We start from the raw sequence: 72,089 nt of genomic DNA, 5'->3' as shown, positions 1-72,089 counted from the left end.
CGGGATTTAATTCCCGACAGGCACCCTAAAATAAAAAACCATTAAGGTTCCTATGTAAATAGTTTTAATAAAAAGATAAAGTAATAGGAAATATGGTAAAACAAATACCTTTTAAAGCTAAGAAATCATGCATAATTAATCTTAGCTACCGTCTAACGACGGGCGTTGTGGGGTGCTAACACCTTCCCCATGCGTAATAGACTCCCGAACTCAATATTTGGTTCGTAGACTATTATTTTGGGTTTTCCGGTGTTCCCTTTAAAAACATTGGTGGCGACTCTTCTGTTTACAATTTAGCTTTTTAGCGCGCCTTCCCCGCCGCGACCTCGGTTGCGAGACACCTCTTTTGTCCCTCGAGAAGGAAGACAAAGACTTTGCTTGGTCATCGTGCTGTTGCAGCGGATCGTGTGTTCGCTCCAACCTTTCTCCATGTGATAGACGATCCTTCGCCATCGAGCCTTGCTGGTTTATCTAGGTGCACAAACGAAAGATCTTCAAAACTCAGAATCAAGGAATCTCTCCTCCCAATCACGGTCCACGAAGAAAACTTCAAAAAAAATCGCTCAGAAAAACGAGCTTCACTCCTTTGAATCACGATCCACGAAGAAAACTTCAAAAAATCGCTCAGAAAAATGAGCTTCACTCCTCTGAATCACAATCCACGTAGTTCAGGAATAGAAATCTACCGTTCCCCACAGACGGCGCCAATGTTCCGTGCTAGAACATAGAATGGGAAGGTAGTACCCAAAGTGTGAGGAAAGTGATATGAATGCTTAGAGAGAGAAACTCTAACCGCTTAGAGAGAGAACATGTAACTGAATTTCAATGCTATTATTTCCCAAATGAGCTAAAAGTCTCTTACAATTGGTATTCCCTCTATTTATAGAGGTGGAGTTGGGCTTTGGCGCCCTTATCCTATCTAAATGGGTCAGTTGGGCCTCGAGAAGGGAGGCCCAAGGTCCTGACGCGTCCCATGCCCAAGGTTGAGTCTCCTTGGCGAGGGACCCTGGGGTCTCGCCTAGTCCACTTTGGATCTCTTCTCAAGCTGTGATGTAGAAAAATTAAGAACAAAATACTCATTTAAAAGTGTATGAGATTTGGCACTAAGCGACTCAAGAGTATTTCAAAGAGAGAATTTGACTCTTAGGTGCTCTGATTCTCGATGAAGAAGATACTTTCGACTTTTTAGCTTGTTGCTTGAATGCTTGGAAGATTGAAAGAATTGTTATTTTCTCCAGCACTTAAGTCTTCCTTATATACTCCTTCTTGTAGATAAATGGAAATTACATCTCCTCGTTGCTTGATCGTCCATGCTCTTGCAAAGTACAAACAGTCATAAGATTTGCATTGAATGCTCTTTCCCGTTATTTTACTTGTTGTAGAGAAGATATTCAAAAAGGTGATCCAAGTGTTAGGTAGAATTTCTCGACTAGTGGATCATTTCCCTTTTGAGTGAAAGTTTAGGGTTGGTAGATAGTTTTCTGATTTGACTTGATATGACAACGTTGGACTTTCATCTTTGTGCAACTTGCTTTTTTGTAGCTCACGTGATAACTTCTCTTTCCTCGAGCCACTTGTCACTTAGGGCTTGCTTCAGTTTCTTCAACTGAGTGTAGCAATCCTTTTCATTGACAGGTCAATTTATCTTTGGACGATCTAAGATTCAGACTATACGTGAGCCTCAAGGACGATAGGATATATGAACGATAAATCATTTTTTTCCTTTTCATTGTCTCTTGGACGATAGATAATATAGACATTGAGTTCCCTGAAAGGTCATGACATAAGATCTTTAGAGAAATTTGTGCATTTCATAATAGATTAGTCAAGAATTTTCTTATTACTCAAAACATAAGAGTAGAGATTTTTGAGTCTAACATATGAACTTTACATAATTGTCCATTATGATATGCAAAGATAAAGGGATCCTAAAACTACCAAAGCTGCATTTGCACTTAAAGTAGTGGCATTCAAGCTTGAAAGCACTAGTGGGTTGAGAAAAATTAAAATAAATGCCAGCAAAAAATGTAGAACACGTGCTGAGGACGTGGCAAAAGACACGAGACTAGAAATTCTCTCGGAGGTCAGAATAATAGCTTTCTAGAACAAGAAGTTCCAAATGCGTGGAGGAAGAGAAAGGTCCAGTTTGGATGAGCTTCTTTATAAGCTCTTTCTTTTTAAGATCTTTTTGTGAAGCCTTAAATGAGAAGCTTCTCCAAAGTAAGCTATTTAGTATTTGGATGCAAACATGAATAAGTGCTCAAGTAGAGAATGATGTTTGGATATATTTATATAAACACTTTTACTTAATAAAATTACAAAAAAATGGCATGACTATAATATTAATAGATTAAAATATTTAAATACAAATAACATACTGAAAATGGCATGACTATAATATTAAATGATTAAACTATTTATTCGGCAAATACAAATTCCTCCAAGAAAAGTTCTCAGCGGGGGCGTCTAAAAGGGAGCAAGAACAAACTCATAGCTTTCCACATGATTTCTTAGAGCCAATGACAGGAGAAGACGGGGTGACGACACGCGCGCAAAGATCTTGGTTGATCGGAAAGTAGTTAGGCCTTAAACCACACGGATCAGAAGCTTTGATGTTGAGAGGCTTGGAAGCTCAAATCCGTGAAAATCATCCTCACCTCAATTGACATGTCGGGGCCTTGGCTCAACTGGAATGTGTGTGGGCTTGGTGGGACTACGAAGAGGGAGGCTGTGAAAAAGCATTTCAGCATTTGAAACCAGAATTACTTTTACTTCAAGAAACGAAATTAAATGAGCAGCGAAAGAGAACAATTGAAAAGTGGACGCAAGGTATGGAGACGAGTCATGTTGAGGTTCAGTTAGTAGAAACGACGGGTGGTCTCATGTTTTTGTGGAGGGAGAGCAGCATACAAGTTCAGTCAGTGGTGACAGATACTAACTTTATCTTTTTGACTTTGAAAATACCAAATTATGCACATATAGTTCTGGTGGGGAATGTTTATGGACCACATACTTTGTTGGAGCGCAGAGTATTTTTTGAGGCCTTGAAAGTTCATGTGTTGAGCCATGATGGTATGGTGTTTCTTGGTGGTGATTTTAACGTTGTGATGTTGGGATCGGAACGCTCTTCAGGTGGAGTGCTCAATGCAGGTGATGTTGTTTTTCAGCAATTTGTGCGCAATAGGAACTTAACAGATTTACATCTTCTGAATGGAGAGTATACCTAGTTCTCGGGCCGAAATGATGGCTTATGGAGTTGATTGGGCAGATGGTTGGTGTCTAATGAGGTGATTTTATCATTTTCGAATCTTTCACAATCTGTCTTTGCTTGGAATGTTTCTGATCATAGGGCAGTGGGTTTGTTGTTTGGTGTGCCTGATGCTGGTCCTAAACCTTTCCACTATTTTAATCATTGGGTGGATGAGAATGGTTTTAATGAGGTGGTGGAGACTTGGTGGCGGTCTGCAGTTTATCAAGGTTGGTCGGGTTATGTTTTGCAGCAAAAATTAAAGGGGTTGAGGGGGAAAATAAGAGAGTGGCGTAAGGGGAAAGGGGCGTGGGGAGTAGAAAAAATTGTTTCTTTAGAGAATAGATTGCAGGAGGTGATGGGGGCTATGGAGGAACAGGGGGGTCGCATACTTTGTCTAAGGAAAAGAGGGAGATTTTGGAGGCTTTATGGAAAGCATACCGTAAGGAGGAACGAATTTGGCAATAGAAATCAAGGGTGCGATGGTTGAAGGAGGGTGATAGGAATATTCATGTTGTTGTTGTTTTGTTGTTTGCTAGTGTTGTTTGCTGTTGCTGCTGGTGCTGTTTCATGTTGTTGTTGCTGTTTGTTGTTTGCTGTTGTTGTTTGCTGGTTGCTCTGTTGCTGATTTTTGAATCATAATTCACGTGGTGCTGAAAATTTAAGCATAGTGGATCTTTTTAGTCGGGATTTAACCGAGTTTTATTTTGATGTTTAAAGATGTAAAGTGGCTATCCCAAGCTTGAGGTACTCTTTTTCCATACTAGGTTTTTATCTCAATGGTTTTTCCTAGTAAGGTTTTTTTGAGGTTCTTGCTTATGATGCGTTGAAGCCATTTGGCAGGTTGGTGGTGGGTCTTGTTGCTCAGATTCTTGCACTTTGTACTCAGCCTGTTACTTCTTTTGCACCGGTCTTCTTTTAATAATATATATCTTTCATTTTAAAAAAAAAACTATTTATTATTTAAAATATTTAAAATATGAAATTATGTTTACTATTTTCGATTAGTTTAGAGTTTTCAATGAAATATTTTCTGTTTTTAAATAACACTGAAATATATTTTGTTTATGTTAGAATTTAAAAAAAAAATACACACATTAAGAATCTCTAATAGATTTCCTCACATTTTATTTAATACACAATGACAGTTGGATGTTAACGTCAAAAAAGTTATACATAACATCCTAATATTAATTATGCTTGTCAAAAAAGTTATTAAACTAATTCGTAATTATTTAACAATGTTTTTTTTAAAGTAGCTTCCATTAAACTCAAAAAATAGGCATTGAAGCCAAAACATCAATGTCTAGCAAAGACACAACCTCAGCCGGAGCCTCTTCCACCCACACATGAGAACCATAGGTGGCGGCATGCCGGGCAAAGTAATCCTCTATTGAGTTCCCAAACAGACGAACAAAAGTTACCCGAAAACGAGTAAAATAAGAAACTAAAACACGACAATCATCAATAATAGACATAAAATAAGAGGCACCACCAATATTACTACTCCAACTCTGAAATAACTGTTAACAGTCGCGAGCTAGACTCATCGCCCAACGAAAACACAATGTCTCTGCCATGAGGGAAGAAGAAACCGGCAATGGACCATCCAATCCAGCTGTCGTCACCTCCCCCTATTGTTTCTCGCTATCAAACCAAAACCAACAGTGTTGTTTGTCCAGGAGACGTTAACAATGTTATCATGTTCTAACAATAATGTCAAGACATATCAAGTATTAATTATATAATAACATATTCATATAGTTAATGCAAATCATAATTCCTAGTCACGATATAATCATATTACCCTACGAATAAAAAGACATGAATTTCCTTAATTGGAAAAAAACTAAACTTGGGGCAGGAACATATTTTTAATGCATTCCCTGATTTGTTTTATTTGTGAGGAACTTTTACGTACTCGGGATAACTCTATTTTCCCCTCCATCTTCATTGTCTTTATTTTCATAGTTTTCGTCAAATTCTTCATCACTTCTACCATTTCTTATATTACAGTTATCCAAAACCATGCAAGATGAAATGATTTTTCTGTGAATCTCTAATCATAATAAGGCATATTACCTAGTATCTTCCAACTTTCTTTGCAACAACCAAATGAACGGTCAATCGCATTGTAAAACTTAGAAAGATAATAATTGAGCACTTCTTCTTTTCCTATTATTCTAGGTTCATTTATGAATTGCAGAAGGTGATACCTATTTATTTTGTATGGCCCTAGAAAACACATAAAATGAGACCATCCCTTTTCAACAATATAATATTTAACTAAACAATAAAATATTATCGAATGTTAAAACATAAGTGTAACAATGTTATTTATTTATAAGTTGTAAATATTACGTGCCGTGAGGAGGATATGGAAAATGCAATGGTGGTCTCCACATACCCTCCATAAAAATCTTAGTATCATGTGTAGAACCTTCCTACGTACCTTGCCCAAACAAAAGTGAAACATATGTGAAAGCACAAGCATCCATGACATTGGGGTTGTGTAATCTGGACTGGGCGAGCCCCCCAGGGTTGGGCCTCCCCCGCGAGGCCCAACTTGCCCAGTAGGGATAGTTAACTTGCTAGGCCCAGCCCCGAGCCTATAAATAGGGAGCAGTTACCACATGTAAGGGGCTCTTGACTCATTTGATCAATAACAAACTCTCAATTCAGTTATTTTCTCTCTCTAAGAGGTTACATTCTCTCTCTAGGCAGTTACACATTATTATCTCTAGATTCTCTCTCTTGTGAAATCCCTTCACTCTAGGTACTATACCCTATATCTATGTTCTTGGCTGGAACATTTGGCGACGTATGTGGGGAAACAGTGAATTTTGATTCCTATACTACGTGGATTGCTTTAACGATCGAGAGAAGTTCGGAATTTCGTGGAATTTCTTGGTTTCTAGTTGTTTTTAGTTTGATTTTCTGGTTTACGGTTGATTTTCGATGGAAACTCGTCGTCGTCGACGCAGTGAGACGCAGAAGCAGAGGTGCGGTTCACCACCGCGTCGTGTGAGGGGAGGACCGCGTCGTGAGGAGGTTCACCGTGAGTAGTCTGAGCAACTGACTCCTCCTCCACCTCCACCGCCTCCTCCTCCTCCTTCTCCAACGCCTCCGCTGCCTTCTACGCCATCCTCACCTTCGCAGCATGGAACTCTGGAGAATTCCCCGATCCTTGCAGAAAACAGATCACCGTAACCTCAGCCTACAATTACTCGCAGAGATTACGGCGTTTGATCCGCAACGTCGACAACATTCGGCAGCTGAATGACTATTTGCAAGAGCATCTTGACTACTTTCCTCATGAGCAACAGGACGAACGAGTGCGAGAGGCGGAGGCTGTAGCAGAATTCGAGCCTTTTTCAGTGGCGGTGAGAAAGGTAGCGATTCCGGACAACAAGCAGAACCTCGTCCTGGAATCTTACAGCGGAAAGACGGATCTGAAGGATCAACTTCTGTATTTCAACACGAAGATGGTGATAAGCGCAGCTTTGGATACGGTGAAGTGCAGAATGTTTCCATCAACGTTCAAAGGCACATCGATGGTGTGGTTCACGACTCTGCCTCGTGGATCTATCACAAACTTCCGTGATTTCTCCTCAAAGTTTCTTGTTCAGTTTTCTACTAGCAAACTCAGGAAAATCACGATTGATGACCTGTACAACGTTCGCCAGTTAGATGGAGAAACTCTAAAGCAATATGTGGCGAGGTATAGTTAGAATCGAGGAATTGGAGTCGCACGCTTGTGCGAGGGCTTTCAAGAATGGGTTGTTGCCTGGAAAGCTGAATAGTAAGCTAAGTAGGAAACCGGTTCGCTCAATGGTAGCATTGCGCGCCCTGGCGAGCGCGTATATCCTGGACGAGGAAGATGATGCGCTTAAGCGCGAGCGGGAAGCACAGGAGAAAGGAGGGAGTAGCGGACAAGTGGCGAGAAGAAAGCCGATAACCAAGTTTGCAGGAGGGCAGCAGGTGCCATGCTGGTGGCGAGGGAGTTTCGATCAGCGACGTCGTCGAGGGCAGCGAGGCCCTAGTGAGCGAACGAAAGCAGCAAGGCCCTATAATGAGGGATGGCTCCCGATCTGGCTTTTCCAGATATTCGGTTTGCTCGGTTTTGACAGAGGATTTTGAGGGGTTTTGAGCTAATACTGTATATTTATTGGTTAATGGGACTAATGAAGTCTTTTGGGGAGGTGTTTTGACAATTTGAGCTGTGGTGAGTTTTTGAGAGGATTTTGAAGGGGTGGTTGGTGTTGAAGATCCAGCAACCTTGAGAGGGGTTACTATTATTGCTTTTGATCCTGATGATGATGATGCTGATGAACCCAGTGGGGGTCCATATTGATCCTTTGATTTGGGTTTTGTATCACTCATTTTTTCCCTGTAAAAATTCTCTTGTTAGAAAATCTGGAAGGGAGTTATTATCTCCTTTGATATGAGTTATTTCAAAATCAAAGCAGGAAAGTAAAGATTGCCATCTAGCAAAAATATGTTTTGAAACTAGATTTTGAACATCCTTTTGTAAAACTGAAGGTGCTGCTTTGCAATCAGTTTTTATCAAGAATCTTTTGTTAAAAACATCATCTTGAAATTTTTGAACACATAGAACTATTGACAGAATTTCTTTTTTGATTGTGGAATACTTTTGTTGAGCTGGGTGCCAAATTCCCGAATGGTACCTAACAATTTGCTCTTTTGAAGTCTGGGGTTTTACCTGTTTAAGTATCCCACCATATCCTAATTCTGATGCATCTGTTTCTATAATTAATGAGGCATCTGGATCTGGTATTCCTAAACAAGGTAGGCTTCGAACTAATTTCTTGACTTCCCTAACGCTATGGCTCATTTCCTCAGACCATGGCGGGGAGTTTTTCCTAAGTCTTTTGAACAAAGGGGCACAAATTATCCTTATGTTGGGGATAAAATCTGCTACACAGCCTAGAAATCTCTGTAATTGAGTTCTCTCTTTTAATTCGTCTGGAAAATTTTTTGCAAATTCTAATGATCTTTGTATTGGGGTAATTTGCCCTTGATGAATTTCATAACCTAAAAATCTAGTTTTAGTTTCAAAGATTTTCATCTTTTTTGCTGAAACTACTAATCCATTTTTCTTAATGATTTCTATAAATTTTTCTAAATGTTGAACGTGCTGATCTATACCTTTCGAGAATATTAAGACATCATCTAGATATACAATGGTGAAATCCATATATGGATAAAAAATATCATTCATGATGTTTTGGTACTCACTAGGCGCATTTTTCAAGCCTTGTGGCATGACATTCCACTCAAAATGACCAAAAAGGACGACAAATGCAGTCTTATATCTGTCCTCCTCCCTTACTGAAATTTGATAATATCCTGATTTCATGTCAAATTTTGAGAATATTGTTGCTTTGTGTAATCTTTTAATGAGATCTGTCTTATTAGGTAATGGGTATCTTATCCATTGTAATACTTTATTTAAGGGTTTGTAATTTATGACTAGTCTAGGAGCTCCTCTTTCTAATTCAGAAGCATTCATGACATAAAACCCTGTACAACTCCAGGGAGATTTGGAGGGGCGAATCAGACCCTTATTGAGATATTCTCCTATTTCTTCTCTACAATATTTTAAATATTGTTCATTCATTTGAATGGGCCGGGCTTTTGTAGGGATATCTTTCTCATTAAACCCGTCTATATATGGTAATGCTATGGTATGTATCTTTCTATGATGAAAGGCCATGGGATTTAAATCACATAGATCCTTTTCTATTCGATCTTGAAAATCTTTAATAATCTTTTGAACATTAGATCTCTTGAGTTGTTCCTCTATTTTGTAATATTTTATTTCTTTTTGTAAAGAATTGATATGATTCTTTTTCCTAGAGATCATATTTATTTTGGAGGTGGAGATTTCTTTTAATAAATTTAATTCTTTTACCTGGGGAGGTTTTATAAACGGAAAAGTAATAGTCTTTCCTAAAACTTGTGTAACTATTCCTTTTTCATCTATTTTATCGATAGGGTATAATAGACAGATGAACGGAGTTCCTAAAATGACTTTTTCTGTCATATTTTTGACTAGTACAAATGAAGATTTAAAACAGATTTGGCTTTTGCAAATCTTGGCATTTGATAATTTGTATTGAATGTTCATTTTAGATCCATTTGCACTATTGACTCCTTCCTTAGTTTTTTCATAAAACTGAGTAGGAATTGGCCCTTCTTGAATGCAATTGATATCTGCGCCACTGTCGATTAGGGCTACTATATTGATTCGAAAATCATTAATGACTAAGGTTATCTCAGAATGCCATTTATGAGTTATGACTAAATTAAGGAGATTAAGGTAGCTTTCATTTGGTTCTTCTTCTTTTTTATCATGAATTTGTTTTAGTCCTGAAGTACTAGCTAAAGTTTCTTGGGTTTCGATAATCTTTATTCCAGCTAGTTCTATTAATCTAAATTCTAAGCTAAGATCATTTTGCTTTAGTTGATTAATCTCTTCTTTTAATATTTTTACTTCTTCTTGAAGGTCTGTTAAAGTTATTGTTGGCTTAGGTCGAAATCTATTGAAAATCTCATTCATACTATTTATGGGAGGGCTAATATCTTTTTTCAAAGTTTCTTCCTTTTTGACTAAAAGATTTAATTGTTGTAAGAATTCATCTCTCAAAGGAGAGTCTTCCATTTTATCTATTATAGAGATTAAACTCATAGTTTGATCTTGTGTTAGCATATTGATATTTTGTCCTAAGCATCCTGCACAATCACAGAATCCTGAACTATCCTTGACACATTCTCTTTCCTCTTCTGAAGAAGAATGAGAGTCTGATGAGTATTCGACCAGATTTACATCTTGGTCTTCATCTCCTTCATATTCATATTCTGAAGAGTAGTGAGGATCTTCGTTATTAATGAGAACACTGATCAGACTATCTTTGAGTTTTTGGTCTAAATCCAACTCATTTATTTTTTGTTGTGTTTTGCATTTGTTTGCATAATGTCCTGGCTTTCCACATTTCCAGCAGACATTTTTCTTTTTATTAGGATTTACAGCTTTTTTGTTTATAGGTTTTTGAGTTGAAGGATTTTGTTCATATGGTTTCTTTTGAAATGGTTTTCTCCTTTTATAGCCCTGAGAAGGCTTCGTTTTGGATCTATTGATTCTTCTAGCTTTTGAACTAGGAGCTTGTAAAGGTTCTACTCCATATTGCTCACAAAAGCTACCTACTTCTTTTCTTGAAATTTGCATATCTTTTTGCATTTTGTTTTGAAGTTTAAAGTCAGTACAGACTTGTATTCCTGTATATACTACAGTATTATGAAGTTGTCCAAATGATAGGGAACTAAAGTTTACTGGATTTCCTTGATTGAAAAGTGATAAATTACTTAATACTTTTGATTGCATTAATCTAGGTAATCCTGCAATAAAGCGCTCCTTCCAGAAGGCGTTGTTGCCATCTTCTCTTAAGGTTACTTTTGAGAAGAAGGTGTCCTTATACCATCTGTAATCAGACATGGTAGCACAATAGAGATTAGAGAGCTGGCTTGAAGCTCTTTCTCTAAATATACTAGGATCTCCTATGAAATGAAGGATAATGGTATATATTAACGTTGCTACAGCATCTTCTTCTCCATTTTCTTTTTTCTTTTCTAATATGGTTGATTTATCTTCAGGGGTCATGATGTTGTCCCACCAGCCACGTAACTGACCAGTAAAGCCATGAGTAATCATTAATGCTGCATTTCTATCTGTGTTATTATGAACCCTATAGGCCGTAGCGGCCATGATCATTTGATGAGTACTATCTAGTATATTTTGTTCACTAAAGCCATCGATATTCCATTCATCAAGGCTGGTTCCATTGAAAGTATTTTGAATAAATTCTTTCCTTTCTTCGAATCTCATGTCAGAATAGGTCGGTCTTGGGTAGTAAGCTTTGGTGTTATTATCCGGGCCAAATTTTCTAATTTTGTTGATATTTAAATCTTTATCTAAATGATTTATTGAAAGTTTGTTTAGTTTTTCTTTTAATCTTTCTACACTTCCTGAAAGATTAAAGGAATTAAATTCTTCCTTGGTGTACTGAGGAATTTTGAAAATAGGAGTTTGCAAAGGGTTTCCTAGGGTAAATGATGAAGAAGTTTCTTTGGTTGTAACAGAGGGTTCGGGTTTTTGAACCTCTATTCTTCCTAACTGTTTTGACATAACTGTTAACATAGTATTAGTAAAATTTAATTGTTGATGAATTTTGTTAGCTTCTGCCTTATAAGGAGATGCTTCGATTTCTTGACCATCTTTTATTGCTAATTTTACTCCAGTTTGTGGAGGGTATTCTGAAGTAATGGTATTATTATCCGGAGTTTTCCAGGTAGTATCTATTTTTGTAATTGGGTTTATTACTAAGGGTATTTTTGATACAATAACTTTCAAACCAATCAAAGAAATAGATGTTTGTTTCAGATACCTCCATTTCTCCATAATATAAGGTTCTAAAAGTTTCAGTCTCTTGTTTACTAAAAATTTTGAAGTACCATAATCTTTTATCTTTATTATTTTCAGCCATAAAGTCTTTTCTAATGAAATCTTTGTCTATTTCAAAACTAGATTTTACCCTACTTAACATGTTGATTTGAGATGGGGTTGGAGAATAGTTACTAGATTCTTCATCTTGATATATAGGTGTTGCTATACTAGGACTAGATGTTGTATCTATTCCTTTAAGCTTTGATGATACAAAAGATCTTGGAAGATCCACTCTGTATAACTGTTGAGGAGATCTAATACTAAATGAGTTTGATCTATTCATTCTTAAAGTGAGATTTGCTCCTTCTTGAAACAATTCTCTTACTTGAGTATTATGAACTTTTGGTTGGGGTAGGGAATTCTTGAATACTCATTCCTCAGGAACTTTACTCATCACTTCGTCGTGAGTAAGCTTCTTTGGAACTTGTACTGAAGATCTTTTAAGATTTGCTTCTAACATGATGGTTTCTTGTTTTTGTGATGATCTTAAGGCTTTAAAATTATAATTAATTTTTGAGACTTTATAATATACTCTATATATTATCGAGAAAGGATCACTTTCTTCTTCAAATATATTCTCATTTGCTAATAAATCTAACTGTATGGCATTTTTGGTCCAACTATTTTGAAGATTCATAGCATAATTTGGATAGCAGTTAAAGAAGACAGGACCATCATGAAGATTTGATTCTAAGACTGCAATTAATGAATCTTGTGGCTTTAATAGCCTCATATCTCTTAACATAACTATTATTGGAGAATTGATTCCTAAACGAAAGTTAGGTTTTGCAGCTACTTGTATTAAACCTACATGAATGAAATTAAAACCATCTTTAATGTGTTGATCTAAAACATCTTCATTTAATAATTTTATAGTACTTGTATGATCAGAACTATGTTGACAACATTCTATCGTAAAAATAGAGTCATCTGATCTATTGAATAAAGTATGTTGCTTATAAATCTCTTTTTTCTTGACTACAGGGATTGACCAATTTTGAAGTGCTCTTTCTATTGAAGCTTATTCCAGTTCTTGTTGAGCTACCCTAGAGAGTTCTTGATCTTGGTTGCTAGAACCAGCTGTGGAGGTTGATGGAATCATAATCTTATTACTTTTTCCTAAACTCATTTCACTTAGGGTTTTGATTAATCTAGCCATGTTATAAACTTAGGGTCTTTAAGGGTGATAATGTTTTTTCTCAATCTAGCTAAACCAACGGTCTCACTACCTCTCAGGCTTTACTGCCGGGACCACTAGACTCCAGAGATACCTCGCACTAAGTCCTTAAGACCTTAAAGATAATAACAGGGGTGATTAATGAAAACGGTAAGTCGAAATAAAGTTGTAGAAATTTAATAGATTAAAAAACCAACAAAATCCTACTGACTGATCCCAGAACCTCTCCCTCACGGGAAAAGGCTCTGATACCAGCGTTCATGAAAGGTATAAAACATTATTGATTAATCTAGCCATGTTATAAACTTAGGGTCTTTAAGGGTGATAATGTATATATATATATATACACTTCCAAAGCTCATCACTACTGACAAAAAGTAGTTGAGGTTACATGCATGAAGAGGCACTCTCTTCACCTTTATCCACACCAAAAAATTTGATCTTGTTCGCATCAGGCTGTCATGGCTTATAGTTGTGAACTTCTTGGCAGGGTGCAGCGTAAGAACATGCATCCTCGCAATTCCTGGCGTCTGATGCGGATCTGGTGGTGCACCGTAACAGCATGTGCGCGCAGCAGGGAATCAGAGCCACGTTTTTGTCCTTTTCTCCTGAGGAAGTGATCCGGTGGTTGCGCACGCTGTAAGCCAAAGTGGCACGAAATCTGGTGCGTTTAATTCCAGAACGCTGACAAGTGGCGCGATCGCACCAGAAGTACACGGTAACTTCGCGCGGTCGCGCGGCACATAATTCCAGCCTCCAGAATTCTTTTTTAATTCCGAATTTTCTTTATCTTTTCCAAATCTTCCCCTAAAACAACAATAAAAATAAAATAAAATCATTAGAAGATCATAACAGAAAATAAATAAAAGATAAAAATACTTATAATCCTAATAAATCAATAAAAATAATATATAAACTATAAAAATAACTAAAACGTATTTAAAATATTAAAATGCATGGATTACTTCTAATGTGTCCTAAAATGACCAAAATATCCTAAAAAAATATTTAAACTAAATGACAATAAACTAGGAAAATAGCTCTAAATCCCGGGTCATCACACCACTATACCCAACGACAGCTTGTCCTCAAGCGTAAACTTAAGGTTGCTTGTCCTCAAGCTCAAGAACACAATTCCAAGTAAGATGCTAGTATACACATTTTCACAAGAGATACATGAGATGAGTTCCTTAAAAGTTCATGCAGAGAATGAAGCTTTAAAAATCGAGTGACCTTTAGTAAGTGCAAACAAGAAATATAGAAAATGCCAAGATGTGGGGTTTAACATTTTATTCCTAATTCCCCAACCCCATATTGAGAATCCACTAATGATGGCCAACAGTCTTATTTTAGTATGAGCACACACATGTTTTCTTTGTTTTTCAATTTAGCTTTTTCCCAACCCTTCACAGTTATTACCAACTCAGGGCGAAATTCTTTTCTTTTATTTAACAAGGTCAGAATATGATTGGGGGTATGCTCAGTGGTGCAAATACTTCCCATTCCCTTACTCACATTCTTTCACTATTTTTTGCATCTTTAACACTTTAGCTTTACTTTCACATGTGTGCCCCTTGTTTAACCTCATAGCCAAAAAGAGTGTAGACTCAATATAAAGATTAAAAGGAAAACAACATATTTTATGCATTATCCCCACTAACCTGGCATCTTAATAACCTTACTGCACTTTCCCAAAACTCACTCAAGTCTCTATCACCTAACTCCCCACATGTTCCACAAGTTTCACTCACACCCATGCATCAAGCTCATTTTATTATAACAACTAGCATCAAACTCAGAACATATATTAAAAATAACAAAAAACATTATTCAAGCACAAAAGTGTGAATACCAAGAATCTAAGGCATGTGCATACTAGTGTGTGCAATCTAAATAACTAATGCTAAATGCATGATCATGAAATTAAATGAGAGATGAGTGGTTCAGTAAAACTCCCTGTACTCAGATTGGGTGCAAATTTGAAAGCACCAGCACATGGTCAGTTGGGCCCTCTAACTCAGATTAATTCATGTAAGATCACTTAGTCCTTGCAAAATGAGCACACAAATTAAAACACCACAACATACTCAAATAATTTAATGAGACAATATGACTCAAAACTCAAAATCCTATGCATCAAATCACCAATTTATGACTAATGAACTTAATTCTCATTAAATCCACTAGCTGATTCATTCTAAGTCAGGTTCACATAATTCCAAACCTCATATCATGTTATAGTTGATCAGGCCACAGCAAACATTTAGCACAAGAACAAATCAATTGAATTGACATATAAGAGCATAACAGGAAGAAAAAAAATGCATACTATAATAATGCATTAAACAACACCCGGCTAGCTTAACTAATAGAAGCGGAAGCACAATCCCCGGCAACGACGCCATTTTGATGAAAGGATATTTAATGAAGAGGTTTTCCTCCACTAACTACTATCAAATCCCTTTCAAGACTCAATCGTAGTATAGTATCAGGTTTTGTCGTCTCCACAGGGATTGTGTTGCTACGTATTAATCTCACTAGCTAGATGATGGATGAATGGTTTAAAAAGTAAAATGTGGGTTTATTCAAATAAAGGAAAAAAAACTATAATTAAAGCGATAAAAGAAGTTCACGGAGGTAAACAAAGAAGAAAGCGTATTTGGAAAATGAGTTCACTTGATTTACAACTTATTCTCAACCAATATACTTTAATAAGATGAAATTAACATTTAAGATGTCGATAAGAGTTATTCACCTACTAATTTCTTAGCTAAGCGAATCTACCCATTAAGAACCTAGCCTTAATCTCTTAAGCCCTAGTGATCATAAAAGGAGCATTATAGCACATACCTACTCGATAAGACATTTCCAAGCTCTGTTCCAAACCCAAGAAGTTCATGTCCTAGTGGATAGAATCTCTGACTGTCACTCAAGAAATCCTAATAGTTCGTACTAGATAATCCTATCCTAGAGAGGTGAGTATCCAGACTTGTCACTCGGTTTAGATCTCTTTTCCAACTCATGATAATCATACCTAAGAGTTAATGTATCCTATTGTCACCTAGAAAACCTTAACCCTACCTAAGACATGTCTTTCTTAAGATGTCTGATGCAAGAGTGGTTCCTCTCATAAACTAAATTCACACCAACTTCTCAATTGTCATGCAAATCCTAAAAAGCATCATATTGGCAAAAGATACATGAACGCGCAAAGAGAATCAATAACCTAAGACATAGGAATTTTTCCGCTTTCTATGAACTAAGCTACATTAACTCATATCAATTTATCAATCTATTTATGAATTAATATAAACCCTTTAAATTACCAATTAACCAATTGAAGCATTAAACATAGAGAGAAACACCAAATAATGAAAACTCATAATTATAATTGCATGAAAGTATATTGAACAAGAAAGAAAATCAAATAAGTCATTCCAAAATACCAAAAGAGAGTCAAAACAATAAAATAGGTAAAGAGAAAAGCAAAACCCAAAATAGAACGGAGTCATGGACATTCGGAGAAGTTGTCACCTCCTCCATGGCCCTGACACCGGCCCTCAAGGGCCTAGCCATCCTCTCCACCAAGAAATTGCCTCCAAGTCTCCCAAAGGTTTTTTATTTGGTTTACGAGAAAAGAAAGATGAAAAGGACTCCAAAAAATAGGTTAAAAACTGATTTTATAGTGCTTTTTCGTGTTCTGTGCGTTTTTGTCTTTTTCTGAAGCAGCTGATGATCTGGTGCGGTTAGGTGCACCGTAACACGGTGCATCCTCACGAGTATGGACACTGGATTAGTGGGACAGCTACGTGGCGCAATCGCTGGCGAGGATACACGATAAGAAGATGGACGCGCGACACACTGGATCAGGACCCTTTAAAGCTTTTTTTTTTTTCCTTTTTTTTTTTCTAATTTTCTCTTTCTTCTCATATCTTCTCCTAAAATAACAATAAAACAAAATAAAAATAAGATAACAACTTAAAGTAAACTTATCTAATCTTATATTAAAGTAAATAAATCCTAATAATATCTAGAAAATAATATAAAATATAGAAAAATACTAAAACTTAATAAAAATATTAAAATGCATGAAATAAACCTAAAGTGTCTTAAAATGACTAAAATATCTTAAATAATATATTAAAATGCATGCAAATAAGCTAGAAAAATAGCCTTAAATCTCGGGTCATCACTTCTCAAATAAGAAGTCTCGTGCCTCTTGTAGAAAATTCAATTTCTTTCCTTTGCTTTCGAATTCTAGTGATATTTCCTTTGCCCCCCAATTTTCTCTCCCCGATCAAACTTAGACCATTCCTCCACATGTAGTCATGTATGACTTGAATGCTAAGACCATTCACATAATTTAGAAAATCAAGGATATAATTTAAGGGGAAAAAATTCATATGCATAAATATATAATATATTAAATTGTAAGATGTAGTATTTGACTCATATTTTAATGATCTTAAAAGTTACTTTCAACTAAAAGTTTGGTTTTGAAAGAAACTCTTAAAAAATAAGTTATTTTTCTATAAAATGAAATGAGAAAATCAGCTTCTCTATAAAACCTGTTGAGAGGAGTTGTTCAAAAACTGCTTTCTCCCCTACTTTATCGTGAAACACGCATAACTTTATTTTCCACATAAATTAACCTTTCATAATTTCAAATTTTATTTATAAATACTTTTTTTCTTTAAAAATTATGAAATTAAAATTCTCAATAAATATTAAATATATATATATATATATATTGATAATTATCATATTACTAAAATTATAATTATAACATATGTAATTAACGATTGAAGGGTTTTATGTTTTTGAGATATATTCTTTAGTTTAGTACAGTAGAGAAAAGTTAAATTCCTCTGTATGTATTAGCTAGTGATTGCTTTTTTTACAATATGTATTCTATTTTGAGGAGATTCTATTTAGCCCAATGTGGTACAAGGCAAATTGTCTCCTCATATTTGAATTGTTCAAAAACCCACAAGCTTCCAAGGGAAACTTCTGAAAAGTTCTCACCCTCCACCCATCAATTTGATTTTAGGCTCTTCTTCATTAATATTCATCTTTTTGAAATAATTGAATCAACCATTGAACAACCTTTTTATCAGAACCATCAAAAACCTAGCCAAACTTTTTAACTTGAGAACATGTTATTTTCATAGTTTCAAAGCTTAATAAAGTCATCCGCAAGTGCCCCAATTTACTAGCCAATCTTCCATGCGTAGTTACTATTATGATTTGACTGATATTTATTTATTTTATTTTTTATAAAGGTCACCTAACCACTTGGATGTGTTTCATATTTTTTTGGGATATTATTTTTTTCGTGTTCTAAATTTTTCTCTCATTGTGCCAAAATGGTGAAGGCTAAATGCCTCCCCAGAAGATGCAACTCCTAAGAGTTGAACTTTAGGTCTAGAGGTTCAAATAACCACTTTTTTTACCATTGCAGCCAACTCAATTGGATTTATTGGGATATGAGATCAATCCAAACCTGGATCAACAAAACTTATTAACTTTCGGCATCAAATAAAACTTGTCGAATTGATGCCTCAGATTGTAGTTCAATGTAAGACCCAAGTTTTTAAGCTTATGCTAAGTGAATAAAATCCTATTCACGATTAGGGTTGATGTATCGTGAAGGGAAACCTGAACTAGAGTTTACCAAACGAAATAAATTTATGAAGGAGAAAGTTCAGGAAAAGTCAAAGGATTGTATCGAAGTCGATAAAAGTTATAGCACGATCGTTATACGCTTAAACCTAGGTCAGAAACCCTAGTATTTAGCTAGTTTTCACTTTTAGGCACGATGGAAGTTAATTCCAAAAATCTTCAGAGAAATGTTCGAACTTCTCTTTTTCCATATATCACAATCGTTTCGAGGCGAAACTCTAGGATCTACGAACGTCCGATTCCAATCATAGGAAGTTTGCCGAAACTGAAACCCTGGTATTTCAAAATCCTAGAATCACCCGACAATGAAGACTTTTTCTATTCAGAGCTTCAAATGAATATTCTACACGCGTACACCCATTTCTCTTGATGATTTCAATCTTTCTTCAGAAGGAAGTTTTCCATTCCGACATCCGATGCAAAAAGCAACTTATCGGGTAAAATAGTTTTATACCGACTATGCATTAGTTGCCAAAAATACAAGGAGACCTCATTTTAGTTTTGGAATTCTTTCGCCAAAACATATCTTAGAATTCACAAAGAATGACGCCGGAAAAATCAGATTCGCGAAACTTTCATTTTACCGCGTTTTGCCAACCTCTATATATAGCCAAGAAATAAGAAAAAACAAAAAACCATACCCATTTTCCCCACCAAGGCCGCGAGTTTGAGAGGAGAGGAGGAGGAGAAGATTTTCTTCATTTCTTGCTTGATCGTCGATCCAACAGTTGCTACTTCAAGGTGCCGAGGTATAGTCGCTAATCCTTACCTCTGATCGCTTTTTCCATAGCTTTTCTGTAGACTTTTCTGAGCTGATAGTTTTGAGGTTTTTGCAAAACTATCCTGAATATTTCATTTCTGATTCTAAACCTCTTCCTTACATGCCCAAGATCACTTCTGCCGGGTTAGATTTTCCGTTATGTCGCCGGAATTCCGCCGGAATCAATTTTAGCCTTAAATACCCATTTTTGGAGTTTTTGAAGTAAAGCTTCAACCTTTAGGCTGAAAACTATCGCCTTAGCTTAGTGCTAGTAGGATTAGTTGTCATAAACGTCGTTGGTGACGTCCCTGTCAAATTTGGTTTTTGGGATTTCAGTTTTGAAAATTCTAAGTTAAAAATCATGACCAAAATACCCCTGCGACAGTTTTCGATCCGATAATTTTTCCGAGTTCAGAATACCCTTAGTTACGGCTAATGAAATCATAGGAACCAAGTTTGATCGAAGAAAAATCGAGCCCCACAATTGTGAAAAGTGGCCGAGCCCTATAGGGGAGGAGGAGGAAAATTCTTTTTTCGAAAACTTGTCCTTTCGCGCTAGATTATCGTACCTCGGAGTATGTACTACTTCGAGTAACCCTAGTGTCTATTGTTTGCTGAGTTTCCGATAGATTCTGATAGTATTTCTGTGGTTTTGCTCTAAAGGTGATTTTGAGGAATTCCCAGAGGAACAAGCCTTTGATTGTGAACAAGTGTTAGGAGATCGTCCTGGAGAATCTACAGGTGAGGGCATCTCACTGAATCTCTAGTTAATACTTAGGGTCGATGCTTTCGACATTGTTTACTGTTTATTTACTTGATTGTGTGTGATTGGAAAATGTTTTCTGAGGCTTCGGCTGACAATGTAGATGATTCATCTACTGAATGTTTTTGAGATTGACTTACATGCTATGTGCTATGTGGGTAATCTAGGATGTGTGGTGCATGCTTTATATGCTAAATGCTATGTGTTTATTCTGAGATGTATTGATATATGACATGTTGTTGACTGTGATGAGTTAATTATGCTTCTGTAATGAAATATGAAATTCTGAGTAGTGAGAATAGCGGGCAGGTCATGCCGATTTTATTTTGAGAGTTTTGAGAAAGTTGATAGGACGAATGAGATTCGGGCCTTGTTATGATGTTTATGGATCGAGACATTCTCTGGAGTCATTTGGGGATTAGGAGATCCCGAGAACTTATAGGATTTGCGATAAGACTAAAAAGGATATTATTTTGAAAAGAAAACTCATAAGACATTAAACAACCTCCAAATCTTCAAATAAGGGTAATAAACTCGAAAGGAAGCTTCGGATGAAAATCTTAGTTTCGAAAAACGAGAAGTGTCGTCGGATCCAAGTGTTGAGTATGTTGATGTTGTTGTGTTGTTGGAGCAGCTGTTGTTGTTGTGCTGTTGGAGCAGCGTTTGTTGTTGTGCTGTTGGAGCAGCTATGTTGTTGGGCTATCCTGGGGATAAGTCCGGGAAACCGTTAGTTTCCGAGAGTGTGATACTCTGTGCTCGTTGAGCAGTTATGACCATCGGATTGAGATGAGTCGGATGATTTGTAGATCATCATGAGTTATGTGTTGTTGTGAAGTGTTGTCTTTTGTCGCAGAATCGACTTTTACCTTAGGGTAAGCTTTTAGAGACATTAATTTACCTAGAACACGTGGCGACGTGTCGAGTGAGGTCGGAGACGTTGTTTGGTTAATCACATTGCATTCATGCATACATAGGAGGTTAATACACGGCGTGATACCGGACCTCGTAGAATTCCAAATGTCGTCGGTTTCCAAAATGGTCATAAGACCCGGAATGCCGTGTAAGAGCGTTTGTAGTCGACTCTTGTAGCAGACCGAAATGGCAGACCTACGGGTTTACTGCTGATCTGGCTACCTTGGTTTGGTGTAAGAGACACGCGGGCAGAAATGGTCCCACCGTTGCTGGTGCTAGGATTGACCCGTTGATATCCATCCCAGAGGCACGCGAGCAGAAATGGTCCCACCGTTGCTGGTGCTAGGATTGACTCGTTGTTGTCCATACCTTTGTTTGGTGTAAGAGGCACGCGGGCAGAAATGGTCCCACTGTTGCTGGTGCTAGGATTGATCCGTTTGATGTCCATCCGTTTCCGGATTGCATATTGGTTGACTGGGTTAACCTGCATATCATTTCATGCAACATGCATACTGACTTAGTTGATGAGTGTGTGTGATACTTGTTAATTCTATTTGAGGCATGTTAACTGTGATTTACTGTCGTTTATGTTCATTGAGAAATATGCAACCCTAGGATGTTATCCCTAGCTATAAGCCTAAGCGGCTATTTCCTTATCTGTATCTATCGGTGGTATTATTTATATAATTCTTTGGAGTTGACCCTCGCGTCTTCTGTGTGTGCTTTGGCGGACAAACGCCCATTGTCAGATGTCTTTGGCAGGTTAGTTCATGATGGTTCACCCTTCGGGGGGAACTAGGTTGGGATGCTGGAACAGGAGCGCGTCGCGGTAGCGAGAGGAGGACGGATGGTGTACATAGACTAGGTCGTTCTGGATTTCAAATTCGGACGACGATCATGCTAGCATGTAGGTTTTAGTGCTGGTGTGAGCTCCTCAAGATGGGATTAGTGTAGGAGTAGAGTCTTAGCTCTGAACATCATTTGTTTCTTTTGGGACAGGGTAGTTTCCCACCTATAGCTTTTTGTGTGGTTTCTTTACGGGAATCACAGAGAGTTGGTTGGACATAGGAGGTCTTGTTTCAGGCCGATGGGCCAGCTCATTCTCAGTTTGAGGGATGGTGTTGCGGACACTTCACCTTTACTTTCAGTCTGTACATATTGCCTTCGGGCGCTACACTTTTCTTTCCGTCACTGGAGGTTACTCGTGACGAGGTCGTTACTTACAGCGGGGGCTGTATTTACTATTATATATTAGTTCTGTTATCTTTCGTTGTCGAGTTTCACTTCTTTCAGCCTTTGGTTCTATTATCGAAAAAAAAAATATTCACGTTTTTCCGCATTAAGTTTATTTTTGGTTACTAAAGTGACGCCACCGAAATCGGGGTGTTACATTCAATGTCCATATGCTTCCTTATTTGCAATCTACATGAACTAATTGTTAGTCATTAGCTATGAATTTAAATGCACATGTAAAATTAGTTTCATCTCATTAACATTAGCAAAAAAATATTGCATTTGCTAGGGCGGTAAGATAAATTTTTTCATAGTATATGACTTTAAATAATGGAAAAGTACAAATTCTAACATAAACATAAGAGTACATTCTTCCTCATATCGAATCCCCGAAAATTTAAACTTGGATACTATAAAACTTAATGATATGAATCTTACTCTCAATTAGGAGAGATTCACTTTTTATTTAATGGGGTCATTTAAAATTAACTCAATAATTCATACAATGTTGATTATCACTTGGCTAAACTTATGATTTCCAATGAGATGCGTCAGTCTGCCATGGACTACTTTAGCAACCTATGTGACTTCAATATGATGGAGAGATAAACTGATGCTCTTCGCAGCGACAATAAATAATTTTCCTTGCCCACAATTGAGGAATTGTAAATTATAGTAATTTTTTCCATCATAATGCCTCTTGTAATCAAATTCTCAAGAAACTTCACTTCTAGTTCTATGCTAGTAAACCCCCTTATAGTAACAGATTTTAACTCGTGAGCATGATTGTTGTACATTATTGGTCGTTTCTCCCAGAACATTGACTTGGAAAATGGTAGAGCGCCATCATCAAAATCATCACTCGAATATGAATTCTCCTTTACCTATATATAAAATACAATCAATAAGGTAGAATGTCATTACTCAATATTTATATTAATAAGTAAATAATAAAATGGAAGTTATAAGATTGGTGTAACAAGGTTACAAGTCACAAACCGGTATAGTAATTTCAAGAGATTGGAGTTTGGTGCATGACTTTAGTACGAAGGAAAGTGCTAAAGCTTCTCTTATGTTGTTCAAATCCAAATCAATGGACATGGATAATAGATCTCGAAAAATATTGATCATTCGAGATGCCTAAAATAAAGAGATCATCACAATCAGCATCATAAAATATAAAATATTTTATCTAAAATAGAAACCCTAGTTAGCAATAAAATATCACAAATTTATGAAGGCAAAAAAACCAGTATTTTTTCAAATATAAATCTAGAAATAGATATTGCGCCTAAAATCTTCTTACGTAGTCACAATTGTGATTGAAGGATCAAGTTTTGGATGTTACCACAAATGCGATAACGTATTTTGTCATCAATTCATTAAATATTATGGCAATATTTCAATCAGATTTGAGATAAGGGTTTTTATGGTTAATTTTTGAATCATGTAAAGGCATCACAATTGCAGTAACATCAACCTTACTTGTTTGCAGATTTCGCAATAAAATGTCTATAACAATTTAAAACTTTTATTTCAATGGAAAATACAATTTAAAATGAAAGAGAAACTTACAAAAAGATCGCTGCAATTTTCAAGAATGTCTTGGGTTTTTATAATGCTTTTCTTTGAGAAGTAAGATAGAAATTTCTGAGCAATTGAGCTGCAACCTGAACGAAATTTTATGAGGTTCACGACATCAATTTTAAGACCCTTTGTTGGACAAACAAGAGAATCAAGCACCACTTTCTGAAGATCCTCAACCGAAACATCTATCTCACTAACGACCAACCACCGGAGCTCCAAGAACATAAGACAGGTGTTACAAATCCTAAAAGTTTTTTGAACCCAGTTGACTCTACCAGGCTGAACCTCTCCAAACTAGAGCATTTTTTCAGAACATCATTCACAGCTCCCTCCTCCATGATCATATTTTTCATTTTGAGGGACTTCAACTTCTCACAACCCTCAAACCTAGACGCAGTATGTAACACCCCGATTTCGGTGGCGTCACTTTAGTAACCAAAAAGAAACTTAAAACGGAAAAACGTTAATATTTTTTTTTTGATGATAAAATTAAAGAGTGAAAGAAATGAAACTCAACAACAAAAGATAACAGAACTAATATACAATAATATTTACAGCCCCCTTTGTAAGAAACAAACCACGTCACGAGTATCCTCCAGTGACGGGAAGTAGTAGAATGTAACGCCCGTAGGCAATATGTACAATCCAAAGGAAAAGTTAAGTGTCCGCAACACCATCCCTCAAAAATGAGAATAAGTTAGCCCAAACGGCCTAAGACAAGACCCCCTAGTCCAACCAACTCTCTGTGATTTCCGTAGAGAAACCACACAAAAAGCTATCGGCAGGAAACTACCCTGTCCCCAACTAGAAACATGACGGTCAGAGCTAAGACTCTACTCCTACACTAATCCTGTCTCGAGGAGCTCACACTAGCACTCAAAACTACATGCTAGCGTGATCGACGTCCGAATCTGAATCCAGAACGACCAAGTCTATGTACACCATCCTACCTCCTCTCGCTACCCCGATGCGCTCCTGTGCTGGCCTCACGGGCTTAGGGCCCGAGTCAAAATCATCGATGACAGCAACAGTGGGTGAGCTGGACTCCGCAGAAGTCCCTCCCACAGGCTCCTCCTTTGAGGGGTCCTCATCATCAGAAGATGACGGTGGTGGTGGTGCTCCTACTCCTGGTCCGCGGTGCATGCCATGTAACACCCCGATTTCGGTGGCGTCACTTTAGTAACCAAATGAAAAACTTAATGCGGAAAAACGTGAATATTTTTTTTTTTCGATAATAGAACCAAAGACTGAAAGAAATAAACTCCCAACAAAAGATAACAGAACTAATGTACAATAATAATTTCAGCCCCCGCTGTAAGTAGCAACCTCGTCACGAGTAACCTCTAGTGATGGAAAGTAGAAAAGGGTAACGCCCGTAGGCAAAAGGTACAATCCAAAAGAAAGGTCAAGTGTCTGCAACACTATCCCTCAAAATAAGAATAAGTCAGCCCAACCGGCCTAAAACAAGACCTCCTAAGTCCAACCAACTCTCTGTGATTCCCGTAAAGAAACCACACAAAAGCTATAGGTGGGAAACTACCCTGTCCCAAAAGAAACAAATGATGTTCAGAGCTAAGACTCTACTCCTACACTAATCTCATCTCGAGGAGCTCACACTAACACTCAATCCTACATGCTAGCGTGATCGTCGTCCGAAATCTGAATTCAGAACGACCTAGTCTATGTACACCATCCGTCCTCCTCTCGCGACCGCGATGCGCTCTTGTTCCAGCATTTCAACCCTAGTTCCCCCCCAAAGGGTGAACCGTCGTGAACCAGTCCGTCAAAGACATCTGACAAAGGGCGTTTGTCCGCCAAAGCACACACAGAAGACGCGAGGGTCAACACCAAAGAATTATGTAAATAATACCACCAATAGATATAGATAAGAGAATAGCCACTTAGGCTTATAGCTAGGGATAACATCCTAGGGTTGTATATTTCACAATGAATATAAAAGACGATAATAACAATTAGCATGCATCAGATAAGATTAACAATTATCAATCACACTCACCGATTCAATAAGTTATATCTCGAAAACTCGATAAGCAATATATCAACGAATATAGTTAAAGTGCATGATATGTCAATGCAACGTCATTTTCAACGTTTCCGGAAGAAGTAGGCTGGGCACGATCGAGTCGGTCCTAACACTGGCATTGTGTCGACCATAATCCCTCGAGTGTCACTTACAACCTTGACATAGTCGATGTCCGAATTACCGGAAGCCAAACTGTACCCGAAGGCATAAACTTTACCCGAAGGTATAAACTGTACCCGAAGGTATAAACTGTACCCGAAGGTATAAACTGTACCCGAAGGCATAACTGTACCCGAAGGTATAAACTGTACCCGAAGGCATAAACTGTACCCGAAGGCATAAACTGTACCCGAAGGTATAAACATTATCTCATGATGATCTCCAAATCATCCGACTCATCTCCATCCGATGGTCAAAACTGCTCAACGAACAAGAGTATCGACATACTCGGAAACTACTCGTTCCCGGCTTATCTCTCGGATAGCCCATTAACACGACTGCTCCCAGAGCGCCAGAGTACCAACATACCCAAACCTTATCAATATCTCAACACTTGGACTCGACGACACTTCTCATTTTTCAAAACTAAGACTTGATCCCAAGCTTGCATCCGAGATTGTTATCATTATTTAAAGGTTTAGAGGTTGGTTAATATCTTATGAATTTTCCTTGTAAAAATAGTTTCCTTTTAGTCTTATCGTATTTCCTACGAGTTTCAAAGATCCCATAATCCCAAGTAAATCCCAGAGAATGTCTCGATCCACTAAAACAATAACAAGGCCCGAACTCCGTTCGTCCCGTCAAACTTTCTCAAACTCTCAAAATAAAATCGGCATGACCTGCCCCTTATTCTCACTCCTCAGTATCACAGATATAAGTGTAATAGCATAGTTAAATTAGCACAATCCAACAATCATAGCTCATATATCAACACAACCTAAGTTAACCACATAACACTTAGCATATAGGGCAGATATCACACATCCTAGATTAACCATTTAGCACATAGCATGTGATTCAAACTCAAAAACAATTCAAGCGATAAATGATTATCAATTGTCAGCCGTAGCCTCAGAAAACATTTCTCAGTCAAACACAAATAAGTGCATAAACAATAAATCAAGTCGAATTCGTCGACACCTAAAGCATTAGCTAGTATTCAGTGAGAAGCCCTCACCTTGGCCAATTTCCATACTAAGGTGCAACTCCGATCCGATTACATCTTTGTTTGCCTGCGTCGGCTCGATTCCTTCCATTGTGTAGCTTCGATGCAGGGTGCTTCCGTTCATCGTACGAAAATCAAGTTTCTGAAACTTGTCGGCGAAGAGTCGCCAGAGAAAGTTGCGGCTCACGGGGTTGACGGAGGAACTGTCGCCGGAGACACAAAGGTAGGTTGTTCCTTCATCCTTTCGCGGCCAGAAACTCAACGGCGCTGTCCGTTTCCCCAAAGAGTCGACGGTTTGCCCAGAAAGCTCAGCCGAAGGTCGACGGTGGTTGTCGGGGTCGTCAAATAAAATGACCCAAATACGAAATTGAGGATAGTGGTTTGCTCTCCTCACGGCAAGGATCGTAGCGGTATCCTCCGTTTTTCCATCGGTCGCCGGAGTTGACCGGAAAGAGCTCCCGAAGGCGGCAGCGGCGGCGGTCGACGGCGACGGAACGACGATCCGGGATATGGGTCTTGTTGTGGACGTTGCAAGGGTTCCAACGGTACTAACCTCGCTGTGAGCGGAGGTCCGAGTACACCGGAATCGAAGGTCAAAGTTTGCGATGTCGGCGACGGTGGCACTTTGTTTTCTCCTCTGTTCTTCGTCGTTCTCACCCTCTTCGCCCCAAATCCATCAAACCTTGCCCAGAAGTTGATTTCAACCATTAATGAAGCGTTGTAGCCTCAGAATTGTTGTCGATCTCGCTTGGACAGAAGTGGTGTGTGGCCGTGGCTACCTTGTTCATGGTGGTGGTGAAGAAGCTGAAGTATGGCATGGTGTTGGTGGCTTTCACGATAGTGGTGGGGCTGCCATGGTTGTGGTGCGTTAATGGTGGTGTTGGTTGCTATCGGTGGAAGGAGAAGCAGGGTCGTGGCTGTCCAATACAGAGGAAGGCTCACGAAGGTTGCTTCTTGCGTGAAGTAGCAGAAGAAAGAAGGATGGTTATGGTGGCCTCGTAGTGAACAAGAAGGTGATGGTGGTTTGCTTCAAGAGAAAGAAATGGTGGTGTGGTGACTTGCTGCAAGAGAGGAAAGCAAGGTGGAAGCCATAGTTGTTTCATGGGGGTGGCTCACGAAAATAAAGAAGAAGATGATGTTGTTGGTGGCTGGTGATTGCACGTAATGGAGAAGAAGAAATCAGCATATATGGTGATGAAGTTGGCATGGAAGAAATGAAGAAAAAGGAATGGGTGTGTCGAGTATGACAGTGGATGGGGGATAAGGATGGTGAGATATATATATATATATATATATATAGAAATAGAGAAGAAGAAGAATAAGAAAGAAAGATAATTATGAAGAGAAAGAAGGAAAAGTCAGAATATAGCAAGACAGTCGACGAGAATGAGAGAAAGAGAGGGACCGTGGTGTGCGTGTGTTTATGGGTGCTGCCAGAAAAGAAAAGAATCAGAGAGGATAGGGATGTTTAGATATTTAGGAAAGATATTTGTAAACTGGTATAAATTGATTTATACACTTAAGAATTTAGCTCACAAAGTTAAGAGAAAAATATATAATGGATATATAACTATACTAAAAATTATGAGGAACTTTATGAAATAGTAAAATATAAATTATGATCACTTTGAGCAAATTAAAATGATCCATTAACCAAGAAATGAGTAGATATATATCAAAGATCGGATAAGGTTGAATAGATATTTATCAGAGATAGGATAAGAATGAGTAGATATTTTGTAAACCGGTACAGTTTTGTTTAGATATCGGAGGATTTAACTCAGAGTTAAGATAAAAATATAAGAGTGATTCCGATTTTTCCGGCTTCATTCTCCGTGAATTCTAAGATAGGTTTTGGCGACATAAATCCAAAACTCAAAAGAGGTTTCCTGGTATTTTAGGTGACTAACGCAAAGTCGGGGTAAAACTATTTTACCCGATAAGTTACTTTTTGCATCGAATGTCGGAATAGAAAACTTCCTTCTGAAGAAAGATTGAAATCATCAAGAGAAATGGGTGTACGCGTGTAGAATCTTCATTTGAAGCTCTGAATAGAAAAAGTCTTCATCATCGGTTGATTCTAGGGTTTTGAAATACCAGGGTTTCGGTTTCGGCAAACTTCCGATGATTGGAATCGGACGTTCGTAGATCCTAGAGTTTCGCCTCGAAACGATTGTGATATATGGAAAAAGAGAAGTTCTAACATTTCTCTGAAGAATTTTGGAAGAAATTCCTACAGTGTTCCAAGGGTGGAACATAGTTTGATTTCCTAAGGTTCTTGTCCTAGGTTTTAAAACGAATATAAGTCGTGCTATAACTTAAATCGACTCTGATACAATCCTTAGACTTTTCCTGAACTTTCTCCTTCATAAATTTATTTCATCCGATAAACTCTTGTTCAGGTTTTTCCTTCGCGATACATCAAGCCTAATCGTAAACGGAAATCTCTTCCACTTATTCTAAGCTTAAAAACTTGGGTCTTACATTACTTCCCTCCAAAAAGAAAGTTTCGTCCTCGAAACTTAAGATTCAGTAAAAACTCCGGATATTATCTCTTGATCTTTTCCTCCAATTCCCATACAGCTCCGTCCGTGTCTTTGTTCCAAATAACTTTTACTAAAGCACTCTGTTTTCCCCTCGATTGTTTCACTCTTCTAGTCCCAGTGTTGACCGACGGCGTCTCAACAGACATATCATCTTCAACTTTCCGAGATTTAACTACAATCGTAAATGCTAGCACCACTGAATCTCTTATTCGGTTGCAGTCCAAAAGACAATGATGGTGGGACAACCAATCCATTCCTAGGATAACATCTAGGTTCTGTTAAGTCAATCAAACAGTTAGTACTCATCATAAGATAGCATCTAATATGCTATACAATATGATTAAGCAATAACTTCAATCAATTCTAAGCGAAAAATCGCTTGCAGACAATCAATTTTCACTCTTTGCAGAGTCACACAACCTAGCACAGAAGACCTATTCCCCAAAGACTCCCGAAAGACTCGACAAGCTCTGATACCACAATGTAACACCCCGATTTCGGTGGCGTCACTTTAGTAACCAAATGAAAAACTTAATGCGGAAAAACGTGAATATTTTTTTTTTTCGATAATAGAACCAAAGACTGAAAGAAATAAACTCCCAACAAAAGATAACAGAACTAATGTACAATAATAATTTCAGCCCCCGCTGTAAGTAGCAACCTCGTCACGAGTAACCTCCAGTGATGGAAAGTAGAAAAGGGTAACGCCCGTAGGCAAAAGGTACAATCCAAAAGAAAGGTCAAGTGTCTGCAACACTGTCCCTCAAAATAAGAATAAGTCAGCCCAACCGGCCTAAAACAAGACCTCCTAAGTCCAACCAACTCTCTGTGATTCTCGTAAAGAAACCACACAAAAGCTATAGGTGGGAAACTACCCTGTCCCAAAAGAAACAAATGATGTTCAGAGCTAAGACTCTTCTCCTACACTAATCTCATCTCGAGGAGCTCACACTAACACTCAATCCTACATGCTAGCGTGATCGTCGTCCGAAATCTGAATTCAGAACGACCTAGTCTATGTACACCATCCGTCCTCCTCTCGCGACCGCGATGCGCTCTTGTTCCAGCATTTCAACCCTAGTTCCCCCCCAAAGGGTGAACCGTCGTGAACCAGTCCGCCAAAGACATCTGACAAAGGGCGTTTGTCCGCCAAAGCACACACAGAAGACGCGAGGGTCAACTCCAAAGAATTATGTAAATAAACCACCAATAGATATAGATAAGAGAATAGCCACTTAGGCTTATAGCTAGGGATAACATCCTAGGGTTGTATATTTCACAATGAATATAAAAGACGATAATAACAATTAGCATGCATCAGATAAGATTAACAATTATCAATCACACTCAGCGATTCAATAAGTTATATCTCGAAAACTCGATAAGCAATATATCAACGAATATAGTTAAAGTGCATGATATGTCAATGCAACGTCATTTTCAACGTTTCCGGAAGAAGTAGGCTGGGCACGATCGAGTCGGTCCTAACACTGGCATTGTGTCGACCATAATCCCTCGAGTGTCACTTACAACCTTGACATAGTCGGATCAGTCCTAACCCTGCGGGTCAACTTTTCCCTCCGCTATGCCTGACAATCAACAGGTCGATCCTAACCTTACGGTCGACCATATCCCCCGTCGATGTCCGAATTACCCGAAGCCATAAACTGTACCCGAAGGCATAAACTTTACCCGAAGGTATAAACTGTACCCGAAGGTATAAACTATACCCGAAGGCATAAACTGTACCCGAAGGCATAACTGTACCCGAAGGTATAAACTGTACCCGAAGGCATAAACTGTACCCGAAGGCATAAACTGTACCCGAAGGCATAAACTGTACCCGAAGGTATAAACATTATCTCATGATGATCTCCAAATCATCCGACTCATCTCCATCCGATGGTCAAAACTGCTCAACGAACAAGAGTATCGACATACTCGGAAACTACTCGTTCCCGGCTTATCTCTCGGATAGCCCATTAACACGACTGCTCCCAGAGCGCCAGAGTACCAACATACCCAAACCTTATCAATATCTCAACACTTGGACTCGACGACACTTCTCATTTTTCAAAACTAAGACTTGATCCCAAGCTTGCATCCGAGATTGTTATCATTATTTAAAGGTTTAGAGGTTGGTTAATATCTTATGAATTTTCCTTGTAAAAATAGTTTCCTTTTAGTCTTATCGTATTTCCTACGAGTTTCAAAGATCCCATAATCCCAAGTAAATCCCAGAGAATGTCTCGATCCACTAAAACAATAACAAGGCCCGAACTCCGTTCGTCCCGTCAAACTTTCTCAAACTCTCAAAATAAAATCGGCATGACCTGCCCCTTATTCTCACTCCTCAGTATCACAGATATAAGTGTAATAGCATCGTTAAATTAGCACAATCCAACAATCATAGCTCATATATCAACACAACCTAAGTTAACCACATAACACTTAGCATATAGGGCAGATATCACACATCCTAGATTAACCATTTAGCACATAGCATGTGATTCAAACTCAAAAACAATTCAAGCGATAAATGATTATCAATTGTCAGCCGTAGCCTCAGAAAACATTTCTCAGTCAAACACAAATAAGTGCATAAACAATAAATCAAGTCGAATTCGTCGACACCTAAAGCATTAGCTAGTATTCAGTGAGAAGCCCTCACCTTGGCCAATTTCCATACTAAGGTGCAACTCCGATCCGATTACATCTTTGTTTGCCTGCGTCGGCTCGATTCCTTCCATTGTGTAGCTTCGATGCAGGGTGCTTCCGTTCATCGTACGAAAATCAAGTTTCTGAAACTTGTCGGCGAAGAGTCGCCAGAGAAAGTTGCGGCTCACGGGGTTGACGGAGGAACTGTCGCCGGAGACACAAAGGTAGGTTGTTCCTTCATCCTTTCGCGGCCAGAAACTCAACGGCGCTGTCCGTTTCCCCAAAGAGTCGACGGTTTGCCCAGAAAGCTCAGCCGAAGGTCGACGGTGGTTGTCGGGGTCGTCAAATAAAATGACCCAAATACGAAATTGAAGATAGTGGTTTGCTCTCCTCACGGCAAGGATCGTAGCGGTATCCTCCGTTTTTCCATCGGTCGCCGGAGTTGACCGGAAAGAGCTCCCGAAGGCGGCAGCGGCGGCGGTCGACGGCGACGGAACGACGATCCGGGATATGGGTCTTGTTGTGGACGTTGCAAGGGTTCCAACGGTACTAACCTCGCTGTGAGCAGAGGTCCAAGTACACCGGAATCGAAGGTCAAAGTTTGCGATGTCGGCGACGGTGGCACTTTGTTTTCTCCTCTGTTCTTCGTCGTTCTCACCCTCTTCGCCCCAAATCCATCAAACCTTGCCCAGAAGTTGATTTCAACCATTAATGAAGCGTTGTAGCCTCAGAATTGTTGTCGATCTCGCTTGGACAGAAGTGGTGTGTGGCCGTGGCTACCTTGTTCATGGTGGTGGTGAAGAAGCTGAAGTATGGCATGGTGTTGGTGGCTTTCACGATAGTGGTGGGGCTGCCATGGTTGTGGTGCGTTAATGGTGGTGTTGGTTGCTATCGGTGGAAGGAGAAGCAGGGTCGTGGCTGTCCAAAACAGAGGAAGGCTCACGAAGGTTGCTTCTTGCGTGAAGTAGCAGAAGAAAGAAGGATGGTTATGGTGGCCTCGTAGTGAACAAGAAGGTGATGGTGGTTTGCTTCAAGAGAAAGAAATGGTGGTGTGGTGACTTGCTGCAAGAGAGGAAAGCAAGGTGGAAGCCATAGTTGTTTCATGGGGGTGGCTCACGAAAATAAAGAAGAAGATGATGTTGTTGGTGGCTGGTGATTGCACGTAATGGAGAAGAAGAAATCAGCATATATGGTGATGAAGTTGGCATGGAAGAAATGAAGAAAAAGGAATGGGTGTGTCGAGTATGACAGTGGATGGGGGATAAGGATGGTGAGATATATATATATATATATATATATAGAAATAGAGAAGAAGAAGAATAAGAAAGAAAGATAATTATGAAGAGAAAGAAGGAAAAGTCAGAATTGAGCAAGACAGTCGACGAGAATGAGAGAAAGAGAGGGACCGTGGTGTGCGTGTGTTTATGGGTGCTGCCAGAAAAGAAAAGAATCAGAGAGGATAGGGATGTTTAGATATTTAGGAAAGATATTTGTAAACTGGTATAAATTGATTTATACACTTAAGAATTTAGCTCACAAAGTTAAGAGAAAAATATATAATGGATATATAACTATACTAAAAATTATGAGGAACTTTATGAAATAGTAAAATATAAATTATGATCACTTTGGGCAAATTAAAATGATCCATTAACCAAGAAATGAGTAGATATATATCAAAGATCGGATAAGGTTGAATAGATATTTATCAGAGATAGGATAAGAATGAGTAGATATTTTGTAAACCGGTACAGTTTTGTTTAGATATCGGAGGATTTAACTCAGAGTTAAGATAAAAATATAAGAGTGATTCCGATTTTTCCGGCTTCATTCTCCGTGAATTCTAAGATAGGTTTTGGCGACATAAATCCAAAACTCAAAAGAGGATTCCTGGTATTTTAGGTGACTAACGCAAAGTCGGGGTAAAACTATTTTACCCGATAAGTTACTTTTTGCATCGAATGTCGGAATAGAAAACTTCCTTCTGAAGAAAGATTGAAATCATCAAGAGAAATGGGTGTACGCGTGTAGAATCTTCATTTGAAGCTCTGAATAGAAAAAGTCTTCATCATCGGTTGATTCTAGGGTTTTGAAATACCAGGGTTTCGGTTTCGGCAAACTTCCGATGATTGGAATCGGACGTTCGTAGATCCTAGAGTTTCGCCTCGAAACGATTGTGATATATGGAAAAAGAGAAGTTCTAACATTTCTCTGAAGAATTTTGGAAGAAATTCCTACAGTGTTCCAAGGGTGGAACATAGTTTGATTTCCTAAGGTTCTTGTCCTAGGTTTTAAAACGAATATAAGTCGTGCTATAACTTAAATCGACTCTGATACAATCCTTAGACTTTTCCTGAACTTTCTCCTTCATAAATTTATTTCATCCGATAAACTCTTGTTCAGGTTTTTCCTTCGCGATACATCAAGCCTAATCGTAAACGGAAATCTCTTCCACTTATTCTAAGCTTAAAAACTTGGGTCTTACATGCCATGTGGCAAGTTGAAGCTCACAGTGTACCTCCTCAGCACTCCCTCCGTCAGGTGTCCCAGTCGATCGACGCGGTCCTCCATAATCCTCCCCGAATAAGTCGCACGGTGGCCAGCGGGGTCGACCACCCATGAACCGGGGTCATCCTGGTCCAGCATCTCAAACCGGGTCCCCCCTGAAGGGTGGACCATCGTAAACCAGTCCGTCATAGACATCTGACAATGGGCGTAGTCCGCCAAAGCACACACAGAAGACGCGAGGGTCAACTCCAAAGAATTATGTAAATAATAAATCCAATAGGTAAAGATAAGGAGTAGCCACTTAGGCTTATAAGTTAGAGATAGCATCCTAGAGTTGTATATTTCACAATGAATATAAAAGGCGATAATAACAATTAGCATGCATCAAATAGGTTTAACAAGTATCAATCACACTCAGCGACTAAGTTAGTATGCATGTTGCGTGAAATGCAATGCCGGTTGACAAGAAGCATTCCGGAAGGATGGGCATCAACGAGTCAGCCCCAGCACCAGCCACGGTGGGACCATTTCTGCTCGCGTGTCTCTTATACCACACAAAGTGTAGTCAGATCAGCAGTGAACCCGAAGGTCTGCCATTTCCGTCTGCTACTAAGAATCACCGCAATGTTCTTATATGGAAATCCGGGTCTTATGACCATTTTGGAATCCACCGAGGTCCGGTATCCCGCCGTGTATTTACCTCAAAATGAGTGCATGAATGCAAAGTGATTAGCCAAACAACGTCTCCGACCTCACTCGACACGTCGCCATGTGTTCTAACTAACTTACTGTCTCTATAAGGAATATCCTAAGGTAAATGTCGATTCTGCGACAAAATACAATTAATCATAAAAAGAGTGCAATCACTCACGATAACTCTTCGAGTCATCAATGCTTTCACGAAGTCTCACGCTTCAGTGAAGTCTTATACAATCACGAAGTCTCACGCTTCAGTGAAGTTTTATGCTTTCACGAGGTCTCACGCCTCAGTGAATTTACACACTTGCACGAAGTCTCACGCTTTAGTGAAGTTTCATGCTGTTCACGAGGTCTCACGCCTCAGTGAAGATCCATGTTTTTCACGAGGTCTCAAGCCTCAGTGAAGATCCATGTTTTTCACGAGGTCTCACGCCTCAGTGAAGCTTCTCGGCTCATCCCTTGGATGGCTAAACAAACTGCTCAAAGAGCGAAGGAGTATCAACATACTCAGAACTTACAATTTTCCCAAAACTTGGATTCGACGACACTTCTCATTTTCCAAAACTAATCTTTCAGTTCTAAGCTTGCATCCGAGATTGTTATCATTATTTAAAGGTTTAGAGGTTGTTTAATATCTTATGAATTTTCCTTGTAAAAATAGTTTCCATTTAGTCTTATCGTATTTTCCTATAAGTTTCAAAGATCCCATAATCCCAAGTAATTCCCAAAGAATGTCTCGATCCACTAAAACAATAACAAGGCCCGAACTCCGTTCGTCCCGTCAAACTTCCTCAAAACTCATAAAAATTTGGCATGACTTGCCCGTTATCCTCACTCTCCAGCACCACAGATATATGTGTAATAGCATAGTTAAATTAGCACAGTCCAACAATCATGGCTCATATATCAACACATCCTAGATTAACCACGTAGCACTTAGCATATAGAGCAGATATCACACATCCTAGATTAACCATTTAGCACATAGCATGTGATTCAAACTCAAAAGCAGTCAATAGATGAATAATCATCATTGTCAGCCGAAGCCTCAGAAAACATTTTCCCAGTCAAACACAAACAAGTGCATAAACAGTAAATCAAGTCGAATGCGTCGACACCTAAAGCATTAGCTAATAGTTCAGTGAGTAGCCCTCACCTGTAGCTCCTCCAGGGTTCTCCTGAAACGCTCCTTCACAATCCACGCCTTGTTCTTCGGGAATTTCCTCAAAAGAACCTTTAGAGCAAAAACCACAGAATTCCATCATAATCAGTCAGAAACTCAGCAATAAATACTTACTAAGGTTACACGAAGTAGCATATACTCCGAGGTACGATAATCTAACGAAATCGGACAAGTTTTCGAAAAAGAAATTTCCTTCCTCCCCTAGGGTAGCTCACGGCCACACACAACAATTGTGTGCGCCGACTTTTCTTCGTTCAAACTTGGTTCCTAGGTTATTATTAGTCGTAACTAAGGTGAATCTAAACTCGGAAAAATTATCGGATCGAAAACTGTCGCTGGGGTATTTTGGTCAATATTTTTAGCTCAGAATTTCAAAATTGAAATTTCGAAAAACAAATTGGATGGGGACGTCAACAACGACGTTTATGACGACTAATCCTACTAGCACTAAGCTAAGTCGATAGTTTTCAGCTTAAAGGATGAATCTTTGCCTAAAAATGGGTATTTCCTATAGAAATGAATTCCGGCGGCATTTCGGCGACAGTCGGCAAAATGTAATCCGCTAGAAGTACTCTTGGGCACGTAGGGAAGAGGTTTAGACACTAAAATCAAGCTATTTGGACAGTTTTACAAAAAGCTCCAAACTTTGAGCATAGAAAGACATAGAAGAAGACGACAGAATTGACGATCAGAAGTGAGGGATAGTATCTATACCTCGTAGTCTTCAAGTAGCAACGAACTGTGAAGCAATCGGGAAAGAAACGGCGAAAATCTTCTTCTCCTCCTCCTCCTATGTTGCTCGCGGGTTTGGGGAAAGAAATGGGTAAGTTTTGCCAAAATTTCTCATTTTCTTGCTATTTATAGGTTTTGGAAAATGCGGAAAAATGAAAATTTCGCGATTCCGATTTTTCCGGCTTCATTCTCCGTGAATTCTAAGATAGGTTTTGGCGACAGAATTCCAAAACTCAAAAGAGGTTTCTTGGAATTAAGGTAAACGATTCAAAGTCGGTGTAAATCTATTTTACCCGAAAAACTACTTTTTGCAGTGAATGTCGGAAGAGAAAACTTCCTTCTGAAGAAAGATTGGAAACATCAATAGAAATGGGTGTCCGCGTGTGAAATCTTCATTTGAAGCTCCGAATAGAAAAAGTCTTCATCAACCGTTCATTTTAGGTTTCTTGAACTATCAGTGATTCGGTTTCGGCAAACTTCCGAGTATTGGAATTTGACGTTCGTACATTCCAGGGTTTCGTATCGAAATGCTTGTTTATAGACGAATAAGAGAAGTTCTAACATTTCTCTGAAGATTTTTGGAATTAGTTTCCATCGTGTCTTAAAGTGTAAATTAGCTATTTACTAGTGCCTTTGCCCTAGGTTTAGGCGAATATTAGTCGTGCTATAACTCTTATCGATTTTGATACAATCCTTAGACTTTTCCTGAACTTTCTCCTTCATAAATTTATTTCATTCAATAAACTATTGTTCAGGTTTCCCTTCACGATACATCAAACCTAATCGTGAATAGGAATTTTATTCACTTATCCTAAATTTAAAAACTTGGGTCTTACACAGTAGCTCTATCCATCACATAGTTGTTCAACTCGAGCGAACACAGATTTTAAAAGATCCCAGGCGTTAAATAAAGCTTCACATATTCAAAAGGTTGAACTAAAGCTTTCGGGTGACAACAACAATCTAGGGTAAGAGAGCCCAAGTTTTTGTATACCTCCACCACGAGCCGAACCAAAGCTTCCAACTCTTTAGAGACGAGGCTCTTAGGGTAGTGCCTGAAAAGACACATGGTCAAGTCACCGTTGAGGTGACGGTTCAAAATGATGTCCTTCACAATTTTACCATACTCACGAGCAGCTTTGGGTGTGAAAAAGTTGTAGTGTGGATTCTGGAGCATGGATAACGGCCTAATCATACAAGTCCCATCAAAGTCAAGGCATGAGGCATGCCTCCACAAGGGGATCCAACTCTTGGCTAGGATGCTGGTTCTCACAGCCTCGTCGAATGACAGGGAAGAGAGGATGCAGTGCAGGATCTCATTTGGGAGTTGGCTAATCATGTCATCACTTTGTTTCCCTTCCTTCCTTACTGTTGGGCTTGTCATCCTTGATGGAAAATTAGGTCTCCAAAATTATGATTGTGTTATGGGAAGAGCTTCTTGTGTGACGGGAGCTTGTAGCCTTGTACAAATATAAATACAGAAATTTATTCGCATTTTTTATTTTATTTTTAATACTAATATAAATATTAATGCAATTTACTATTTAATACAGTCAAAGTTACTAATTACTTTAACATTTTTATATTAATAAATATAATTAATGATAATTATAGGTTTTGATTATTATTTTTAATATTATTAATATAACTATTATAATTACTTCCACATTAGATTTGACCAATTTATTAAAAGTATAAATTCTGAAATATTAATTTCAAACATAAATATTTGATAAAAATAATTAATCGAATATGAAATATTTTAACTCAACTAATAAGTTTTTGTTATAATTTATAATAACATACTTTTTATACTTTTATCAACAGTGAAATAATTTTAAATTTTAAATTTTTAATAATTTACTATTTTAAATCTTAAAATCTTATTAAGTAACTTTCGATTTATTGAAATTTGACTATAATTATTTTGTTTTGTTATGCCTCCTCTAATTAACTCCATAAAATCATTACTTATTTTCTTTTTTAGTAAAATTGACTTGACCAACTTGACTTATAAATTAATAAAAATAATTAGTTATTATTAATATTTGATATTATTTATTATATTACTTAATAATTGTAAAAATATTCAGTTTCATATATTTAAAATATTAATATTACTATTTAAATTGTAAGTATTAATGACAACTTGAGAAAAAATTAAAAATAATAATAATAAGAGGTAAATGTAAAATTGACTTAGAATTCACATTAATAACAAGAGTACTTTGTTATAATAACCTTTTATATTAATTAATAATTTTAAAAATTTCCAATTTCATGTTATTAATGACAGCTTCAGAATATTTTTTAAGTAATAATGATGATGATAAGTATCATTAAAATAGAGTTGACTTATATCTCAAAATATGGCCACTGATATATTTAGTATCGATATACTTTTAAATAAATATAACTATTTTAAGCCAAGTTGTAATTAATTCTCTCATTATGGTCTAGTCAATTTATATATATTTATATTACTTTTATGTATTTATTTACTTTATTTAAAGTATTTATGTATAAGTATATTAAGTATGACATTTAATACTTGTTCAAGTCAATTTTAATTATACTCCCCTTATGCCCTTTTATAAGATACTTTTAAGAGTATTTTTAGTCCCAAAATATAAGTAATTTTTTAATACAATATCAATGAAACATTTTTTTTGAAATTCAATATATATAATAAAAAGAGAGGCAAAGCTCATAAATAGGATAATGAGGATACAAAAACCAAAACCTCAACCATCCAAAGTAATGCGCAACCACTTAACCAGCCTCTAAGGAAAAACAACAAGAACCTCTCTAAATAAAATTGAAAAGCCAAAGGAACCAAAAGCAAAGACCTAAACCTGAACCAAAGACTACACCATGAGCTGAAAAAAACACTTAAGGCAGCCACCACTCCTCCATTTCCTGTGCCAGACCGCGAATAGTCAACTCGTCCCCACCATCAAAAGTATAACCCACAAGCTTACCAACCATCCACACCTTCATAGCTCACGTCCAGTAACAACCACCTGGAGCACTTCCTGAAACCAATGGAGCAGGACGAACCAAGGGCAAGATCGCACTCGAGGAAGACCCACCACCATCAACCACTGCCGAAACCACATCAGTTGTCCGAGGCAATTGACGGGGCTTACGACCTCTCTTGACCTTTTTTGGACGGCCTCTCCTATGAGAAAGAACATCAAGAACAAAAGCATCCAAAGACGACACATCCACACCAACTGCCGTGTCCAAGAGTTGATGTTGAGTGACCCCACCATCTTCAAAAGATCCAGACACTCGTGCCTAGGAGGAAGAAAACCAAGCACATCATCCGCAACACTAGGGTGAGTTGAGTCAAACCCGTAGCTTCCCACAACAACTGTCTCAACTGGATGTAGAAGAGATCGAAGAGGTAGCAAATCAAGGAGACACCGGCCAAGAAAGGAATCCATCAAGAAGACATCAGGGGAAGATCTCAGAAAAGACAAAGGAACCTGAATGTCAAAGGGCAAAGCCATAACAACCTTCCCTTCTCTAAAGATGAGGCTACGCACAAGGGATACCAGAACAGCACCTACAGAGTTATCTTTAAAGATGATACCTCTAATACCAAGCCGATTAATACTAGAAGAGAACACCGACAAAGCTTGTGAAGAATCAACAACCAATTCGATAAAAGCCTCCGAAGGGGCATTAACTGGAAAAGGCGAGTCAACTAACACCTCAGCCAAAGAAGATGCATCGAAACCCTCAACATCTTCTACCACTCCAAAAACATTTAATATTTTATTTTTCTAAAGCTAACCTCATATTCAATATGAAATAGATAGTTTTATTTTGATTTGTTTTTAATTTGGAGAAAGAAATTCATAGGTAATCTAGAAAAGACTAATAAAACTTGATTTTAATGGATATGAATTTTTCTTGCCATCAACATTGAGAGAAGGTATAGCCCCTAGAGTAGAGAGATTGCACTTAGAGTAAGAGAGTTAGAGAGCGAATGTGACTAAATTTCCTGTGTGTATTTAGCAAATGAGCCAAGAGTCCCTTACAAATGGTAATCGCTCCTTATTTATAGGGTGCGAGCTTGGCCTGGTGTGCTTAACTGCCTCTGATGGGCTGGTTGGGCCTCGCTGGAGGAGGCCCAATTCCCAGGCTGGGCGACCGTCGCTTGGCGGGTAACCGCTAGGCGCAAGCCCTCTAGGGGCTCGCCAAGTCCACGAGATCACAAGACACCGAGCACGAAGCATGAGCGCTAAGTGTGTCTTCAAGATCATAAACAACTAACACTAAAATTATTACATGAAGAATGTAGGTCGCCAACATGGCGGTCAAAAGTACACAGTCAAACTTCTCGCGAGTCTAAGAGTCCACTAGAAGCGATTGTGGCGAGCTTGGTCGCCATGTTGAAAAGGCGATTGTGGTGAGTTTAATCGCCAGGTATGTTGACACGTCAGAGCAGAAAGGTCAGCGCATCTCCAGATCTCAACTGCTCCTCTCGAAACGTCACCTCAAATTACCATAAAGTTCGAATCACTAGGCCTGGGCCAATCACGCGCTATAACTTCTCCTGTTAATGTGTCGCTTGCTTTCTTCCGGGCGTCACGTCTTCCCAAGGTAATCATCTCCCCTCGTCATCATAAGCCACCCCCTCACCTTGAGGGACACCGAAGATCCTATCGCTTTTATGCTCTCATACGTCATCTTCGAGAAGCTAGAGGAAGAAGTGTTAAACAAGGGTATGGCTGAAGAAGCCATGTCGAGTCTCGTCCACGCTCTGCGCTGCCAATTCTAAGTGCAACGAGAGGTGCGAGGTATTGGAAGCCCAACTGACAACCTAGAATACTGCGAGTACGGTTTTTCCCTTGCCAAAGCCCAGGTCCGTTATTTCTTTGGCGACCTCGATTTGCGCCCGATGGGGATGTTCAAAGAGATCACTTCTACTGGCTTGGTCGGCCCGGATGACTCTCTATGGGTTGGTGACATCGAGCAATTTCTGAATGCTGAGAACGAAGAAGAAGATATCAACAACAATGTTAATTAATGATTGTAATAGTGTTTACCTTCTCTTTCTGGTTAATCATTTTTAAATATGATTGCCCATTTGGGGCCCGCTTTGTAATGAAAATGCATGTTTTTTTACTCGCCGCCAATTTTGTTCGCCATTTTGATGTTGCTCTTGCGCTATTTCGTACGCTTTTGCCTTAATCATGATTGTGTTTAACGGTTTTAAATGTGTGAGGTTTTAACTATGACTTTTTGCTTGTCTAAATTCAACCAAGGCTTAGTCACACTTAGAAAAAGTGCGGCCTCGCCAAACGTGTTGGTCGAGGGCTTTGCCCGTTTGGGCTAAGGTGTTCGGGTCCCAATAGCCATTTGGGTTCCCCAAGGCTTCACCTAGTTAGAAGTGCTCGCCCTTATTCCGGAGAGGCTTTGTTGGATAAGGAGTTTATCCCACACATCGCCAACGGATAACGACAATTGCATCGGACTTTCCGAAGCGATTCCCGGACATCAAGGTCGTTATGGAATCGCCACCTTCAGGGAATATTTTCCACCTAGCAATTGCCGTAATTCAGCTTTTCGATTGGTGCAGTCAATCGTAGGAATATTTCTGAGAATACCCTGTTTTTGTCCTCGTTTGTATCTTGCTTTTTACCCTGCTTTTTACTCCTAAGATGGAGAAAAAGAGTGCATCTTTATTTTTGTCCTCGTTCCTCGAAGTCTTCCGCTTGCCAGATCCTGATGTTGTCGCCCCACACCCTTAGCTACAACAACTCTTCAAGTCCCCCGTCTTTCACACCCGAAGTGCTCGCCTTCCATTCAGCATCCTTAGAAAACAAACTCCCTCGCCTGGTTCCCCTGAGGTTCTATGTGGTTTTCCTCGACTTAAATTTACCTTGCAAATGCTGACCCGCCTTGGGTGGTTTAAACCTTCCTTCTGCCCTGGTTTGTCCTGGCCGCCTCTTGCAGCACGACTTTACCCTTTTCTTTGCCCTTTCAGTGATGCACCTGAGGTACTGGCAGCTTAACCTTAAGTGCCCCCCACTTCGTTGGGTCCTTGTCACTCCAATCGAAAAGGTCCAGGTTATCACTTAACAATTTCTCCAAACGCACTTCTTGTTCCCCGGTGAGCCTGGCTCCAATTCCCAAAACTCCCCTGCTAAAATTTTATACCTCAAACTCTTCAATCTGCCTTGCCCAACAGCCCTCAGCCTTTGAATCAGTAAACTGTCCTAGCTTTCCCGTTCTCTTCGAACTAGGGAAGTCCCGTGAAATCTCAATCTCATAGCATCTATGTCCGACGGCAGCACTCTTCTTCCCATACAAGCTCAAACAGTTGTTGTTGCACTCCTTGGCTCGCTTCAGGTCAACCGCAATCCCTGTCCTAGATTTCCCGTTCTCTTCGAACTAGGGCAGTCTTGTGAAATTTCAATCTCATAGCATCTATGTCAGGCCGCAACACTCTTCTTCCCATACAAGCTCAAACATTTTTTGTTGCACTCCCTGACTCGCTTCTGGTCAACCGCAATCCTTCCAACCTTCTCGTTGTTCAAAGGGTACTTGACCGCCAAGTGGGTTGTGGAGATCACAGCGCATAAGCGATTCAGAGTGTTTCGCCCAATGATTACGTTGTAGGAGGCTACCACCTGCAAAACTAGATACCTTGCCAGCAATACCTTCGCATCCTTGTCTACACCAAAAATTTTGTCAAGGTCCAGATACCCCCTTACCCAGAGTTGCTCGCCCGAAAAACCCACGAGGGTCCCCCTATAAGGGGTCAAGTCCTTATCTGTCAGCCCCAACTTTTCAAACGCATCGCCATAAATGATATCTGCTCAACTACCCTGGTCCATAAGCACTTGCCTGACGTTGAAGCTGTTAATTCTTACCATGACCACGATAGGATCGTCTTTATGGGTCTTGATCCCTTCGAAGTCTGCTGTCGATACAATGATGTTAGCGTGCTGGAAGCCAAAGGGAATTTCTTGAACTGAACTCACTGTTAATTCTTACCATGACCACGATAGGATCACCTTTATGGGTTTTGATCCCTTCGAAGTCTGATGTCGGTACAATGATGTCAGCGTGCTGGAAACCAAAGGGAATTTCTTGAACTGAACTCACTGCCCTTACGTGCCGCCTCCTCGCCGTCTGAGTGTCACTGCCACCTCCAAACCCTCTTGCAATCGTGTTGATGGTTCCGACCGGCGGTTCCATTTCCTTGTTAAAAGTCTCTTCCGCTCCCCGATTCCCTGTCGCCAAGGTCTCCTTTTGATCCTTCCCTGAAGCTTGTTGGCGATTTCCCTGTTGGGGATCCTCCTGTCGGCGGTCTCCCCGCTGGAAATTTCCCTGGTCATATTGCTTCAAACGCCCCGCCTTTATCATCTTCTTTCTCTCCCTTTTTGGGTGTAAAAATCATCAGTGTCGTGACCCATCGAGCGGTGGTACTCACACCACTTGGTTGTGTCAACACCGCCACGCGGCGGGTACGTTGCTTGCTCGGGCTTCCCAACCATGTGTGTAGCTCTCCCCACGTGCCCCAAAGGCCAATGAAACCAACATCACATACACTTCTTGAACTGACAAGACACTTTTTTGCCATGTACACGGCAGCCCACCTCCCCTATTGATAGCCGAAGAAAACACTCATTCAAAATCTTGTTCACCCCTTTTCGCCAGCTTTGTTTGCTGCAAATAGGCTAACTCTACCTTTTTCTAAATTATGATGCTTCTCTAATTTCTCTCTATTTAACCATGCGTCCAAGTCCAAGTCCTCTTCAATTGAAACTTAGTATCTTCATTTGTGGGTTGTAATTGACCCACCAGCCGCTAACTCGCTGCATGGATTACTCTCTCCTCATCCCTTTTTCTCCAATGCAACCAATCAGCTTATTATTTCTCTCTCACCACTTTCGCAGCTTGCTTCAAGTTCCTATCCTACAACCCATATATTTTTTCCTTTGCCTCGACATTCTTAATCCATAAAATGATGTTAAACAGTTCTTAATCTGAATTGCAAAGCAGGGAATGCGTTGCCTTAATATTATTGCACTATTAATAAATATGGTGTTTATTAAACAAAAATAATCAATTTTTAAATGAAAATTATTATATAAATAAATTAAACCAAATTATTGATGTCTTTTTAATATTAATTTATTGTATCTTGACCTTTTGATTAATTATTTGTGCTTACAACTACTGTGCTTGTATGAGATTTTCTTTATTCTTCCTCTTGTAACCAAAAAGTATGAGATTTTCTTTCTTACTACATTGTTGAAGGAATATGAAAATAATAAAATTATACTCAAAATTTGTTTCACTTTTGTAATTATGATTCATTTCATACAAAACTCCTTTATTATACATTTGAACTTCCGTACTTGTTTTCCATATTTATTAATCCAGTGATCATAGATAATTAAAGGATATGGACTTGAATCATGAATTACAACCGAGATGAATTACAATCGAGTTAAGAAGAAATTTAAATTGCAATGGCGCAAAAAAAAGCGCTTTCATGTTGTGCTAGGCGCTTGAAACACCATGCTACATTAGTGAACATCCCACTTTCCCTCTTTTTTCTTTACATTTCCACTCCCCTTCCTACCTCCCTTCAAAAACACAAGCCAAGATAATATGATACACAATGCAGTAAAATTTAACACTCAACAATGATCATGGACACTGCATATATGCATATAAATCAATGATGAATCTCAATAGCATCTCACTGCTCCTTTTTCTTGTTGTCCAACATTCAAATCCTCAAAACTCCAATCTCTTCTCATTCCACTGCTCCTTACCAATCTGGGTCCAACATTCCCTGCACTATTGGTCCGGCGATGATGTTCTTTCTTTATTTTGGACACAGCCCCGCCACCGGTCGCGGCCGCGCATTGAGGCGGTGATATATTCCCTGACCAGGTTCTACCAACTTTAATATTGGGCACTTTCCTACTAACCTTGATTTCCGTGAAGTACTCTCTTTCAGAATTTTCCCTTTGAAGAACCTGGCCACCGCAGGTAAGGCAATTCAGACTCATGATGATGATGGTGTTTTGCGTGAATATTCTGGATAATTAGTAATTTCATGCATATATTAATTAACCAATCAAGCACTTTCCCTTAAAAGGGCCATGTAGCTTGTGGTGGGAAGGTTGGTGGGTAGGGAATATAAGCTTATAAATCACAACAATGAAGGGGATGAAGAGGTTAGTTTGAGATGGCATGGTGGATTAGAAGAAAAGGATTTGAAACTGATTTGGTTTGCAACAACCTGTGTTGTTTGATATGTTCTGTATACCTTGATTTTCTATTCCGTGAAAAGAGCTAAGCCATTAATTCCTAATTTGGGATATATTTTGTTGTAACGTGCATTGTTGATGACGATGAACCCATTGACTGTGGCTGGCTTCTTAGAGGGAGTCATTATTTTCTCAACAATTTCCTCCGATCCAACGTTATGTGGTTCTTCATTTTTTTCCCTATGACCCTATATAATATCTATGCTTCAACTTTTTTTCCCATCATCATTATTATTATTATTATTATTATTATTATTATTATTATTATTATTAAACTACTGGAGGTCGCTAAGTGCGGTCACAATAGAGCGAGAAATTAATCTCACAGCTACTCGCGGTAGGAATACTTTGTTCAACCCTTTTTCTTACGTAAAAGTGGAACTTCATTGATATAGAAAATGCAAAATACCTGAACAAAATACAAGAGATAACACAAGACGGAACATCAACAACCCAAACAGTTTCTAATGAGAAACAAAATACTTACCTAAATCATGAGCTAATCTATTTATTTCCCTACGCGTATGGTGAAAAAAAATAGAACCGAAAGATAAAGTAAGCCAAAAAAAAAAACTAATAGTGGAAGAAGATACATAACTAATTTTATACTAGTAAGTAGCTCGTACAATGCACATTTTTTTTTAAATAATACTTTTGAAATATCATTAAAACATATATGAATATTAGGCCACATAAAATTAAAATTATATCATAAAGCATTTAAAGAAATTGAAATAAACAAAAATTTGTGCCTAACTTTATTAACTTCCTATAATAATCACAGTCTCACGTCAAAAAAACACAAAAAAAATAGTCACTTAAAAAGAAAATTAACTAAACATTACAAAACTTTTTTTTTTTGAAATTCATTACAAAAACTAAAGATTGGGTTATCTTTTTAGTTTTATTACTTTTAAAATAATAATTAATTCAAAATAAGGAGGAGGAGGAGGAGGATCTGTGTTTGATGATAGAGGGATGAATTTGATGAAAGAATGATTTGAGGGTAGGAGGTTTGACAATTTAAACAATTAATTAAATAGTTATTTATTCATTTATTTTCTTTAAAACAAATGCTAATGTGGCTTAATGAGAGAGTGGGTTATTGTAAGGAGTGTCTCATTGATCAGAATGAAGATTCTCTTTTTCCCTCCAGAATTTCCATGGTCAATTGTCTTCTTTTCCATACTGTGTACCTTGTTATCCCAGTTGAGAATCATATCCTCTTCTCCTTAACCACATCATTTAACTTCCACTTGCTAGATCTCATCATCCTCTCAACCACCTTATGTGCAACCCACTTTAATGTTGCATTTTTGTTATTAAAAACTTTCTCATAGGTATGAGCAGCAATCAGAGTCTGGATAGCAAGAGTCTGCTTTCCACCAACCTTACTTCACAAACACACATTTTCTTTTACACACTGCCCTAACTCTTTCATGGTCATTTTTTGGGAAAATAATTTTCCTACCATTAAGGATTGAATGCTCTCTAGCTGCATCTGTAAACTGCTGCAGTGATGTGAATTCCTATCCCACCTTTAATTTGAACTCTGCCCTCATATCTTCAGGTCAGTATTGCAGATTTTTCCTGACAGGTACATGAGTTTCATCACTATCATTATCTGACATACTATCCAAGTTCTCACTTTCCCAACCAGCTTCCATTTCATGATCACCATGAAATCCACCAATTTCCTCCTCCACATTATGTCCATCATTGTTACCATGTTCAGCATTTGCATACACATTAGAACTCCCATCAGCCATTTGCATACACATTAGAAATCCCATCGGAATCTTCAACTTCAAGATTTGGAACATGATTTGGAACCTCAGGTTGAACCTCAGCTTCAACTTCAGCTTGAACAAGATTTGGAACATGATTTGGCACCTTAGGTTGAACCTCTGCTTGAATCTCAGCTTCAACTTCGGCTTGTTGTTCTTCGTCACTAGAAACAACCAGTAAAACAGGAAGCATCTTCTGCTTTTAGCCAGTGCACATAATCCTTGATGACCTCCTGCTTGGCTTGGATGGAGCAGGCCTCTTTGTAGGTGAAGCAGCCTTTGAAGGAGCATGTCTCATTCCAGGTGAAGACCTCAATGAAGGAGTAGCCTTGGATGGAGCCTCACCTTGCTTCCTAGAAGGAGGCTTAAAAGGCATATTTGGTGGCTTAGTTTATGGTGTAGCCTTTGATGGCATACTTGAAGTTGCAACAACATGATTCTCCTTGTTTTGGACCTTGTTTGCTCCAGTATTGGCATCAAGGTACCTTAGCAATTTCAGTGGATTAGGGGGGAATTGTCAGCATTATGCTCCACAAAAAAATCCACATAATCCTTGTTGTTGATAACATATGTTCCAAGTGCCATTGCCTCTTCATCAGTGAGTACATGCCTAAACTGGTCAACAATAATATCATCGTGTGTCCTCCACCAGACTTTAAATTTTTCTTTTGTGTACCCCAACTCCTTCACAGTATCAAGGCACTCGAAATAACTCAACCTATCGATTTAAACACCAATCTTAGTGATCTTGACATCTCTGTATTGCCAGTGTAGCTCCCTTGCAAATACCCCATGGTGATGAACAAGCACACTGAAACTCATCCTACATAATGGTGATGAACAAGCATGATTAATTTCAAGAAAATTTCAAGCAACACTAAACCCAAATAGCATAATGTCGAACAAAAGAAACCCTAAAATAGAAACAAACATGTTCAAGTCGAAAATATAAACCAACAATAACAACACACTACTTGCAAATCGTCTTCAATGGTACCCCCTCTTCATTTCACTGGCAGCTTCTCAACAACAACAACAACCCTAACTTCAACAACCTTAACTTTCAAAGGATTCATAACAAACCTCATAAATGTTCTTCACCCTCGCCAATCTTCATCGTCTGGGAGCTTTTCGACCCTCAATTGTTCTTCGTCGCCTTCGAGCTTCCTTCTTCTTGTTCACAGTTCTTCGAAGCTTCGCAAATGACAAGGAGAGGGATGGGTTTCGGAAATGTGAGAATTAGAATGGATAAAATGTTGATTTTGTTGTTTTAGAGTTAATTAGAGATTTAGGTTATTTTAGTGATTTAGGGTTAATTTAGGGATTTAGGGTTAGATTATGCGTATTAGGGGTAATTCAGGGAATTAAGATATTTTTTAATTTAATTAAAAAAATAAATAAATAACACGTAGAACCTCATTAATTGACGTGGAAGTACACGTCGGATCCCAGCCCACACGTAAGCACGGTAGCCGGAGCTAAATCGGCGACAAGGATGGATTCAATTTATTTCTTGTAGTCTGAGGACAGTTTCCAGATAATTTTCTGACGAGGGACGAAAATCAAATCTCGCTTAAAGTTCAGGAACAATTTTCTGATTTAACCTTAGAAATAACTATTTCTCTCTATCTCTCTTTATATATATATATATAACTTAGATCCTATATCCATATATGAAGATATATATCATCATCCTCACACCTACGTTCATGTACTTGTTCATAAATATTGTCTCTGTGCAAAACCTATTTTCCTCGGCTATTTATCCTTGAACGGCGGATAATTGCCTCCTATCAGCGCATCCTTCAACTTCAATAGGCAAATTACAACTCATTATGAAATAGACAATATTTTGGTGCCAACAGATCCATACCTTAATAATATGAATAGTTGTTATATCTTAGAGCGCCGATACTTTAAGAAGACCGAGTCTTCAACTGACTAGGACAGAGAGGAATGAACGATAACATGATCTTGAAGGTGAGCTAGACTTGGACGTGAGTTGAGTTGTTTATGTCTTGTAACTAATGGCCAAGAATTATATGGTTCTTTCCCTTTGATTTCTTATGTTTTCTTTAGTTTTTCTTATCTTTTTAGTTCTTAATTAGAGTCTTTAGTTATATTTAATTCATTTTGTATTTTAGAGCCATCATTTTCATAATAGACTTTCTTGAGTTTTTAATTGCACTTTTAGTCCTTAGTATTGAGTCTTTTTTTGCATTATAGTTCTTGGTCTAGATGTTATAGCATTTGAGGGCATTTTGGGAAGGAATATTTTGTTAACCATAAGTTGAACTTTCATGGCTTAATGTGCATTAGAATAGTGTTTTATGGTTACAAAGATGGCTTGATGGTGTGTTTAGTGTGCAACCCTTATTAATGGTTCTTGAAGGAAGAATGTAGCATTGTCCATGGAATCTTTCTTGGTGAAGAATGGCAAAGGTTGATGATAATTAAGGACCAAGATATTTCAAAATTGAGAAATAAAAGGTGAAAGAGCTGTTGAAGATCTTGAAGTGCATTAAAGTGGGAATTGTGAGATAAAGAATGAAGTTGGTACGCATGTGCGTGCTAGGTCATTTGGTTGGAATTCTAGAGTGAGGATGCACGCATGTGCGTGCATATATGGCACGCAGTCCCAGGACAGTGCCTTGGCTTTTATGCATACAAGTGCGTGCAGAAGTGGGACGCACATGCGTGTTTGTTCGTCTGTTTTTGTCTATAAATTCAACTTTTGTAATTTAGTTTTATATCTTAGTTTTTATGAACAAAGTCTTATGAAGGGTGTCTTGGAGCTTTCTTAAGGCTTATTCTCATGTTAGATTATGTCTTTCTTAGCCATGCTTGGCTAACTTTCTTTTAGCACTTGGGGATATGAATCCTTTACTTTGTTATGTTTTAGTTTTTGAGTTTTTATGGAATAAAGGTTTTTTTCTATGAGTTCATATCCCTGTTTTAATATTAGCTTGAATGTAACCAAAAAAAAATATTAGCTTGAATGCATGCAAGTTGTTTAGCTTATTCTTTTCAAAAAAAAAATGAAAGTTTGGTTTAGAATAAGGGACCTGAGATTGGATTGATTAGTTGCTTGCGCCTTAGAAATGAGGGTGGGGGCTGGTAGTTGGTGGCCGGAAAATTAGAACTTCATCTTCAATTGAATTATTCATAAGTACCTAAGAAATTACACTAGTGAGATTTAATAGATAGTTTTATTTGACTAGATGAATTAACACTTAAAGAATTATGATCAACCATAGAATGAATACCATGAATTCCATATACTCTCTTTTACTTGAAACATAACTTGTTTTTGTTGGAGAAAATAGACAAATAACGTGAAAGAGTAGAGAGGGATTGAGGGAAAATATATTATTGACTTAATTAAAACTGAAAGCAATACATGTCTTATATAAAAGACCTAACTTACTAGAAGATAACTAAAAGATAACTTCTTATCATAATAACTAAATCAGTTATTATCTTTTATTCTAACCTCTATCTAATAGCACTATATCACTATCTATTAGCTAGATTTAATATTTGAATTAATATCCACAATACTCCCCCTTAATTCAAATACCCAAGAGATACTACACCTATCTCTTTCCTTAAGATCACAAATCTTTTAGTCTTCAAAGGTTTGGTGAAGATATCTGCCTTCTGCTCATCAGTGGGGCAGTACACCAGCTCTAGCTTCCCTCCATTCACTTGTTCACGCAGAAAGTGAAATCTGACTTCAATGTGCTTACTTCTTCCATGAGAAATTGGATTTTTAGCAAGACTAATTGTTGAGATGTTGTCAACCATCAGCTTCACTGGCATCTTAGTCACAAAACCCATTTCTCTTAACAGTTCTTCAAGCCAAACAGCTTGGCAGGCAGCAAAGGATCCTGCTATGTATTCAGCTTCACATGAGGAAAGAGCTATGAAAGGTAGCTTCTTTGAGGTCCAAGAGATTGGAGCTCCATGCAGCTGAAAAAAGTACCCAGAAGTACTTTTCCTGTCATCCAAGTCGCCACTATAATTAGAATCTGTGTAGCCAACCAGTTCCAGCTCATTTCCAAGCTTCTTCTGCCTTGGAAACAACATTCCATAATCTGTAGTACCCTGCAGATACCGCAAAATTCTTTTGGCAGTAGCCAAATGTGATTTCTTAGGTGCACACATGAACTTGCTGATGAGTCCCACACCATAGGAAATATCAGGCCTTGAGTTGAACAAAAATCTGAGTGAACTAACAAGTTGCTTGTACAAAGATGCATCAGCATCCCCTTCACCATCCCTCCTCAACTTGATATTCACTTCAGATGGAGTTGTTACTGGATGACAATTCCCCATGTTGAACCTCTTCAGTATGTCTTTGATGTACTTCTGCTGGTACATGAAAATTCCAGCTGCAGTATACTCGAATTGCATGCCCAGGAAGTAACTCAGCTTTCCTAAATCTGACATCTCAAATTCAGACTTCAGAATCTGCTTCAGCTCATCAAGTTCTTTAGGATCTGACCCAGTTATCAACAAATCATCTACATATAGGCAGATGAGTAGCAAACCAGTGTCTCCATGACTCTTTCTGACATATACACCATACTCCACAGAGCACCTATGAAACTTGAGCTGAAGGAGGAAACCATCAATTCTCTTATTCCATGCTCGTGGGGCCTGCTTCAAGCCATATAAGGCTTTGCTGAGCTTGAAAACCATGTTCTCTTTTCCTTTTATTTCAAATCCAGGAGGCTGACTCACATAAACCTCTTCTTCCAAAGGCCCATTCAGAAATGCAGATTTCACATCAAGCTCAAAAGTAGGCCAGTTTCTCGCACTAGCAATGGAAACCACTAGTCTTATGGTTTCTATCCTTGCCACCGGTGCGAAAACCTCAGAATAATCCAGCCCAGGTTTCTAAAGAAAACCTCTAGCCACAAGCCTTGCCTTGTGCCTAGCAATAGAACCATCAGGATTCAACTTTTTTTTGAACACCCATTTAACCCCAATTTTGTGCTTATTTGGAGGTAAATGGACTAGAGACCAAGTTTTATTTTTCTCAATTGCTTTCAACTCATCAATCATAGCAGCCTTCCAAACTGGTTTCGCAAGAGCTTCATCCAGATGCAATGGCTCAGCGTCAGCCATCAAAGCAAAGTGAATCAGATCGCCTTCATCATTAACTGCATGGTCAGGAACTGTCTGATACTCACTATATCTTTCAGGCCTATTCCTCTGCCTTTGAGGTCTTGGAACATGGTCTGCAGAACCATCTGAATCAGTCTGATCATCATGTGGTAAAGCCTCATAATTAGTTTGGTGGACATGTGATAAAGGTGCAGAATTACTATCCCCATTACTTTCAGCACTCCCTGTTGAATTCATTGTTGTGACCATAAGCATTATAGGATCTTCATCAGAATCTTCCTTTGTTGCATAAGCTTCCTTGTCTGCATTCTTCTGCTGTTTTGGTTTACCGGTGCGACACTCATAGGAGTAGTGTCCCATCTTGTGACACTTGTAGCATTCAACATTCTTCTTATCAGTCTTCCTCTGGTTGCCACCATTCTTTGGAGATTAACCCCTTCTTTTGGACGATTCTGGCTTGTCAAAATTATCTTGAGACCACTTTGACTTGTTGCCAAACTTTCATTTGCATGTCCACTTTTTCTTTTTGGCATCATGATTGTCCAGACCAACCTTCAAAGCTTGTTCTGCAACTTTCACGGAATTACGATCAGCAAGGCGCGTCTCATGTGCTTCCAATGAACTCTGCAACTCTTCTATCTTCATGATGTCCACATCTTTAGATTCCTCAATTGCCACTACGATGTAGTCAAATTTGGGAGCCAAGGACCGCATGATTTTCTCTATCACCATCACATCAGTGATCTTTTCTCCATAGCCCTTCATTAAATTGACAGTGGTTAAGATCTTGGTGAAGTATTCACCAACCTTTTCATTCTCCTCCATCTGAAGACCTTCATACTGCCTTCGAAGAGTTTGCAACTTTATCTTCTTTACCTTGTCACTGCCACTATGAGCTTTCTGCAGAATGTCCCACATCTTCTTTGATGAAGATGCATTTGCTATTTTCTCAAAATGCGTATCATCCACGCATTGATGAATGAGAAACATCGCCTTACAATCCTTCTTCTTCATATCGTTATGAAGAGTCTTATGTTCTTCAGTCATGTCTTGGGTTAGTGGTTGAAACCCATTCTCTATAACATCAAGAACATCTTGAAACCCAAATAGAACTTTCATCTGAGAATTCCATCGATCCCAATTCTTATCAGTTAGAATTGGGAGATTTACTCCCGGCAGATTGTTACTTGCCATCGTGAGGGTTTCGGTTTCTTGATCAAAATCGAGATTCACAGCGTGTAGGGAAGGAACCTCTGAAACTCGCAACTTCCACTAATTTCAGAATCGCAGAATTACAATTCTGATGAAGGACGAGACTCGCAAAATCGCACTTCAACAAAACCGAGCCAAACAGATTTGAAACACACAGTTTCACAGCAACCCTAAACCACCAAACCTATCACAGGCCTCGACACTTGCAGCTTCGATCAGAGGTTGTGTTTGGCTTCGTTTAAACAAGATTGAAACACGCAGCTTCAATCTTCACGACCCGCAGGTCCAAGAATCGGAACGTGCTCTGATACCAAGTTGTTGGAGAAAATAGAGAAATAACGTGAAAGAGTAGAGAGGGATTAAGGGAAAATATATTATTGACTTAATTAAAACTGAAAGCAATACATGTCTTATATAAAAGACCTAACTTACTAGAATATAACTAAAAGATAAATTCTTATCATAATAACTAAATCAGTTATTATCTTTTATTCTAGCCTCTATCTAATAGCACTACATCACTATCTATTAGCTAGATTTAATATTTGAATTAATATCCACAATAGTTTTGCTGAAACTAAACCCAAGTGCTAGTCTTTATACATAATCTTGCTTCTGAAACTAGTTCATCTACCAATCAAATATACATTGCTTTTTAAATTCTTGTGCTCTAAATAACTCTCTTGTTGTGTGAATTGGTATTTTCCACAAACCATGTGGTTCGACAATCTTTTACATTACTCCAAGTGTACCGTATACTTACGGATAGCGTACCAATAACCATTGGGGTTAGCTAAAATCCCCCTATAAATAAGGGATAGCGTCATTTGTAACAACACAGTACGTGTTGGAGGTGAGGTGAGTAGTTTATGCCTTATAACTTTTGTAATTAGGTAGAGTTCGCCCTAGCTAATTAGGGGACAGTGTCATTTGTAAAAAAAAAACAATGAACGAACATCAATCAATACAAATAACGACATACTTCAAAATTTTCCATTGTTTCTTTTACATAACTTTTACTCCTACCTTTTAGCCTTTATTTACTTTGTAGCTTTAAATTTTAAATTTCTTATTTTATTTTTAAGTCATTTATTTATTTCTCTAACCATTTTTCTTATATCTTAGTTTTTTTTAGGGAAAATTACACTCACCTCCCCTCAAGTTTACCCACATGACACACACACCCCCTCTCTTAAAAAAAACACTAACCTCCCTTTACCCTAAACGTCGTTCACTTCGGTTAAATCAAAAAAATAAGAAACTAAATTGTTACCCATTTCTCCTTGTCTTTCGTTCACAACTCAAAGGAGACTGAATCGTTCCTGTGCAAAGTCATCAACCTTTTGTACTCCTCAATGTTTGTTACCCTCTTGGCTTATTTTTGTTCTCAATCGCATGCCTTCTTTGACACAATTTTTTTGGTTGTAAAATACATATCAGGTGAGTGATTAAAAATGGAGAATCATGCATGGGTATGGAAAACCCAATCCAGGATGTGTGCATCTCGTGGTACATTTTGTTGGAAACAGGGGAGGAACTAAGCGGTTATTGAATGTCAATTCTGATCGATACTCTTATATTGATTTAGTTGATGATGTTGGTGGGTTAGCCATGGTTGATGGATGCGAAGATGGGTGGGTTAGTCTCATGGGTAATCAAGAAAAACAAAATATGCAAAAACTGAAAATTCTCAGGATTTTTTTATGGGTGGGTCATGGGTGGGTGAGTCTGAAGTGGAATTGTGTACCTTGGCTGAGGCACACGGAAGCACTGCACGAGATACAGGCTCTGCCTTTCTGCATCGTTTACGTGGCTCTTTGGATGGAAGAGGGAAGAATGGAAAGAATCACTATGATTGTGTAATGGTGAACAGATGAAGCAAAAGAAGATGAAATACTCTGTTGAAGCCATTGCTGTTTTTTTTTGTCTATAGTAACGCTGTTAAGTCACTGTTAGATGGAGGGGGTGTTTGTGTAGTGTGATTAATCGAATAAGGGTGGTTAGTGTATGGTTAAAAATTAGAGGGGTGTTGAGTGTTGTATTGACAAATTTCAGGGGAGGTGAGTGTAATTTTTCCTTTTTTTTAATTGGTTCGTCTTTCATTTCTTCAGAATTCACCCTCTTTTAATTACATTTCAAAATAAAAATAAAAAGAACTCTTTTAATTCAATGAGGAGACATGCTCGAATCAGGAAGTAGATGTGATGAGTCGGTAGAATAACTTTGTTTCCTCATTGCTCATCTTCTCGTTAGAATTCATCAGATTATTTCTTGTTTTGGCTAAACTCAAACTCATGCTATTGGGAGAGAAGCAAATTACTCTGCTTATAGAATAGGCAAGAATGGAGCTAGAGATGGTTTTCATTATCAAAAATGGACTAAGCTGCCTATGATATGAAGACACTAGTGCATAGATTTTAGATAATCCCTCTATCCCCTATTATAAAAGTCATTATTAATAAGGGTCTTATAATAGGTGATAAAGGGAGTATATTCTATTTGATAGAGTCTCTTAGTTTTTGTTTGTTTGTTTTCCTGTTCCTCTGATTTTTATTCTTTTCAGTAAAAAAACAAAAAACCTCTCATTAACAGATCCAGCTAGGATCCTTGAATTTGAGCTCAACTCGGTTGTAGTTCTCGCACGAAAGGAATAAAACAGGGTGTTAATTAAATTTAAATGATAATTATTATACTAAACTATTCACCAATCACATACTTATAGCAGCAAATCCGCATTATTGTTCCCAAAAGCAGTTCAGGTCACCCACATGATTTACTTGGAAAACTCTTCAAAAGAAAATTAAAATTGTGATAGTGTGATCTTCCTTTTCTTCCCTTCTTATAAATGCGTTCTAATTAAGTAATTTTTTTTAATTGGACGGTTCCATAGTTACAAATTGCAACACACAGCTTGATGATAATACAGAAAGAAAACACTTCAAAGTTCAAATCAACTATAGTTTCTTAGTTGACTAATGCACCATCCAATGTTTCCCCATATTCAGAAGTTGATCCAAATCACTACGTATCTCAACTTCCTAAAATGCCAATGAGCCAATCAAGTAGTAGCTATTAAAGTTGCAGATTCTTGCAATCAATTAACTTCATTTGTAACATTAACTTGGGCAGAAATAGTTGGAAAAGGTAGACTACAAATTTCAAAGCCATCCTCCAATTCTGTGTTTATTTCAATATAGCTTAAAGAGAAGCCATTTACTTTTGGGTCCATTTCAAATGCTTACTATCGTCATTCATGTCGGTGCATTACCAGCGATTGTGGTTCCCAAAACACACACCCCAAAAGCCTAGTACCCAGTCAACTTTGTGGTAAAAGAGGATTGAATAATGAATTCCCTCTTTCCCTAAATTCTACCACGAATGTGGGAGGATATTTTTAGCGTCCAAGTAGGGCCACAGTAGAAATACCTGAACAAGAAACGTGGCTTTACCTGGTTGGAAAAATAAGAGTAAACAGCCATTTTGGTCCCTGATTGTGTTCACTTATGATGGACTGGTCCTCATACTTTGGAAATGGTTGTTTTTCATCCCTGAATGTGTTGCCGTCGGTCAAGTTAGTCCTTGGTTCAGTTTTCCGTTAGTCCTTGAGACGGAAAAATCCAAATGACAAGTTTTTTTTCCACACAAGCGTCCTACGTGGCACATTTTCATTTTCCCTCCTAAAAAATAATGTCAAACTCGTCCCTAACTTATGCTTCTTCCTCTAGCTCTTCTTCATCATCATCATCATCATGTTCATCTTCATCATCCTTCATCTTCTTTTTCTTATTAAACCCAGATTTTCTTATTCTTCATCCCTACATCTTCATTTTCTTCATAAACCCCAGATTTTCTTTATTATCATCTTCATAAAAAATCTCACATCGAAAACTCCTATCAAAAAGAAGATAAATCCATAAATCCACAAAAATCAGCCACCCACAACCCATAGTAATCATCAGATACAGAATACATAAAACGCAACAAATGACATTTTAATCAAACACATTGCTAGACACAAAAGAAATAAATTGATATATTGCATATACCCCCATATACCCAGCACCCAAAAATGTGCAGCAAACAAATTGATTGAAAGAAGGCAAAAACCATTGCTTACACAATTACAGCAACAGACGCAAGAAAGCTTCTTCCAGCAAGTACTGTAACACACTATAGTCAAGCTCAAAGCATATTACTTTGCTTTGTCAGTTAAGGCTACAAGTGATTTGAGCTATATATATATTTTGCAAAAGAAACTGATATCATATATTAAGAGTTAGAGGAAAAAATTCCTCCCAAATTACACAGCAATGGAACAACAAAATGACAGAGCAAAATTACTGGTAGATGAAATTGAAGGGGAAAAACGAAATCTGGGAAAAGGATGCAAGGATTACTGGTAGATGAAATTGAAGGCTTCTTCAACGAGGTGTAAGCACGATGGTTTCAGAAAATCACACTTTGGTTTGTCAAAATCAAAACCCCCTTCTTCTTCTTCATCCTCTACCGTCTCTGCAACTTTGCTTCTTCTTCACCCAACCACTGTTCATTTCAAAACCAAGCAAAAACCACCAGATCCAAGCCTCATTGGATGTAAAGATGCATTGTTGACCCAAAAGATGCAAAATTTGGAGGCATGGGTCGCGATCTGGTCCCGATTGCGCGGTGCATGTTACAGTGGTGCGGATCTGAGTTGAGGCAGGTTTGGAGGAAGGAGGAGAAAAGAGGATGAACGTAGGGTGAAGGGAGAAGAATGATACAGAGGGTGAAGGAGAGCATGAGAGGCAAGGGGCGTGATTGAAATGAAGAAGATAATGAATTGATGATGATGAAGTCTGGAGAAGATGATGAAGATGAACATGATGATGATGAAGAAGATCAGGAGGAAGGAGAGAGAGAGAGAGTGTGTGTGGAAGCTTGAGGGACCGGTTTGACATTGTTTTTACATTTTAGGGAGGAGAAATGAAAATGTGCCACGTAGGACGCTTGTGTGGAAAAAAAAACATGCCATTTGGATTTTTCCGTCTCAAGGACTAACGGAAAACTGAACCAAGGACTAACTTGACCGACGGCAACACATTCAGGGATGAAAAACAACCATTTCCAAAGTATGAGGACCAATCCGTCATAAGTGAACACAATCAGGGACCAAAATGGCTGTTTACTCGAAAAATAACGTAAGATGTATAATAGCACCAGTGTGTCAAAAACATGTAAACGTAGCAACGATGTAGACGCCTGGAATAGAATAAACCACCAGCACAAAGTAGAGATTAAGATAAATTCGTGTGAGGATGCATTTTTCACATGGATTAAATATCAACCACCCACTGCTAAAAGGTTCTGGGATCATAGGAAAGACAAGATATCAAATCACACTGCTACCCAACACGTTTTCCTTGCATATTGTTTTGTCCTGATTCTACCTCATAAGGCAAAGACCAAACTCTACTCATGATAAGATCAGATAACCCAAAACTCATAAAGAACATGATGAACAGATACAAACTTAACTATAATTGATGAATAAAATATATCTACACAAAATCAGTTGCCTCAAACGAACAAAAACACAAACAATTGACATGACCTCATAGAGCTTAGTAGCAGAACATAATTCAATGGGTGAATCACCTATTCATATGCCTAAAAATTATAACAAATACCCAGAAATCTTCATGAAAGTTCAGTGAAGTTCAGTTCACATTTATGATAATTGATCATAAACATATATACAACCTCGATAGATAATATTAACACAAAAATAGTCCATTGATTTCGACATCATCAGAGAGCTGCTACCTATCTTTCCTCGCAGCAACCTCTCATTCATCTCTTCAGCTTCCCATATCAAGAACTTAAACTAAGCTAGCTACCAAAAAAGACTATTGAATTGTACAGAATAGCTACCGGGAAGCCATAAAATTCCCCAGAGACCTACACCATGTATGTGATTCCATCCCAATGCAGCATGTAGAGCAATGTCTGTATCTACCGTGGATCCCCAACTTTGGAGGAGAGCGCTAACAACAGCTCCTCCTGTGTGTAAAACCGGCTTCCCATGTTCACCGTCGCCTGTTGGATCATCAAATCGTTCACAACCGTCACACTGGCATGCTGCAAGTCCAGGTCCAGCTCCTTCAATGCTGCCATCAGCCTCACGGCCGGGTGGTTCTTCTTCTTGCATTCGATCCTAATCATCGCATCCCAACCCATGATCTTCACGTCTATGACCAAATCAATCAGCTTGCAGGACGTCGAATTTGAATCGGCCTCTTTATCAGGCGGAGGCGGATTCTTACTCACCGCCTCGAGCTCCTTCTTAGCTGATTCCAATTGCTTCTCCAATTCAGCTTTCTCTGATTCTGCCCCTTTAACCTTCGCATTCAGCTCCTCAATGAAAGCTATGGCATCGCCAAGAAGCGACGCCTTGTCCATCTTCGATACATTAGGAACCACAGCGCGAAGAGCATAGAACCTCTGGTTCAGCTTCTCCCTCCTCTGCCTCTCCGCTTCAACGTGGTTCAGCGGCTCCTCTCTGCCATTCGCTGGCTTCCGCCCTCTTTTCCGCGGCTTCTTCTCCGGTTCCACCAGTCTACTACTGTCAGCCTCCTTTACAACAGAAGCTTCAATATCTGAATGATCCGAATCACCACCACCACAACCGCCACGGCTAACACCAGATTTCACATTCGAGTCCGGTAAAATCGCACCGGAAGTGAATGAGAGCATTCCATTGTCAACGCTGCTCCTGGCACCAGGAGACCTCCTCTTGTTCTCTGCTCCGGCGACCGCGCCCGATTGCGACTGTCCGGAAAAGAAATTGCCATTACCAGTACAAGAGTTCTTCTTGCTCTCCCCGAAGCTCAGAATCTCGCCAGATTCCGGCTTCATTGAACTAGAAAAGTTAAGCTCCCTCGGCAAAAATCCATTCGGAGTGTGAACATGAACGGAACTTGGGGTTTCCGTTAGGGCACTGGAAGAATTTTGGAACTGCAAGCTCTTGCCAATTGTTACGGTTGCGTTGTTATTCGCCGCCGCGGGCGCAACCGTAACGGAATCCCTGATTTCAATCCCGCTAGAGGATGGATCGTTGAGCCAGAGAGAAGAAGAGTCGTTCTCGCCGTGCCCCGCCGTAACAGAATTTACCGGCCACGAACCCGCCGCATCGAGGTTGTTACTGTGGAGGTTGTTATTGTTGAAGTTGAACAGAATCCGCACCTTGTTCATCAGATCAGGGCTGTGAGGAATCACCTCCGTGGATGCAAGCTCTACGACGCCGTTGGCACACGGTGTCGGTATGCAAACCATAGTCCGGAGCCCGAAGAGGTGGCCCTGGCGGGCCCGCTCACAGGCAGAACCGGAGAGTCGGTCGGAGCCGGAAACCCAGACGGCGTTGGAATTGAAGTACGCCTGACCAGGGAGGCCGCTGCCGTTGACGAAAGACTGCGTCATCGACACAAGGAAGAACCACTCAGTGTCGGTGACCTCTTCGTCAACGGCGACGTCGGGGGAGGCGGTGTTGCCGGAGATTAACGAATTGAGTTCACGGAGGACCTTCTTGCGGTGGTCCTGTTCGGCGGAGGAGGACGACGCCGTTTTGGTGGATTTCGCCTTATCTTTGTCCTCCTCTCCCTTGTAGTAACCGTCACCCCATCCAAGAAGAGGGGCACCGGAGGAGTAGTCGTACGACGGCTGCCAGAAGATAGCGTACGTCCAGCTCTCCTTGGCGCCCTCGATCAGCGCCAGAAGACGCTGCTGGAGGGTTTCCGGGTTGAGCATCGGTTGAGCATCGGGTCCTGGAGCGGTGGCGGTGGCGGAGACGGCGGGGTGTGGCCAGAGAGAGGAGAGGTCGGAGGAGGAGCTCATAAAGGCCTCCATGACGGAGGAGTTGTCGTCAGACCAGAGATTCATGGAGGGTGGCAAAGGGTACTCTGTCATTCCATGGGCTGATCAGGGGAAGAAGTGAAGTGTTTGGCGGCGGAGGAAGGAGTGGAAGTTGGAAATGGAGATGCTGTTTAGAGAAAGAGGGAGAAGAGAGAGAGTGATAGATAAGGTTAATGAGTGGGTTGCATTTGTGTTTCGAATTTTTATTTGGAGTTCATTTGGGTTGCATTTTAGGCTTTGACGAAGAAAGAGGTAATACTAGTGAAGTGTTAGGATTCGATATAAAAAGGCTCGCCGATTATATCGCTGAAAGAGACAGTTTGTTATCTTAATCTATTCTAAACCCTTCAATTTTAAATTTTAAAAAAAAATGGAAAAACTAATCATTGTTTTTTTTAAGTAAAAAATATATATTTGATTAGTTTTTCAGTTTTATTTATTTAAAAGTTAATAAAATAACAAATTAAATACTTAAGGAATTTGTGTCAATATTTCAACATACTTTTACATTTTTAACTCAAACCAAATAGAGATATCTAGCCAAAATTTGTGGCGACTTCGAAAACTAGGACAACGCAAGGGTATAGCGCCATAGAAGGAGACTTTACAGAGAGAGTGTGTTGTCATAGGATTTTGTTTCTGGAAGACTGGAACAGAGGGAGTAAGAAAAGAGAGAGAGTGCGTTGTCATAGGGTTTTGTTTCTGTAACAGAGGGAGTGAGAAAAGAGAGTGACGACTTATTTTGGTTGGTAGGGTAAAAGTAAAATCACTAAGTAAGTAAAATGTTTCTTGTTATGTAGTATTGGGTTTGTTCGGGTTCCTCAGGTTTTCAATTCTCAAATCTGATACTCAAACACATAGTGATCGGGTGTAGTGAAAAAATCCAAAATGAAAAAATACCTCCACCCAAACTACCAAGGGCCCGTTTAGTATGTCGTATACTATAATGTCTAATTGTATAAGACCTGATAGTATGAGGTCTTGTAAGACCCTGTTTTGATGAATATTACTTAATTAAATAATAATTGCGTGATTCAGTAATACAGTTACAATAGTTACTGCTTTACCTTGTGTGATCCGACAGTAACTGCAAAGTTATTGTTTTTGCATCTTTGGGTGACTTATGTGGCTTTATGTGTTGTTGTGATTTCTTTGATTTAATAATCAATAAAGTCTTGCATGATTAGAAATATTACGTAAAGGTGATTGGTGATATGCATGTGTGCACGAGAAGTGAATTTTTGTGATATTTGCCTTTGCATGGGTGTGTGTCACGTGTGATGGGGCTTGAGTGAGGAAAGTTTTTATCATTTTTAGTTGATTATATATTCAGCCCTTTGTTTAGTTATTTTAAAAATAATCAAGAGTTGACTAGGGTCATTTATGGAGGAATTTGAAGTGGTGATGGATTCTAATTTAGGAAGGTTTCAATCAAGGAGTTGATTGAGTATTAATTTGAAATGAAGACCCTAGGGAAGAGAGAGCGAGGGGACGGCCAAGAGGGAGGAGGAGGAGGCTAGGTTTAGTTTTGTGAAGCCTAAGTGGATCTTATAAATAGATGATAGGTAAAGCCAAGGAGAACCCTAGCCACCACAATTTCATAACACACAAGAATTGAGAGAGAACTAGAGAGAAAGGGAGAGAGGGTCGTGAGCTATAGCAAGGGAGGACGAATTGATCAAGTTGAGGAGGAACAAAGTGAAGCTCTTGATCACCAAGGAGGAGTGGCCAAACCTTGCTCTAGGAGAAAGACCACTTTTTCTTCTTTTCAACTAGATCCAATCAAGGTGAGGGGATCACTTCCTAGGATAGGTCCTTTATCTTTGATGCCATGATTTTGTATGCTTATTGTTGGTGTATGAGTTGTATGATAGCATGATCTTGAGAGATAACATGCCTTGTATGATCCTTGCATGGGTTGTGTTGGAAGTAATGATCTTTTCTCTATTCCATGAAAAGCAAGCATGATCTTGTGTGGTGTGTGTAATATATGCGTGGCCGAGAGGCCTATATGATATTAGGCCATGGATTTGTCAAATTTCTTCTCTTGAACACGTGTGATTCAATTGTGATGACCAGATCTAGTATGATACCTTTCTTTGTCTTGAAATCTAATTAGATCTAGTATGCATGATGAGCTATGTTAATTTGGGGTAAATGATTTGGAATCATGAGAGCATGTATGGAAAGGGGGGGGGGGGGGCTGGCCGTGAGGCTCTATGAGGGTTTTGGGATGATTTTTGTCTTGCATATCTTTCCTTGATACATGAGCATGTGAAATGAGGTTCGGGTTTGGAGACCCTTGTTTTTGGGAGCATGATACATCTCTTTTAATCAATATAAGTTCAGATCTTGTGATATATGTTGAGTATGTGGCCGAACCATTTAAGTGTGTATAACATGATGTTCCTTATTTTTCCTCCATGCCACGTTAGTTGTTGTGTGTGAATAATGCCTTGATGGTTGTTTCATGAATTTTTACCTCTATTGTGAACTGAGTATTGTGATGTTAGAGGTCTACGTTTTGACTCATGATAATTGTTCAAGATCTAGAAAATGCTTAACTTTAGAGCCTTAAACTAGTGATGTGAAGTGATTCGCTTGCAAGTAGGGCGATGTGAATCATGGAACGTAGTTCTAAGTGTAGACTATGGACCATGAGAACGATGGGCCGTTAGAGATTAAAACGATTAACTTGCACGCGAGGGAGTATGTGGTGTCCTTTGTGGCCCATGAGATGGTGGTTAATCCACTGAGACTAGTAGGTGTCGTGACCTATGAGGAGACTGGTGGGTGTTTGTGACCGATGAGGTTGTGAGCTATGCTCACTTGTTCATCTGCGGATGAATGTGATTGGATCCAAGGTGTAAGGCGGTGGTGTGATGTGAGATACGTTTAGACTGACTAAACTTATAGGTTAAACATCTAACCTTAACGATGAACATGGTAACTGTTTAGTCATATGAGTTCTGCTATCTATTCTTGTGATATTGTTATCTTGCTTGAGTGTTTTGTTTGAGAGTCGGAAGTGACCCTCCAGTGCGCTTAATTGCTGCCAGATGGCCGTGACGAAGTCGACAGACAAGACCTGGGAGACTCATCTGCATGAGGTGATAGGGTCGTGACTGGACCTACCGACGGGTACTAGGGCCAGAGTTATGATGACGGCATTGCCAACTTCCGTAGGCTAGACCAGCAGGGGAGGTGGATTGGTTCCCGAGAGGAATGGAGGCCCATTGACCCAGAGGGATCTTCGACTACCGAGTCGGAATCCGAGTCGGATCCTTCAGAGGACACCCCGGGAGAGTGGGACGAGGAGCTAACTGAGGAGGTGTAACATCCTGACTTGGCGACTGACCCCACTGTAACAACACGAGTCTTTTCAGCGCGCTTTGTCCTTACTTGCGCACTTCCCGGGAAAACTTCCCAGGAGGTCACCCATCCCAATATTACTCCAAGGCTAGCACACTTAACCATGGAGTTCTTATCAGTTGGGCTCCCGAAAAGAAGTTGCAACTTATTGTCATGAGTAGTATCAATCAAATCTTTTGTGCCCTCCTCAACTGTATAGTTCATCCCTATACAGTCTCGGAATACCTCTTGTTCGGGTGTGAGATCGATTCATTCATGTGCCCCTCCGACTAGAGGCAAGTCAGGAGCTGCTCCTTGTCCGTGCCTCACTGCACCGGAGATCACTCCCCGTCCTCGTCCGCCCCAGGCGTCATAGGAGGCACCACCGATGCCAGACCCGGAGATCGACCTTGACGAGCAGGTGGTGTAACACCCCAATTCTAAACAGTATATGTATTGCAAATATCAGAGTGACAAAAAGTTTAACACTCATGAGGCATTACATAATCACTTAAAACATTATCATAATGCTCCTGTAACAGATACATAGCACATAAACTTTGAGATGAACTCATAAATAAACTTTAATGCTCTTGTGACAGTTAATTAGTCATTGAACTAGTTCACTTTGACAAATAGTTATGCAGCGAATCCAATGTCTTTAAAACTTAAAGAAAACATAGTATCTTGCCCACAACTTAAAACAGAAACAACTTCTCAAATAACAACTTAATTCAAATTATAACAGAAAGGAAAACAAGCGTCCATTTCCCCCCCGAGTGCTACGTATCAGAGCAAGGACTCCAACTCGAACTAAAAGCTATAGACTACTCCTCCTGGTTACCTGCACGTTACCGACAAGGGTAACATTCAAACAGAAGGGGTGAGATATCGAGTAACATAAATAGGAGAATGAAAATTAATATGCTAGATTAAGGCCACACCATTTCCTTTTACATTTACATAGCTCAGTTACTAAAAACAGTCACAAATAACATCATCAACTCGGATACAATTCGAACACAACAATGACTATGCATATGTATGTGGTACCAACAGGGCTTCAGCCCTCATCACTAATTGCCAATTATTGGAGGCACAAGGCATAAGCCTTCATCACAAATCGCCAATACAGGCCATCACAGAGTATGCAGATGCTATGCGACTCAAAAGGACGTATACATCTCATAATCATCACTTCAACATGAGGCATTGCGCCTATATCACTACATCACTAACATCGCTTAAAACAACACAATTCAGCACACATGCATTTTTATCAACTATACAATTACCCTGACATCTTAGGCAATTTTGACAACAAATCAATGAAACAACTCACTTAAGCATGCAATCATGGAAGAAGCTATCACATATGGTAAATAAATTATGGATTTCATGCTAAAGGTGTTCAGCCACATGCATAATCCTCATAGCTAATACATGGCACATAAAGACATTAACTTTCATACAACATGTAAGCTAAATCTAATTATATTTTCAAAACAATCAGAATTTCCGTAATCTGGAAAAACAGCAGGAACACCAGCCACTAAAAGCGGTCTCATGAATTCGTTACTGAACCAAAAATCATGTATTTTATATGCCTAGAAAGCTAACTTAAAGTCCTACAATTTCTTAGTTGACCACATCTTCATTTGAGCACTCTAACTGGGCGAAAACAGGTCTCGAAGTGTACTGTCCAGCCCTCAAAACAATCAGAATTTCCGTAATCTGGAAAAACAGCAGGAACACCAGCCACTAAAAGCGGTCTCATGAATTCGTTACTGAACCAAAAATCATGTATTTTATATGCCTAGAAAGCTAACTTAAAGTCCTACAATTTCTTAGTTGATCACATCTTCATTTGAGCACTCTAACTGGGCGAAAACAGGTCTCGAAGTGTACTGTCCAGCCCTCAAAACAATCAGAATTTCCGTAATCTGGAAAAACAGCAGGAACACCAGCCACTAAAAGCGGTCTCATGAATTCGTTACTGAACCAAAAATCATGTATTTTATATGCCTAGAAAGCTAACTTAAAGTCCTACAATTTCTTAGTTGATCACATCTTCATTTGAGCACTCTAACTGGGCGAAAACAGGTCTCGAAGTGTACTGTCCAGCCCTCAAAACAATCAGAATTTCCGTAATCTGGAAAAACAGCAGGAACACCAGCCACTAAAAGCGGTCTCATGAATTCGTTACTGAACCAAAAATCATGTATTTTATATGCCTAGAAAGCTAACTTAAAGTCCTACAATTTCTTAGTTGATCACATCTTCATTTGAGCACTCTAACTGGGCGAAAACAGGTCTCGAAGTGTACTGTCCAGCCCTCAAAACAATCAGAATTTCCGTAATCTGGAAAAACAGCAGGAACACCAGCCACTAAAAGCGGTCTCATGAATTCGTTACTGAACCAAAAATCATGTATTTTATATGCCTAGAAAGCTAACTTAAAGTCCTACAATTTCTTAGTTGATCACATCTTCATTTGAGCACTCTAACTGGGCGAAAACAGGTCTCGAAGTGTACTGTCCAGCCCTCAAAACAATCAGAATTTCCGTAATCTGGAAAAACAGCAGGAACACCAGCCACTAAAAGCGGTCTCCTGAATTCGTTACTGAACCAAAAATCATGTATTTTATATGCCTAGAAAGCTAACTTAAAGTCCTACAATTTCTTAGTTGATCACATCTTCATTTGAGCACTCTAACTGGGCGAAAACAGGTCTCGAAGTGTACTGTGCAGCCCAGAAAATTTTGGACAGCAGCACAGCATCATCAAATCTGTGCATAAATCATATAGTACCTAGCCATTTAGCAAAGTTTCCTATGAATCATTGCATACATTGATAGCATCACAGAATCCATGTATCATGAATCCCATCAACCAGACCACAGGTACAACAATCGTAAATTCAAGACAGAAACTCAAAACAGAAATTCAAAACAGAAAACCATGGCAAACCAGAAATTAAAACCAGAAATTTAGTCCAGGATTTCAATCCAGAATCTGTGAACCCCAATTCCAGATTTTTCCTCCCCCATTCAATCACCCAGAATCCCCAAAATCATTGGATTCAATTTCAGATTTCCAGAGCATCATTAACAACAACAATTATACATCCCCAAATCCACATATCATTCACCAAAATCCCATTAGAAACTCAAAACCCCACCCTTACCTTTGGATTGAGTGCAGCTCCGAGTTCCCTGATCAAAATCTTTGAAACGGAACCGTTCTCCCTCCCTTTCTGAGGTTTCACGCACACACTACTCTTTCTCTCCTTCTCCTCCTGCTACCTCTCACACGCACGGCCTTCTTTCTTTCCTTTTTTCCCAAACCCTTTTTTTTTCCTTTTTAAATCTCCATCCTACCCTTTTTCCACCTTAACCCTATTTTCAATATATTATAATTCCATTAATACTATTACCATCACAAAACTAAACCCTCTTAATTAATTACATACTATTAAAATTAATACTATTCTAATATTAATTTCTCCTGACTAAAATTTATAATTTACCCGATTATTAATTAATCGAATACAGGTGTTACAACTCTCCCCCACTTAGAGTATTTTCGTCCTCGAAAATAAAAGTTTACCTGGTGCAAACAACTCGGGATAGGAGTCTCGCATCTTACTCTCTAACTCCCAGGTCATGCTTTCTCCAGCAGCTCCTAACCAGACGACTTTCACCAATGCAATTTCCCTTCCTCGCAGATTCTTCAACTCACGATTTGCAATACGTACAGGCATCGTCTCCACTGTGAGATTGTCCCGCACTTGCACATCATCCATCCGAATCACATGTGATGGATCGGGTATATATTTCCGGAGTTGTGATACATGAAACACATCGTGCAAGTTAGCAAGATTTGGCGGTAACGCCACTCGGTAAGCAACTTTTCCAACTCTATCCGATATCTGATACGGACCAATAAAACGAGGAGTGAGCTTCTTAGACTTCAGAGCTCGGCCAACACCTGTCACAGGTGTGACTCTCAAAAACACATGGTCACCGGCTTGGAATTCCAAATCTTTCCGCCTTTTGTCATGGTAACTTTTCTGTCGACTTTGAGCAGCTTTCATCTTTTCTCGAACTAACCTTACCTTCTCAGTAGTCTCTCGAACAATCTCAGGTCCAAGTACTACACTTTCACCTGATTCATGCCAACACAACGGAGTCCTACACCTCCGACCATACAACGCCTCAAAAGGGGCCATCCCGATACTAGAATGGTAACTATTGTTATAAGTGAACTCAATCAACGGAAGATAAGTATCCCACGAACCTCCCTGCTCAAGAACACATGCTCTTAACAAATCCTCTAGAGACTGGATCGTCCTCTCGGTCTGACCATCTGTCTGCGGATGATACGCCGAACTCAACCTCAACTTAGATCCCAACGCTTCTTGCAAACTCTTCCAAAAATCAGAAGTAAACCTCGGATCTCTATCTGACACAATACACAAAGGAACACCGTGTAATTTCACAATTACCTTAGTATAGATTTCCGCCAACTTGGGAACTGGATATGTGATGTTAATAGGAATAAAGTGTGCCGACTTTGTAAGCCTATCAACAATCACCCAAATCGAATCATGTCCTCTCGAGGTATTCGGTAATCCCGTCACGAAGTCCATCGAAATGCTATCCCATTTCCATTCTGGGACTTCTAACGGTTGCATCAACCCTGCAGGTTTCTGATGCTCAATCTTCGACTTCTGGCAAGTCAAACAAGCATAGACAAACTGTGCCACATCACGTTTCATACCAGGCCACCAAAACAAGCCTTTCAAGTCCTGATACATCTTAGTAGCTCCCGGATGTATGCTCAAACGACTTCTATGACTTTCTTCAAGAATCATTTTCTTAATTTCTTCATCCTCGGGAACGCAAATCCGACCTCGGAATCTCAACACGCCTTGCGTATCTAACTTGAATTCATCATTCTCCGACTGATTAACTCTCATCATCCTATCTACCAACTTCACATCCAGCTTCTGAGCCTCTTTGATATTGTCGAGAAATTCATTATTAACTTTTAACATTCCCAACATAACACTTTGCGGTGTCACTTCGCAAACCAAACTCAAGTCTCGGAACTTCTCAATCAATTCCAACTCTTTAACCATCATTGCCGACATATGCAAGGTCTTTCGGCTTAAAGCATCAGCCACAACATTAGCTTTGCCTGGATGATAATTCAAACCGAAATCAAAATCTTTCAGTAATTCCAACCATCTTCGCTGTCTCATGTTCAACTCCTTCTGATCAAAAAGATACTTCAAACTCTTATGGTCACTAAACACTTCAAATCTGGAACCATAAAGGTAGTGTCTCCAAATTTTCAGCACAAAAACAACTGCAGCCAATTCTAAATCATGTGTGGGATAATTCTTCTCATGAGTTCTTAACTGTCTCGACGCATAAGCAACCACTTTACCATTTTGCATGAGTACACCACCTAAACCCATTAAACAAGCATCACAATATACCACAAAAGGCTCTCCTGGATTAGGCAAAGTCAACACCGGAGCCGACGTCAACCTCTTCTTCAATTCAGTGAAACTTTCCTCACATCGAACATCCCAGACAAAAGCCTTGCCCTTACAAGTAAGCCTAGTCAACGGAAGTGCCAACTTAGAAAAACCTTCGATAAACCGCCTATAATAACCGGCTAATCCCAAGAAGCTTCTAATCTCAGTAGCTGACTTTGGAGCCTCCCATTGCAACACAGCATCTACCTTAGAAGGATCTACGGCAATGCCACTACCGGAAATGACATGACCAAGAAAACTAACCTCTTGCAACCAGAATTCACACTTGGACAAATTCGCATACAACTTCTTATCTTTCAAAACTTGCAACACAACCCTTAGGTGGTCTTCATGTTCATTTTCCGATTTAGAGAAAATCAGAATGTCATCAATGAATACTACCACAAACCGATCCAAATATGTATGAAAAATACGGTTCATGT

At 39.0% G+C, this 72,089-nt stretch overlaps 5 protein-coding genes across 6 annotated transcripts; 1 reads left to right on the top strand and 4 right to left on the bottom strand.

Annotated features, from left to right (window-relative positions):
- The first annotated feature begins 2,831 nt into the window (after positions 1–2,831).
- Positions 2,832–3,882, top strand: LOC130712653 (uncharacterized). Its single transcript, XM_057562473.1, has 3 exons — positions 2,832–3,217; positions 3,350–3,689; positions 3,787–3,882. The coding sequence occupies exons 1-3, from the start codon at positions 2,832–2,834 to the stop codon at positions 3,880–3,882; spliced, it is 822 nt and encodes a 273-aa protein (XP_057418456.1).
- Positions 3,883–22,668: 18,786 nt separating this feature from the next.
- On the bottom strand, positions 22,669–29,307 carry LOC130715827 (uncharacterized). Of its 2 annotated transcripts, XM_057565953.1 has the most exons (4): positions 27,107–29,307; positions 23,874–25,678; positions 23,298–23,438; positions 22,669–23,182 (listed from the first exon to the last, which is right to left on the bottom strand). In XM_057565953.1, the coding sequence occupies exons 2-4, from the start codon at positions 24,108–24,110 to the stop codon at positions 22,865–22,867; spliced, it is 696 nt and encodes a 231-aa protein (XP_057421936.1). In that variant the 5' UTR covers positions 24,111–25,678; positions 27,107–29,307; the 3' UTR covers positions 22,669–22,864. The 2 variants fall into 2 exon arrangements, with proteins under 2 accessions (XP_057421936.1, XP_057421935.1); XM_057565952.1 differs by having other exon boundaries at positions 23,874–29,307.
- A 43-nt stretch (positions 29,308–29,350) lies between these two features.
- LOC130712652 (uncharacterized) lies at positions 29,351–34,977 on the bottom strand. Its single transcript, XM_057562472.1, has 3 exons — positions 34,923–34,977; positions 32,312–32,959; positions 29,351–30,768 (listed from the first exon to the last, which is right to left on the bottom strand). The coding sequence occupies exons 1-3, from the start codon at positions 34,975–34,977 to the stop codon at positions 30,656–30,658; spliced, it is 816 nt and encodes a 271-aa protein (XP_057418455.1). The 3' UTR covers positions 29,351–30,655.
- Positions 34,978–38,306: 3,329 nt separating this feature from the next.
- Positions 38,307–38,804, bottom strand: LOC130711159 (putative F-box protein At1g67390). Its single transcript, XM_057560657.1, has one exon. It carries the CDS (start codon positions 38,802–38,804, stop codon positions 38,307–38,309), a length of 498 nt encoding a protein of 165 aa, XP_057416640.1.
- A 21,731-nt stretch (positions 38,805–60,535) lies between these two features.
- Positions 60,536–63,001, bottom strand: LOC130710560 (transcription factor MYC2-like). Its single transcript, XM_057559870.1, has one exon. The coding sequence runs from the start codon at positions 62,799–62,801 to the stop codon at positions 60,852–60,854; it is 1,950 nt and encodes a 649-aa protein (XP_057415853.1). The 5' UTR covers positions 62,802–63,001; the 3' UTR covers positions 60,536–60,851.
- Between the last annotated feature and the right edge of the window lie 9,088 nt (positions 63,002–72,089).

This window comes from Lotus japonicus, chromosome 4, assembly GCF_012489685.1.
Source record: "Lotus japonicus ecotype B-129 chromosome 4, LjGifu_v1.2".
NCBI lineage: Eukaryota > Viridiplantae > Streptophyta > Magnoliopsida > Fabales > Fabaceae > Lotus > Lotus japonicus.
Note: the sequence above shows the minus strand (reverse complement) of the source record. Positions and strands in the feature narration are given on the sequence as shown.

Excerpts from the sequence above, each read along its gene's own strand:
- LOC130712653 (XM_057562473.1), top strand. The coding sequence starts at position 2,832 with ATGGAGACGAGTCATGTTGAGGTTCAGTTAGTAGAAACGACGGGTGGT. Across the intron at positions 3,218-3,349 it reads TTACATCTTCTGAATGGAGA|GGCAGTGGGTTTGTTGTTTG; the intron begins GTATACCTAGTT and ends TTCTGATCATAG. Across the intron at positions 3,690-3,786 it reads GGCTTTATGGAAAGCATACC|TGTTGTTTGCTGTTGCTGCT; the intron begins GTAAGGAGGAAC and ends GTTGTTTGCTAG.
- LOC130715827 (XM_057565952.1), bottom strand. The coding sequence starts at position 24,110 with ATGTTCTTGGAGCTCCGGTGGTTGGTCGTTAGTGAGATAGATGTTTCG. Across the intron at positions 23,439-23,873 it reads AAAATTGCAGCGATCTTTTT|GCATCTCGAATGATCAATAT; the intron begins GTAAGTTTCTCT and ends TCTTTATTTTAG. Across the intron at positions 23,183-23,297 it reads CTCTTGAAATTACTATACCG|GTAAAGGAGAATTCATATTC; the intron begins GTTTGTGACTTG and ends TTTTATATATAG.
- LOC130712652 (XM_057562472.1), bottom strand. The coding sequence starts at position 34,977 with ATGGTCCACCCTTCAGGGGGGACCCGGTTTGAGATGCTGGACCAGGAT. Across the intron at positions 32,960-34,922 it reads GCTGGACCAGGATGACCCCG|AGGGTGAGAACGACGAAGAA; the intron begins GTTCATGGGTGG and ends TTTGGGGCGAAG. Across the intron at positions 30,769-32,311 it reads TAGTATGGAAATTGGCCAAG|ATGTCTTTGGCGGACTGGTT; the intron begins GTGAGGGCTTCT and ends GCCCTTTGTCAG.
- LOC130711159 (XM_057560657.1), bottom strand. The coding sequence starts at position 38,804 with ATGACAAGCCCAACAGTAAGGAAGGAAGGGAAACAAAGTGATGACATG.
- LOC130710560 (XM_057559870.1), bottom strand. The coding sequence starts at position 62,801 with ATGACAGAGTACCCTTTGCCACCCTCCATGAATCTCTGGTCTGACGAC.